The 70,878-nt window shown below is 32.2% G+C and overlaps 10 protein-coding genes across 12 annotated transcripts; 4 read left to right on the top strand and 6 right to left on the bottom strand.

The window, feature by feature from the left end:
• Positions 1–4,199: 4,199 nt before the first annotated feature.
• LOC108327917 (AAA-ATPase ASD, mitochondrial) lies at positions 4,200–6,205 on the top strand. Of its 2 annotated transcripts, XM_052873757.1 has the most exons (2): positions 4,200–5,707; positions 5,811–6,205. In XM_052873757.1, the coding sequence occupies exons 1-2, from the start codon at positions 4,564–4,566 to the stop codon at positions 5,894–5,896; spliced, it is 1,230 nt and encodes a 409-aa protein (XP_052729717.1). In that variant the 5' UTR covers positions 4,200–4,563; the 3' UTR covers positions 5,897–6,205. The 2 variants fall into 2 exon arrangements, with proteins under 2 accessions (XP_052729717.1, XP_017417137.1); XM_017561648.2 differs by having other exon boundaries at positions 4,222–6,205.
• A 1,842-nt stretch (positions 6,206–8,047) lies between these two features.
• Positions 8,048–8,773, top strand: LOC108327180 (uncharacterized). The gene is made up of 2 exons (XM_052872265.1): positions 8,048–8,287; positions 8,561–8,773. Exons 1-2 carry the CDS (start codon positions 8,048–8,050, stop codon positions 8,771–8,773), a joined length of 453 nt encoding a protein of 150 aa, XP_052728225.1.
• Positions 8,774–11,290: 2,517 nt separating this feature from the next.
• LOC108327179 (probable leucine-rich repeat receptor-like protein kinase At1g35710) lies at positions 11,291–14,183 on the bottom strand. Its single transcript, XM_017560911.2, has 2 exons — positions 11,934–14,183; positions 11,291–11,774 (listed from the first exon to the last, which is right to left on the bottom strand). Exons 1-2 carry the CDS (start codon positions 14,173–14,175, stop codon positions 11,398–11,400), a joined length of 2,619 nt encoding a protein of 872 aa, XP_017416400.1. The 5' UTR covers positions 14,176–14,183; the 3' UTR covers positions 11,291–11,397.
• Positions 14,184–18,191: 4,008 nt separating this feature from the next.
• Positions 18,192–19,598, bottom strand: LOC108327178 (uncharacterized). Its single transcript, XM_017560910.2, has 4 exons — positions 19,335–19,598; positions 18,884–19,260; positions 18,533–18,779; positions 18,192–18,452 (listed from the first exon to the last, which is right to left on the bottom strand). The coding sequence occupies exons 1-4, from the start codon at positions 19,596–19,598 to the stop codon at positions 18,192–18,194; spliced, it is 1,149 nt and encodes a 382-aa protein (XP_017416399.2).
• A 4,317-nt stretch (positions 19,599–23,915) lies between these two features.
• Positions 23,916–24,413, bottom strand: LOC108327177 (uncharacterized). Its single transcript, XM_017560909.1, has one exon. It carries the CDS (start codon positions 24,411–24,413, stop codon positions 23,916–23,918), a length of 498 nt encoding a protein of 165 aa, XP_017416398.1.
• Positions 24,414–27,556: 3,143 nt separating this feature from the next.
• LOC108327176 (probable leucine-rich repeat receptor-like protein kinase At1g35710) lies at positions 27,557–31,702 on the bottom strand. The gene is made up of 3 exons (XM_017560908.2): positions 31,691–31,702; positions 28,163–30,563; positions 27,557–28,001 (listed from the first exon to the last, which is right to left on the bottom strand). The coding sequence occupies exons 1-3, from the start codon at positions 31,700–31,702 to the stop codon at positions 27,625–27,627; spliced, it is 2,790 nt and encodes a 929-aa protein (XP_017416397.1). The 3' UTR covers positions 27,557–27,624.
• A 3,130-nt stretch (positions 31,703–34,832) lies between these two features.
• On the bottom strand, positions 34,833–37,222 carry LOC108327175 (probable leucine-rich repeat receptor-like protein kinase At1g35710). Its single transcript, XM_017560907.2, has 2 exons — positions 35,511–37,222; positions 34,833–35,351 (listed from the first exon to the last, which is right to left on the bottom strand). The coding sequence occupies exons 1-2, from the start codon at positions 37,174–37,176 to the stop codon at positions 34,984–34,986; spliced, it is 2,034 nt and encodes a 677-aa protein (XP_017416396.2). The 5' UTR covers positions 37,177–37,222; the 3' UTR covers positions 34,833–34,983.
• A 6,210-nt stretch (positions 37,223–43,432) lies between these two features.
• On the top strand, positions 43,433–47,716 carry LOC108328536 (GDSL esterase/lipase At5g33370). 2 transcript variants are annotated; one of them, XM_017562416.2, is made up of 5 exons: positions 43,433–43,949; positions 44,189–44,316; positions 46,146–46,388; positions 46,898–47,150; positions 47,254–47,716. In XM_017562416.2, the coding sequence occupies exons 1-5, from the start codon at positions 43,700–43,702 to the stop codon at positions 47,490–47,492; spliced, it is 1,113 nt and encodes a 370-aa protein (XP_017417905.1). In that variant the 5' UTR covers positions 43,433–43,699; the 3' UTR covers positions 47,493–47,716. The 2 variants fall into 2 exon arrangements, with proteins under 2 accessions (XP_017417905.1, XP_052729155.1); XM_052873195.1 differs by having other exon boundaries at positions 46,898–47,153; positions 47,274–47,716.
• A 12,337-nt stretch (positions 47,717–60,053) lies between these two features.
• LOC108327728 (beta-glucuronosyltransferase GlcAT14A) lies at positions 60,054–63,091 on the bottom strand. The gene is made up of 4 exons (XM_052873819.1): positions 62,356–63,091; positions 62,194–62,269; positions 61,272–61,387; positions 60,054–60,754 (listed from the first exon to the last, which is right to left on the bottom strand). Exons 1-4 carry the CDS (start codon positions 62,942–62,944, stop codon positions 60,240–60,242), a joined length of 1,296 nt encoding a protein of 431 aa, XP_052729779.1. The 5' UTR covers positions 62,945–63,091; the 3' UTR covers positions 60,054–60,239.
• A 5,451-nt stretch (positions 63,092–68,542) lies between these two features.
• LOC108328811 (uncharacterized) lies at positions 68,543–69,926 on the top strand. The gene is made up of 3 exons (XM_052873500.1): positions 68,543–69,159; positions 69,248–69,530; positions 69,679–69,926. Exons 1-3 carry the CDS (start codon positions 68,599–68,601, stop codon positions 69,681–69,683), a joined length of 849 nt encoding a protein of 282 aa, XP_052729460.1. The 5' UTR covers positions 68,543–68,598; the 3' UTR covers positions 69,684–69,926.
• The last annotated feature ends 952 nt before the right edge of the window (positions 69,927–70,878 follow it).

Below are 70,878 nucleotides of genomic sequence, written 5' to 3'. Positions count from 1 at the left end.
ATAATATGTTCATACCATTTGAAGACTTTGGTCACTATAAATGCATGTCTTGGACGGCCATAAAATAAATTCTAACAAACGGTTATACGTAATTAAAAAAATAACTTGATAAATCAAGTTATTCCTTAATAATGATAGTTGACAGGAGAAAGAGAAACATTAATGAGATAATAATTTAAATAATAATACTGACGAAAAATTGACAAGTGACTAAAGTAATAAAAAATTTAAAAACAGACACCAAAAATATATGAAAGTCAAAATTTCATAATATATTAATTTGTTTGTTTGTAACAACTAGCTGAGTATTTGAGTTGGGTTTGAAGTTAAAAAATTATTAGACTATTTTAAATGTAAGGTTTTTATGCTTGATTTGTTTAGATCACGTATTAAACAAGTTTGCTTATGATTTTTGGGGAATTGTTCGTAAATTTTGGAATATGCTATTTGCACTAATGATTAGTACAGTTTCTTTGTATTATTTTCTCAAGAATATTTTAGGTGGTGCATTTCTAACCTACCTTAAATGAAACTTGTTTATTAATTGAATAGTTTACGGGTTCATATGAACGGACCTAAATAACAACAACCTCAAAGAATAAAAAGTTAAATTCAAAACGTTAAGAAAACTTAGAACAAAATAAAACGTGTTAAAATAACAGAGATTCTATTAAAAATGTTAACTAAGTTTCTGAGTAAAATGTATTTCAAACGAAGTTCATAAATAGGAAAACGGATTTAATGACTTTATCCCATAACTTATTTTAATTTTCATGGAATGACCAACTTTAATTTTTTAAATAAAAATATAAAAGAAAACAAATAAAAATTGAACAAATTACATAAAAAAAAGTTACTTCTGCATAAATAGTTACCACTAATAAATAGAAACTAAAAAAAAGGGGGAAAATATTAAAAAACAAAAACAAAAGGCAAGTTAATACGAAAAAGTAACTAGGCAAGTAAAGTAATTAGTTTAAATCAACCTGGGAAAAAGTAAATCTTTTTTTTTTCAACTAGCTTGTAAGTTTACTCTCCCACACCTTCTTTAATATATAAAATTGAATCGGTATACATTCATAAAATAACTTTATTTCAATACATATTATTTATTATTAGATTATTGAATTTATTTGCTAAAATAGATTTCTCCATGTCAAAATATTACCACTATTTATTTGACTTTACTAATATATATGAACCGATTTTCTGAACGGTAACTACTAAAAGATTTAAAAACATTCTGGTAAAACAAAATCTGAAAACAGAGGAGAGACTTTTAAAAAGTTAGCTATATAAAATTTTGTATCTGCCACATAAATATTATATAATTACGGTTTATTCTTTTTAAAAGAATTTGTTAACCAGTATATAATAATTTAATTTTATGAAATTTACCAATTTGATAGTATGGAACCGCTTATCACTTGTTGACCAATCGAGAACGGTCAACAGGTAACATCGTTAATTAAAAATAAACTTCATTAGCAACTGAAAACATAGATTAAGCAGCAAAAGAAGATTAAGACATGTTTAAACCGTGAATAAATCATCCAAAAATTTACATAGATATTTAAGGTAATGAATTCAGTGAGTAACTCTAGCATTTGTGAGAACAACTTAGATGACAAGTAAGATGTGGAACTCAAAAAGTAGTTGAAAAAAGAACCATTGAAGACTCTTGAAGTAAGGCAGTCCTGCTTTGTAGAAACACTTATAATTAATATAAACAAATATAAAGTATATCCGTTAACACAGCGTTTTGTAGTGATATGTCGAATCAAACAAGGTTCTTGAAAAAAGCACGTCCAGTTGTAGAAAGTAAAATCGCTTTATCTAAAAGTAACGAAACAAAAAACAGAATTCCGGAAGCTTTATTTGATGAAAGTGTAGTAAATTCCTAACATACAACGTGTTACGTTGCCGACAACCTGATTTAAACATTGTAAACGACCACAACCACATATATTTTGTTGCTCAATTACTAAATTAATCGCAAAAGTTCATATGTTAAGCTATTATTGCTTCTGCGTCTTTTCCCAGAGATTTGTTAATTTAATTCACTGCTCCTGTTGTGGAACGGTGCCGTATGATGGGGCTTTTCAAGAGTAGTCACACTTTTAATTCCTTCTGAGACTTACCTACGTTCCTGTTCCTGTTCCTGTTTTACTGTGTGGTCACCAATGTTTATGAACTCTGTCGCATTGTTTAATCTATCAACATATCACTGTTTTCTTTACAAAATCTATTATTATACTGTGAATGGAACATAAAATCCTCTCAGATTTAAATTTCAAGAAAGAAATAGTAAATTCACATTTTGTTAGATTGTAACTTTAAAGAGTTATTCATTTATGCATGTTGTGTGACAAGCAGGTGTGGGACCATGTTGCAATGGAAAGCCACTTAGTTGTAGTTGAATCCTTAGGTTTTGCATAGACTATACTTTGGGCGATACTGAATGCAACTCTATGGTATGACTATTTGATAAGTCTAAAACTGAACGATCCATATGATTAGGAATATTCATTTTAAGCTACTTATAGAGACTGAGTTTATGATCAAGGAATCATCTTTAAACAACACTTAAATTTGATGATGATTAACTAAAAGTCAAATTATGATCATTACGAATTGAATTGTGATTAGGTTGATGGTGATATAAAACTTATTCTAAAATCTATAAATAAATGTTTGAAGTGATTGAATTTATTATGTATTTATTGTTAAACTTGTTAAATCTTTGTTCACTCTAACATCTTCCTACCTTTAACCTTTTAGTTTGGCCGATTGAAAGACAAACTATAATGAAAAAATAATTATTTATTTAATTAAATTCATTTAAATGTTTGTGTGCATATTTTTCTATATTATTTTACTCATGTCTTTCAAATATTAGGTAATTAACACATTCAACTATACGAAACATATTCAAAATACATTTCAAAATTAAATATTACAAAACATTATATAGCATTTTAATTAATATTTCCAATAAACTTACGTTAACATGAATTTAAAAAAAATTAAATTTCTTTTAAATTAAACTCAATCAAAATATATAAGGGGACAAGTTCACATGTAATGGTTCAAATTAACACTAACTTTTAAAATATCATTACTTAATTGCCTAAAGTATTTTTCTTTGAGTGTTGTCAGTTGAAGTAAAACAAATTAAATATATTTTAGTTTAAGTATCATCGATTAAATTATCTTAAAGTGACTCACATTATTGTTTAAAGTGATGACATTCCAACCCTAAGCAAAATGGACAAAATTTGTATGAACTCTATGTTTTGAATTTCTTGAAGTGGAAGTTCTCAAGCTTTAGTGACAGTAACAATAAAGTAACAAATTTAGAGTCGAGGTAAGATGAGATGAGAGAGTTCAGCTTGGAATGTTGTTGTATTGTGAGGGTTATTTTTTGTTGAGTGTGTGTTGTGAAATTGATGGACTAACCTAAGAGGTAAATGAGATGATATACTAGTTAAATGGATTGGTGAGCAATCTAATCAACCACGAATTTATATTAGATTCTCTAAGTTTTACTATTTCAATGCGAGATGATTCAATCCATGTCGACAACTTTAAAATAATTACCTATAGAAACGAAGATTTATTATATTCAAAATATTTAAATTGTGCCAAGCATTTTAAAAATTAGGTGGCAGTGTCTCTCTTTTGATATACAAAAAAAAATTATAATTTTATTTTTCTTTTGACTGTTTTAGTTTTTACATTTCTAAAAAAATGTACTTTTTTATAAAGTCTTTAATTTCTCATATGTTTATTTCTTTTATTTTTTACTTTAACCAATACAAAGATTTTTATAGTGAGATTTGTTATTATAAGGTTTGACACCATGTTAAAAAATTAATTTAATCCTAATCAATATCTAAACTTACATCTATTTATATATTATAAAAGAAAAAAATATTAATTTTTTAACAATATTTTAATACAATACACTAGTGATTTTATTTATTATTATAAAATGATCTTATCCACTGGAATGAAGGAATGCAAAATAAAGATAAAAGGAAACGGGGAGTTTAAGTTGAATTGAGTTTGTGAATAGAGTTTTGCAAAGGAGAGAAGAAAAGGTGGATTGAGATGATGATGAAAAGATGTATGGTTGGGTTAAGAGGAAGATGAGTGGTGGCAAGTTGCGAATGTCGGCTTAGCTTTATTACTTGGAGAGGAGAAGTGTATTATTATTATTATTCTAATTTTTCCATTAAGTTTCATCTCATCCAAACATGCCTTAGCTTCCATCGTACCTGACAAACCATGGAGGGACCATCTTCTCCACTCCATCACACACAAAGTGGTTTCGACTTGCCAAACATCACTCACTGTCAAATGGATTCGCTTCCAACAAAAACTTTACTATGCCACTGCCACTGCCACCGACCTCTTCCACTTCAACTTAGATTCTCTTGGACCACCCCAAAAACAAAACACCCTTTTCTACTTCTTATATAATCTCCATCCATCCCTACCCAACTAAAATAACTCAACACATACACATTCCTGTTAGTCTCTTTCTCTACTGTGTTTTTCATGGCGGAACTATGGACGCAAATGGGCTCATTGATGGCCACAATCATGTTTGTGTATGCCATGGTAGAGCGTTTTTTCCCGGCTGCACTTCGTGACGCTCTACAAATCCACACTCAGAAACTTGTCAATTTCTTGTACCCTTATGTGCAAATCACCTTCCCTGAGTTCTCTGGTGAGAGGCTCAAACGCAGTGAGGCTTACACTGCCATCCAAACTTACCTCAGTGAGAACTCTTCCCAACTCGCCAAAAGGCTGAAAGCTGAAGTTGTGAAAGATAGCCAGAACCCTTTGGTGCTTAGCATGGATGATGATGAAGAGGTTACCGACGAGTTCCAAGGAGTTAAGCTTTGGTGGGCTGCTAGCAAGACTGCTTCTAACCCTCATGCGTATTCTTTCTCTTATTACTCTCCCCTGGATGGTAAGAGGTATTTCAAGCTAACTTTCCATAAAAAGCATAGGGATCTCATCACTGTGGCTTACATCAAACACGTGTTGGAAGAGGGGAAGGAAATTGCCTTGAGAAACAGGCAAAGGAAGTTGTACACCAACAATCCTAGCAGTGGTTGGTATGGTTACAAACAGTCAAAGTGGAGCCACATAGTGTTCGAGCACCCTGCAACGTTCGAGACTCTTGCAATGGAGCGTAGGAAGAAGGAAGAGATCATCAACGACCTTGTTAAGTTCAGGAATGGGAAGGATTACTATGCCAAGATTGGGAAGGCTTGGAAGCGGGGCTATTTGCTGTATGGTCCTCCTGGGACTGGTAAGTCTACTATGATAGCTGCAATGGCTAATTTCATGAACTATGATGTGTACGATCTTGAGCTGACAGCAGTGAAGGACAACACTGAGTTGAGGAAGTTGTTGATTGAAACTTCTAGTAAGGCTATTATAGTTGTGGAAGACATTGATTGCTCGCTTGATCTGACTGGGCAGAGGAACATGAGGAAGGAAAGGAGTGAGGAAGAGGAAGCAAAAGATCCTAATAAAAAGGAAGAAGAGGAGAGTAACAGGAGTAGTAAGGTAACTCTGTCTGGTTTGTTGAATTTTATTGATGGTATTTGGTCAGCATGTGGGGGAGAGAGGATCATCATTTTCACAACCAACTTTGTGGACAAGCTTGATCCTGCTCTTATTAGGACAGGTAGGATGGACAAGCACATTGAATTGTCCTATTGCCGCTTTGAAGCATTCAAGGTGCTTGCCAAGAACTACTTGGATGTTGACTCACACCATTTGTTTTCAAGGATTGCCAATTTGTTGGAAGTCACCACTGTCACTCCTGCTGATGTTGCTGAAAATCTCATGCCCAAGTGTGTCAACGAAGATGTAGAGACTTGCTTGCTGAGTTTGATTCAAGCTCTTGAGAGAAAGTTGGCAGAAGAAGCAGAAGAAAAAGAATCAGATGATGGAGGGTTGAATGAAGAAAAGGACAAGGAGGAAGCTACTCAGCAGGAGATTAAAAGTAATGGGCACTGTGTGGAAGATGTGAAGGGAAATGGATTCATCCTTTGAGTGGGAAATGAAATACTCTGACAGAGATTGTCACACTTTCTTGTTAAAACATCTATTCTGCTACATTATTATTTTGTCCACTGTATCTTTTCGTCTGAATTGATAGCAATCATCTCCTGTTGTTCAATTTGTGGTTGAAACATCTTTTCAGCTATATTATTGTGTTGATCTATCATTCTCTTTCACACGTTCCTACAATTCCACTTCAATTCCAGGTATTTTCAAACAGCGTAGTGCCTAGTGCATGGTAGAACACCTAGAAGAAACAGTCATATCCGTTATGGTTCATTATTGAGCCAGAATATTCTTCACTCTTTACCACACTCAATCATCATAACATTCTTACATTTAGTTTTAATCGCTCATAATTTTCAGACCAATTCTTATACGAACACTGTTCTTACATAATACACCCAATCAAAACTTCTATATTTAATAAAATAAAAAATAACTACTAAATCGTCAATTGTTCTGGTTTTTATTCTAAGATCCACAGAGTAAGACAATTTGTTCTCGCCAATTTATTCCTGCACCTCATTTCTTTTTTCTACAACCCATATTTTTTAAAATTCTAATTATATCCCACTTCAAATTATAGTTTTGGATTGTGCAATCCATAAATATTTCAAATTATATAATCTCATTCTGGACAATTCTTAATATAAATTACATTTCAGATTGTAAAATTCGTTATGTAAATCACTTCTTAGATTGTATATTCTTTAACGGAAATTACGTTTGAGATTATACAATCAAATAATATTATGGATTGTATAACTTGTAATGCAAATTTAGAAGCTAATTAGAAATGTAAATTACATTTTAAATTGTACAATTTGTAATGCAAAATCATATTTTAGATTGTACAGTCATTAATATGAAATTATATTTGAATTATTCAATCTATAACAAATTTACATCTTGAATTCTACAATTCATATTACAAATTTGGAAGGCAATCTTGAATGCAAATTACATTCTAGATTGTATAATTCGTAATGAAAAATTACATTCAAGATTGTACAACTTATAATGCAAAATTATATTATAGATTATATATATAATTTGTAATACAAAATTACTATTCATAATGCAAAATTACATTCGAATTGTATAATTCATAGTATAAATTTACATTTTGAATTATACAATCATATTGCAAATTGGAAAACCAATCTAGAATGCAAGTTACATTATAGATTGTACAAACGTAATGCAAAATTACATTCAAGATAAGGTGGAGGTGAAAGAAAGTATGAAGATTCAGTGGAAGATGAAAATGAAGAAGATGATGCAATAAGAAAATATGGGAGTGCAGGAAAAAATTGTCCCGATATTAAATATATACTAATTTAGTTCCAAATTGTCCAGAGAGTTAATATGGTTTTTTTTTCATATATTTTACTTATCATAAATCTGATCACTAATGTTGTCCCACGTTATTATAATTTGGGCTTGGGCCTCTCATATAAGAACTCAAAACATGCTTTTTCTTCTTCCTGAACCTTCCTAATTTCTAGCTGCACCCGTACCGTTTCTGAAATGACTATTTTATCCTTATAAACTATCTCATCAACTGCTATTCCATTTTTAGCTTAACAAAACATTGTTATACAAACCATTAGATATATTAACCTTTATTGTTGAGATGAATATTATTAAGTATTAAAATGAAATTAAATTAAGTCAAAGTGATATCATTTTGCTACATTTTTAACAAAATAATGTCATTTTATGTTTTAGTAACATTTTAAAGAAGGTTTAATACCTGTTTTGGTCCCTCGAAAGAGGGGTTGTGTTCAAAATGATCCTACCTTTTTTAAAAAGTAACAAATGATCCCAACTTTTGAAAAAACGGGTCAATTTAATTCTTTTTGCTAACGACATCAAAAATTAAACGGTGCAGTTGCGTGGCACTAGAGTTTGGGTTCGTCGTAGTTGGTGCCTGAGGTAAGGAAAGAGTGCTGGGATGCGGGGATGCATGGATGATGCTGGGATGCATCTGATCCACTTTGAATTCGATGAATCTGATCTCTACAACTCTGCAAACACTAACTCTTTGGAATTATGCAAATCTGTACGCTCCTCGAGATTCCATAGTAACTTCTCTGCTACCGTCGGCCATGTCGGTGCTTCGGGATCACTGCTGGTGAACGTGTCGGACTGGTCGAAGATCCTTGGCAACGAGTACGAACAAAACCGGAGGAGGGTTCAAAATGCGATTTGGGAGAATGAGATCCATATTATATTTTCTTAGATCGAGGACGAGAATAGAGAATAATTGGTTTTTTCTTAGATCCAGATTCTATTTTCAGCACGCCAAAGAAGTTTAGGGAGAGAAATACGTGAGTATTGTCTACATATTGTTCTTTATTACCCTTCCATATAGTTTCGTTATGTTCACTTTTGATTACCAAGTAACATAAAATTTCACTCCCAATTTTAGCCAAAGAAAAGTCCATAAAATATTTGTGATGCATAGAATATAGAAGTGGTGAAGAGAAATTCAGTTTATCACTGGGATTTAAACTGTCATCTGCTTCTGCTTGAACTTGAGTGGAAGTACTCCAGAACAACCACAATTGCACGAAAGCAAACAATAATTTGTGTAGATAAACCTCATAGATGCTTTAAAGGACGCAATCTTAGCAGGGTTCGAAATGCGATTTGGGCAAAAACGGGATTCCAAGATTAGAATCAAACAAAACCTTAACAAAAACCTAATTTTTTTTATAAGAGTTTGAAACTTGAAATTGGAATCCTAATGAAATGTTTTGGGGTCATTAGGATTTGGGATTGGAATCAGAAGGCGTTGCTTGTGGTAGACGCCGTGAAAGAGCCCCTTGCAGCGTCTGAGGCGTCATGATTGTGGACGAGAGAATGGCAGTGGAGACCTAGAAGAAACAACTGGGGCGGTTTGCATTGAAAAATACCAAACCCAGAAGACCTAGTACTTCGACGAACCCAAATCTCGACCCCTCTTTTTTTAACCTCTGTCAAAACATTGCCAGGTAATCTATTTTTTTTGTTACAATTTTAACCTTACTGTCACGCAACTTCCACACAATAAGATAAACTGCACATGTCATTAAGTTTTGTCTAGGAAGCAGCTGCATAGTTTAATTTTTGACGCCGTTAGTAAAAAGGATTAACTTAACCCGTTTTTTCAAAAGTTGAAATCATTCGTTACTTTTTAAAAGAGGTAGGACCATTTTGAATACAACCCCTTTTTTGAGGAACCAAAAGAGGTATTAAGCCTTTTAAGAAATATTATAATCCATATTTAACCTATAACAAGTTTAACCTAAAAGAACATAATTTCAAAATTTTTTCTAACTATTCATGTCATAAACATCCACAAAATCTCATATAAAGTTGTTAGAGTCTATATTTTTACTAAACGATTTCAAAAAGTTCATAAATTTAAACTTTGTCTGAGTTCTTGACTCATAAGTTTGTTGCAGAAAAATATTAAATATTAAAATCATTAAATATTATCATTAGACCTTTCATAGATAAAAATATTAAATAAAATCATTTATAGAAATTTAAAATGTTTGAATCTATTAATTAATACTAACATATGAGACAGCGGTACTTTAATATAACTTTAAATTTATTTTTGTAGAAAATTGCAGTTGTTGCAAATTGTAGAGGATAAAATCACAAGTACACAAAAACTAAATTCTAGTAAGATAGGCAAATTGAGATTATAAAAACATCTTAAAAGTGAAATATGGTTTCTTCTACAAAAATTAGATGCAACACATGATCCTTTTCCATGTCATAAAATTCAACCATGTTTGAAACAATGATATAAATGATTTTTTTTCTAATTTATTTTGCCAATTATGAAAAAATAATTATTTCTTAATAAATGAACTATTATAATATTGTCAAATGTTAATTATTATTTTTTTGTTATAAGAAGAATAACTGAGATAAAAAAAATGAGATAAAAAAAATGAGATCTTTATGGGGTGAGGGAATGTCATGACTGTAGATAACTGGTTGGAGAAGGAGTAACATAGAAATGATGAATTGGTCAGAAAGGAACTTGAGAAAACCGGAATCTAGAATAGACATGCGGTAAAAGGCTAGGAAAGCAGAAATATTTTGTAATTTGTTTCTTAAATAAAATAATAAGATACAATTAGATGAAATGTACAATTAGATGAAAATAACTGCATGTATATTAAAAATTTGTTTAAAAATTGATTTCTTATACAGTAGATAAGTATAACTTGGATAACAAAAGATTTTCTGTTTTTTATTATACTAAGGATCTTTTTCTTAGTAAGTGATTGTGGAGTGTAACCAAAAAGGTAGAATGTTCATTTAATGAGAAAGTGAGCTGAGAATACTTGAGAAAAAAGTAGTTCTTATTCTCCTTTCTCTTTGAAAGTAAGGACAATAATGTTATTTTGTCTAAAACGATTTGTTAAAAGCCATGAAAGTTATTCATTTTTAGTAATTATTCTAATTTGTCTTATAATTATAATATAATTATTAACAATATATTATGATTATTAGTTTTTTTATTATCATTATTATTAACATTAATATTAATAATATTGTTGTATTACATATCAATAATCAATAATTAACTTGTAAGTATGTATCAATAATAAGTTATCATATAGTCAATATCTACACTTACAACCATAACCATATGTGCATGTATAAGAATTTGTGTAATATTTATTATGTAAGGAGTCATATTGTCGAATATGACACATGCATACAAATTTTATTTTAATATAATATATAGTTTAAAAGTTTCACATTGTAATCATATACCCATATTGTTTTGCATCTTACTAATTAATTATTATAATTAATTATTATGTCAATTTATAATTTAAAACAAACAAATTTATATTTCCATTACATTAATATTTAATTATCATATAGTCAATGTCTACACATTTATAACAATATGTATCTTTATTTAAAATTTTAACCTCAAAATTTAGGTTACTTTTAATTTTTTAATAAGAATTATATTTCACATGTCTACACAAATTTTTATAACATTTTACGATTTTTAAACTCCTGACCTAAATAATTATAGAATAGTTAACACGAAAGTAAACTAAGTCTAAGTGTTATAATTTATTTACCGTTTTTAAAAAAATAATGTAATTTTATTTCTTGATGACATGTTTAAAAAAAATGTTATAATCCACATCAAACATAAAACTAGTTTAAATAAACATAACTTGAAATTTTTTTCTAGCTATTAATGTGATAAACAACCACAGAATTTTCATTGAAAGTTGTTACAATCTAAAATTTTGCTCAACAATTTCAGATAGTTCACAATTTCAAGGAGTGTCTGAGTTCTTGACTCATGAGTTGTTGCAACGAAATATGATGTAAAGGAATGCTTAGTGGTGTGAACTGACTAAGGAAACATTGAGAGATGTGTTTCATTGTTGGACGAGAACAAGGGTTGGGATTTAAGCATGCAAGAGTCACAATGGCAACAACAACTATGTCTTGTAAAATTGAAAATGTTGGGTGTGGGAGGCGTTGATCCAATATTTCACATAATTTGATGTCATCGTGAGTAGAAGTTGATTGAAGTGATAAGAGTATTTCCTTTGGATGTTTTCCCATCAAAGTCTCCAATGCCACCACTCCGAAGCTATACACATCACACTTTTCATTCACAACCATTGTATACGCAAGCTCTGCATTTTTGCAACATAGCATTGAAAGATCAGAAGAAAAATAATTGAAAATACAAGTGCAGAAAACTACTCCATTTGTTTGTTATATGGATCTTGATTAGGCTTGATATGCATCAAACAATAAATAAATAGAAGTAGAGGAACATATAAACAATTTACCAGGTGCTATGTATCCAATGGTTCCAGCAACTATAGTTCGATTGGATGAATCAAAGTTTAGAAATCTGGCAGTGCCAAAGTCGGAAACAATGGGCTCCCACTTGGAGTTAAGCAAGACGTTGCTTGCTGATATGTCTCTATGCACTATTGGAGGGACACAATCATGATGGAGATATGAGAGAGCATGTGCAGTTCCTTTCACTGTGTTAACCCTCTTTTTCCAGTCAAATTCTATTGCTTCCATGTCATAACGCAACACAGAAAGCAAGCTTCCTTTCTCCATGTACTCATAAATCAAAAACATTATTCTTTTGTGCAAGCAGAATCCATGGAGCTTGACTATATGTCGGTGCTTTATTTCCGATAATACTTTGGCTTCGTTTCTGAAACTCTCATCAAAAGTGGGGACCTCTGCTTCAAAGCCATGGAGTTTCTTCACCGCAACAATCTTTCCACTTGGTAATTGAGCCTTGTAGACACTTCCATACGCACCTGTTCCGATACAATATTTAAGATCAAAGTCTTCAGTTACTGTAATGATGTCTTCATAGGCTATGCTTCCGTCGTAGTTCCATATGCAGAACATGTCCCCATTCTTAGATGTTTCAGTTATCTTTGCATGTTTGTTCTTGATTGCAATGCGGCTGTGCCCCAGATATAAAAGTAGTAAGAAGGCCATGATTAGAAATATGGTGATGGAAAGAATTATGACCAGCTGCCTTCGTTTCTTCTGGTTGACTGAACAAGGCTGAAATTGGTATTTGATTTGTATATTTGTATTGTTGCTGCATACATCCTTGTTCCCAATTAGCGCATATGGATTTACACCACTTGGAATAGGACCACTCAAATTATTGAAGGAAAGGTTCATGTCATAGATACTATCAAGAGGCATAGGAATCGCTCCGGAAAGACAATTGTAGCTTAGATCCAGACCATACAAGAATGGAAAATGTCCAACTAAGAAAGGTTCGAGGGAACCAGTTAGTAGATTGTGTGAAATGTCAATATTTTGAAGGTGCATGATGTTTGAAAGTGAAATGGGAAAGGTTCCATTGATTTTGTTGTTAGAGATTATTAGGGTCAATAGATTGGTTAGATATCCTAGTGACGAAGGTATTTGACCTTGAAGAGAATTGTGGGATAAATCAAGATAAGTGAGTTTTGAAAGATTTTCTAGTGATGGAGGTATTTTACCTTGAAGAGAATTGTGGGATAAATCAAGATGATGGAGATTGGAAAGATGTCCTAATGGAGGTATTTCTCTTTGAAGATAATTGTAAGATAAATCAATGTAAGTGAGTTGGGAAATATTTCCTATTGTTGGAGGTATTTTATCTTGAAGATAATTGTGGGATAAATAAAGATAAGTGAGTTTTGAAAGATTTCCTAGTGATAAAGGTATTTGACCTTGAAGAGAATTGTGGGATAAATCAAGATAAGTGAGTTTTGAAAGATTTCTTATTGTAAGAGGTGTTTGACCTTGAAGAGAATTCCGGGCTAAATTAAGATAATTGAGTTTTGAAAGATGTCCTATTGATGGAAGTATTTCACCTTCAAGAGAATTCCCCATTAAATTAAGATAACTGAGGTTTGAAAGATTTTTTATTGATAGAGGTATTTCCCCTTGAAGTGAATTGAAGGCTAAATCAAAATAAGTAAGTTTTAGAAGATTTTTTACCGATGGAGGTATTTGACTTTGAAGATAATTGAAGGATAAATTAAGAAAAGTGAGTTTTGAAAGATTTCCTATTGTAAGAGGTATTTCACCTTGAAGAAAATTGTAAGAGAAATCTAGATGACGGAGATTTGACATATTTCCAATTTCAGATGGAATAGTACCTTTTAGAATATAGGAGAGCTCAAGATGTTCCAAATTCTTGAAAGCAGGGAGGTTTAGTGTTGCTAATTCAATCGGTTGTTTGGAATACTTATATGTTATACGAGTTACACTTCCAGCATCATTGCAATGTATACCATCAATCTTTGAACATATATGAAGTGACTGTGAATGCGACAGATTCCACCATCCGCTATTGATTACAGCGCTTGCTTCCAACTGAAGCTGCGAAGGTGTAGACGCGCATCCCAACTCAAAAACAGAGCCCATAAAAACAAAAACATAGATAAGAAGATGGAAATTGGAAACCAAAAGCTGCATGGTTTGGAAATAGAGGTAATAAATAGAAGGTATATTTATGAGAAACTCAAGTTTCACTAAATTATGTTCACTCAATACCATGCTACCTATCTGCTCATTCTTATAATACTGTGATAAGCCTTTTGCCCCGCCATTGACGCCATGCATGCAGGCATGTGTGACGGCATTGCTTGACTTGTAGAGTCTAATACGGAACCATTAATGCAAACAATTCCACAGCGTTTTACCCCATTGACGGTACCAACGCTTTAGTTACGTTATTTTGCAGACCTAAGAGTCAACTTCGAATATTTGAATGCATCCATTTCTGCGTTGTTGCCTTTGCTCACCCAAACACGTTCCACGGATAGGAATGTTTATAAATGGTTGTCGCACATAAACTATTATTAGAGATATCCACTGCTTTATTCATTTAGTTCTGAGTATTACAGATACTTTTATACACTCTTTTTAATATTTGTTTCATTTTTTTGGTAATTTTTTTATTTATACAGGAGACTCTCTGTTAGCCATTATTACACTAAAAAATGTTTCGAAATGTTTTAATATCATTTTTATTTTAGAGTTTTGTCTCTTTGTAATAAAGTAAAAGAAAAATAAAATTTTATATCACAAATAAACTTAATTTGACCCATCATTAACTAAGCATATTCTAAACTTGATTCGAGTCCAAATTCTAATTGTAGAAAATAGTTCAACAATTTAATTTTAATTCACCAAAAACATATTATATATGTAATCTCTAATCTTATAAATATCTATTTTTCGGGTATTGGATGTTACGGATAGATTTATATATTTATTTTTCGGGTCTTCACTTATTCTTCTAATATTATTCATCCATTCCAATAAAACAAATTATTCAATTTCATTCTTATTTTATCATTTTCATTTTATTCTCTTTATTTTCTTTACTCTTTATTAATTTTGGTTTCTGGTGGTATCAATTAGTGGATATTCTCACAAAGCTATTACATCCTAAACCTTCTGTAAACACCAATTCTATTTCTGTCAACATATTAATACATTAATACTTGTATAAATAGTTTGTATTTGACTCCGTTTGTAAATAACAATTCTACTTCTGTCCATATATTATACTTTCTACATCGCAAATTATATAATTCTAAATCAATATATATCTCAAGATGTCACCGTTATAAAAAGTAAAACATAAAACAAAATCGATTTTGTTATGTAATTAATGTAAACAAAATTTAATTATTATAAATAAGCCAATATGATACATGCTCAAATAGAGTATGGGATGATAATGGAGGGCGTGCAGGTTTCAATATCTATATTTTCAAAATAAAAATTCAATCTCTATTACCTTTATATTTAGGCATAAAGTTTTTGTTTCATTTTTATAATAACGGGTATAGTTAAACTTCCATTCTTATCTGTCTCTTTATTGTTCAAAATATTAACTAAATAATTTTTTCAAAAAATAAAAAATATATCAAATAAATTATCAAGTATTCAATACAAAAATATACAAGCTTTCTCTGTAATATAAAATATTAAGAAAGAAATTAAAATTGTATAAATATGAAATAAAAGTAACAAATAACTAATTAAATAAAGATTAAATAATAACATAAAAGAGTAAAAAATTATGAAATCTATTTTTTCTATAAATAAATTACGAAATTAATAACCAAGATTAAGTTAATACAAGTTTTTTAATTATCTAAAACATTAAAAGTGTTTTTAGTAATTTAAAAGAAGATGGACATAAGAACAATGATAGATAATGGAACGAGTATAGGAACAGAGACAAGACAAATATAAATATATTTGTTTGTGTTCCGTATCTAATTTAAAAAATTAAATATTAGTTATATCTATATCTATATACGGTCAATTTAAAAGTTATTCGTTTATTAACTTCATTTCTTGTCCCTAATGTAGTCTCAAAATACCCATATCCAAATTCTATCCATTAACCACAACAAAAATCTTACAAACCCACATTAAAAGCACACATATCAATAATAAATCCTAACAAAAATAAATATCAAACACTTATTGTGAATAATTAGTCTTCTTAACTAATGTTAGAAACTAATTTGAATTCTGATTTACAAACTAATTATGATTATTTTATTAATAATAGAAATTATTTTAAAAATTAATAATTTTTAATTTATAAAATAGTCTCTAATTTATCGATAATTACTTACTTTTGTCTCTTGCTATTTGATTATTTGCTATTATTTTATTAACCTTTTGTTGTTCCTAATGTAGTTTAAAAATATCCGTATCCAAATTCTATTCATTAAGGGTTAAATATGTTTTTAGTCCCTAAACTATTGGTCGTTTCTGGTTTTAGTCCCTCTTTCAAAAAAGGTACAATTTGGTCCTCATTCTTTTCGAAACTTTGGTTTTAGTCCACGAAAACTAACACTGTTAAAAATGTGCTGATGTGTCTAACGTCTCTGTTCACGTGTTCTTACAGTTAAAATGCAAAGTTAATCCAACATTGGTAAAGTTTGGTTTATTAGTTTCATTGCAAAGTGTTGTCTGAAGGATTTGAGCAAAGACGAGGTCGAAAGAAGGTTCAAGCTTGGATATCACTTTGTTGGGCATTGGTGGAGTTGGCCACGTAAGTTCATTTTCGTCTTTGTTTTGGTTTAATAAAATGATGGATGGATTTGGGGATATAGGGTTTTGTTGAAGGGTTTTGGTTTCGAACTTGAGTTTCTTTCTTAATCACTTTTGAAGGGAAATGAAAGGTGATAGAGGAGGTTGCACACCAAGGAGCATAGGTTCTGGAATGTCCCAAACATGTGGCTCCTCTCACTTAGCTTCAAAAAACTGTGGTTGTGGGGAAAGATTGTTGTTGTTGAAGGCAACTACATTGAAGAACAAAGGGAGACTATTTAATAGATGTAGAAATTGGGCAATAAGTGAGAATAAAAGCTTTATTTATTGTGTTGAAGATTGTATTGGTGATTTGTAATTTTCATTTGCAGAGTAATTCAAGCTTTAACTTCTTTGAATGGGTTGATGAAGGAGATTTCGAAATGGAACGAAGCTTACAAAGGAAGAGTGAAGAAGTTGAAGTGTGTATTGAAAATGTTGTGTTGGATCTAAGGAAGAAGAAGGACAAGTTGAAGAAGAAATTAGAGCAAGAGAGAAAAAATTTCAAAATGATGTCGGTGTTTTTTGTATTGTCATGGGCATTAACAGCTATGTTTTGCATTCTATTTGTGTTGAAGGTAAATTGTAATTAGATAGGTAATGTTGTGTTGTGGATGTACTTTGAAGTTTTAAATTGAATAAAATGTGGAAGTTCAGTTCAATTGTGCCCTGATGGTTGTGTTATGTGCATTTGTGTTATATATTGATCATATTAGCAGCTTATGGCAATGCAGATTGTGCTCTTGTTTGTAAACCAAGCTTTGACTACCAATTTAAGATGTAATGTGATGCAATAAACACAACAAGCACAAAATCACCAAATTTTGCAACTTATTAGAAAAAGTGTTCAAAATTTGGGGGTTTAAATGTCAATTTTGCAGAAACGAGTTTGGAATCTTAATGTGATGATTTCAACAACTTTGTTTTACCAAATGTGACATGTACTAACTGCCAGCAGAGGCTAAAAGCTTCCAGATGAAAATATCACTGTATGAGTTGCTCTTTAACACCAAAAGTGGTGGTTTGGAATGACAAATTTGCATAAATCAATTTAGGCAGCTAGCAGAGCCTAACATTTATAAACCAGTTTAGCAATATGAATAAAAGCAAAGCAAAGCAGTTACAGCATAAATAAAAGCAAAGCACTTTAGCCTACACCAGCTAAACCAGTTACATCATAAATAAAAGCAAAGCAAAATCTGTGACAACAGCATAAATAAAGGCCATTGGAATTAAATATAATACTGGATAATGGTTCAAATAACATCCATTGCAAAAGTGGTCCATATTGATTAATAAAGAAGTCGTACAAATAATGGTCCATATTGATTAAAGGGTTACATTCACTAGAAGACAAAAAAGTGGTCCAGCCAGTCTACTTTAAATAAGAGTTACAGCCACTACTTTAAATAAATACTTTCTCCACTACAACTTGTCTGAAATTACATCCTTCAATTACAACTTGCTTGAGACCCTAGAATTTGTCCAGCCACTCTTGAGGATGCTCTTGTTCCCCCTTCACGCATAGTTGCAGATCCTTCAACTTCTGATGTTGATGCAGCCCCAGCCCCTGCATCTCTGGCTGATCTCCTTCCAGCTTGTGATGCAGATGCAGATGCCCCCCTTCCTGCAATTGATGCAGCCCCCCTTCCTGTAGATGCAGCCCTTCTTGATGCAGATCCAGGTGTTGATGTAGAAGCACCCCTTTTGTCCTATGAAAGGAGTAAGATAGTTAGATAACACATAGTTGTAAATAAATGAAATTCTAAATAACATTACCAAGAAGATTTACCTTGCTTTTCTGGCTCTTTTTACATGTCCTTACATTGTGTTCATATGCATTGCAACTGCTACATCTTATAGCAATATTGGTCTTTGACAATTTTCCATGGCTGACATATTCATCAGCTTCTCGTCTTCTTAATTTTTTTGGCCTCCCAGGAGGTGTTTTGTAAATGGGAGGTAGTAGTTGTGGAGAGTCAGATGTAGGCCAAAGTTGTTGTCCATTGATAGGACTTATAATTGGTGCATAACAAGTTCTATAGGCATGTTTCTTATAATAAGGATGAACATAATTTTCTGGGTTTTCTGATTTGTAATGAATGGCAGCAACATGTCTACTTTTTCTCTAAGGCTTGCAAACCTACTCATTATGTATGATCTAATCCATTCCATCATTGAAATTATAGGTTTGTCCCTTGCCAATAAAATAGTACTATTAAATGATTCTGACAAGTTATTGATCAACACATCACACCTAAGATAAGCACTAAAAGCATGCTTACACCAACTTTTAGTTGGTATACCCATTAACCAATTAAAGGCATCAACATTCAGATTTTTTAACTCACCCATTTTTTTCTCCCATTCCTTATAGTATGTTGCCTTCGCAGCCCCCATCATGAGGTCTCTAATTAGCAGGCCTCCCCCAAATTTTTTCTTGTAATTGTTGTATAAATGGCGTAAACACAACTTGTGTTCCACTCCATTCAAGATATCATCAACAACTAACATTAATCCCTTCAAGCATAATACACCAATAAGTATTACATAATCAAAATAAATTTCTAACTAAACTAAAAATTTTAATGTACCTTTTGCTGATCCACAATAAAGATCCACCTTTGACAATCTATGCCTCCAATATCATCAAGCAGCTGTGTCAAAAACCACATCCATGTGTCTTTGCATTCTATTTCTACCACAGCAAAAGCTAGTGGGAAATACTGGTCATTCGGGTCTCTTCCTACTGCAACTAACAACTGACCTCCATAACTTGTCTTCAAGTGACAACCATCTACCCCAATAAATGGTCTGCAACTACCTAAAAACCCCTCCTTATAGCCCTCCAAACACATGTAAAATGACCCAAACCTTGGCGGCAAGGTGGGTTCGGGTTGATTGACCTTAATCTTGAAGGTCCCAGCCTTGACTCTTAATAACTCAGCCACATAGTCATAGAGATGACCATATTATCGTTCTCCATCACCCACTAAACAATCCATTGCAATTCTCTTAGCTCTTCCAGCCTTCCAATGAGTTATTCCAACACTATATGACTTTTGTATTTCATCTATGATTTGTTTCACTGTCATGCCTGCAACATTGACAAATCTGGCAACCAAAACCTGTGCAATCCATTCTACACTTACACTTTTGCTACCAAAACCCCTTCTACACTTGTGCCAAACTAGAGTTTTGACTCTAAAGGTTTGGCTACTTCCTACCTTGCTAGCCATAATAAGAAAACCACACCCCTTCTTACAAACTACCCTTACCCTCTTCAAATCATTCTTGACAAACTTCACTTCTTTTCCATTCAAAACGCTATGCTCTTGTAAGGCACTCTTAAAATCCTTCAAACACTTAAACTCCATTCCCAATCTAAAATTGAATCCCCTAGTCATATCTTCTGCTTTATACTTTGGAAAGTGCCTTTTATTCTCCCTCACATCCTCATCACTATCTACATTTGAGGACAACTCTTCTGTATCATAAACTTCATTTATCTCATGCTGTCCAACCTCTTCGTTAATGACAAATGCCCCCTCACTATCTTCAAATATGCTCCTAACACTTTTATTTTTCTTTTTCATTCTCTTCCACCTATCCAAAACTGGATTAATATTTCTTCTCTCTTCCTCCACCGTCACATTGTCCATCCCAAACCCATCATCAGCATTTGCCATTCTCTCCTCTTCACTGTCATCAACATTTTCTACCCCTTCGTCCTCAAGAACATTGCCCTCTTCATCTTCTTCTTCATCTTGCTCTTCATCTTGCTCTTCTTCTTGCTCTTCCTCTTGCTCTTCCTCTTGCTCTTCCACCATTTGTCCCTCAACATTCCCCTCTTCCTCTTCGTCATCTAGTAGCAAGTCTTGTACTTCAACATTTCCCTCCACCCCACCAATATCTTCTTCATCCATAACAACCTCTTCCTCCATCTCCTATACTCTTATTTCCTCTGCCTCCTCACCTAATGTAAGAAAAGTAATTTCCTCTGCCTGATTGGGTTGGCCATGTTGAACATAGATTTCAACTTCCTCCTTATTTGCCTCTGCATAGTTAGCCAACAAAATGGCTTCTCTGTCATCTGTCAGTGGTTTGAGGTTGTTCATTGCCTTTTGTTTCGAACCCTTCCACCAAAGTTTGAACTCTCCACAGTACTTGAATTCTCTAACAAATCCCACCGCTTCAAAGTATGACCACATGTCGGGATCAATTCCCCTAATAACATGTATCTCTCCTCCCACATATTCTAGACCCTTGTTCTTCATGAACTTCCCCATATGATACAAACACACGTCAAAAACCATTTTTCCTACATGGTCAAATGAAAACTTCCCACATTAGACTGACAATGCACAACGGAATGCCCATTACACACACAATTGCTTTTCTTCTTCACCGAATCACAGAGAAAACAAATTAAACTTAAACTAAAAAATTACCTTGCTCAACGAACCACAGAGAATCGCCTTTCTTCTTCAACGAACCACAAAGAAATCCCTTTCTTTCACGAACCAAACGCAAAGAACGAACACATGAACCACGAAAATGCACGCGTAGATGAACCACAAACCAAACCCAAAGAAAGAACAGCAACACCAACACGAACCTTAACTGATTTTGAGTACCAATTTCATTCCAGATTAAAGAGGAATCACTTCCATCCCCAGATCACTTAACACACGTAAGCAAAAAAGCAATTACACGTGGAGAGAGACGTTAGACACACCAGCACATTTTTAACGGCGTTAGTTTTCGAGGACTAAAACCAAATTATAATTATTTTTGTTATTGTGGTAAGTCAAGCTAGTCGATGAGTTAGAGTATATGGAAGAACGACAGAATCAGACATGTGTGACAGTTGGTGAACAGAGTTAAGGTGTAATTAATGTGGTAACTGCCATTGATGGATGGTTAACGTTTGCATTAATAATAATTTAGAGGTCAATTAATAGGTTTAATTCTTGTAAACCCTATAAATAGATGTTTGATTCCAGGGTAAACTCCATGTAGGTAAGGTCTTGCGTCTTACTGGAAGCGAACTGTCGTTCAAATAGGCGCCTCAAAGTCGCAAAATTATCAACAGTCCTAGGACGAAGAGAGTGAAACCATTCCAAAGCCTCTCCTTTAACCGACAGGGAAAAAACCCTGCACCAAATCCTCTCACTAGGTGAATAGATTGCCATGGCGTCAGCAAATGACCTCAGGTGCTCCTCCGGGTCCCCCGATCCATCATACCTTTCCAGAATTGGGAGCGCCCTTTCTGACATTTGCTCTTCCATGACTGCAGTCGTAAAGGGATGAAATGCCCTTGCTCGAGCAACACGAACCAGACGGGCAAGACCCCTCCAGGTGGGTGCAACTGGCCTTTGACTAGACAATGCCCTCTGCCCCGCGTCATGGTCCCTACATGTCATACCCCATTAAAACACACCCAAAAACCCTAAGTAGTGGGATCCATGTGCCAAGAAGTGAGTGAGCGTCTCAGTTAATGGTGAGCAGGTGGCTGCAAGGGAGTGTCCGTTCGTTTTGGACGACGGCAGTATTTAAGGCAAAATTTCAAATGTCGTGCCACTTCTCTGCATGCCTTTCTTCTTCCCCACTCTGCTGAAACCATTTTCTCTTTCCTCTCTCTAAAATATCCTCTTGCTCTCTAAGAAATCTTAACCATTTCTTCTTCCGATCACCTCTCAGGCACCGTCTGAGCACTCCTGACGTCGAGGGCGTTCGTTTGAACCGATCAGTTTTGGATTCTGGACTGGTAAGTTCATCTCTCTCAGCCGAGTGGTTTTTCTGTACATGCAAACTCAGTTTTCGGTTACCTGAGTTCCTTAACAATTTCTGAACGCCTTTCTGGTCTTTCATTTGGTTAGTTTCGTAAATCGTGATTGTAGTCTTCTAAGAGACTGGTGGTGAGCTATTCTGTTCAAATTGTGAAATGTTCGGTCACACTTAAAGATAAGGGAAGCTTATATAATTTAATTTAGCTTGTTGTCTGGAATGTTTGTATGCTTGCATGATACGTGTGATTATTTGATGAGTATGAAATATGATTGTACTGCTGGTTTGGATGTGTGGATGAACGTATGATATACGCTGTGAACTGAGTTGGGATAGAGTTTAATCTTTGAACCGTAGTATTCTGAGCAAAGGTGATTAGCATGGTCGAGCGTCATTAGCGAGCATTCGGTTCTTCTTGGGAGTGCATGGTTTTACCTGAGTCTCATGTTTTGGGGATAGAATCTAAGAGTTTTCTTGTAATACTACATAGAATTTGTTAAACTTTGACCGAGAGTTCGTATTAACCATTTTGTTTCCCTTTGAGCGTCCGTCTATATTAAGTTCTCTTATATAAGGAATTACGGTAATAACGATCATGATAGAATAGTAAATATGTATGAGTGAGTGTTCGGCTTAAGTGTAGTTCTTCTTTAGATTTCCTAAACAGTTTAGTAAATGTGTTATATATATTACTTACGCTCATAGACATTATCGTTCTTTTTCATTCAGAATAAGTGGTGGCTCATAGATCGTTAATTATTTTTCTCTTTCTTCTACTTCCTCAATTAACGCCGTTTGTTTGGATTTAACGGAAGGGATTTCATTGATGCAAATTTTATTAAGTGAGGACGTAATTGACGCATTTTTTAAAGGATGGACTAATTTGACATTTTCAAGCGAAACTGGTGACAAAATAGGGTATTAAGCCTAAATAATATCTTTTTTATTCTTCATTTATATTGTTCTCACATGTCGAGTCCCAGGGTCAAATTTTTCCAAACTCGCTCGGCATGTTACATGGTCGCCCTCGAGCAGCCAGATAAAAGCAAGTACTCAGTCGGATGTAAGTTCACCGGAGAGCGTCCGCACCTTGACGAATCGGAATACCCAGTTACATTCGGGATACACTCCCTCTGGTAGATGTTCTCCCTCGAACACTCAGTCCCCTGGTAGATGTTCATCCTAGAACACCCAGCACGTTCGATCTAGACGATCGTTCATAAACCCTATCAACGTCTACCTCACACCACAACGAGGAAATTTTATCGTTTACACAACAATACTAACAACGTCATGACAAATATTTCATGAATGACCAGTACTTACGTTACAAAAGTTCTAGCCAAACAAAACACAAGTTCATCGTCACATCAAAATTCAAAAATCTAATCTATTACAATGTTTGGAGATCCGACACAGGATTCTCCAGCAGCTCCAACAATTGGTTCCTCCGCAGCGGCCACTTCATTGGGTTCTTCAACAGCAGCCGTTTCATCATTAACACCGTCTTCAGCCTCCAAGAAAGCGTCTTCCGGAATCTCACTTAAGGGTAGCATTTGACCCTCATATACATCCTTCCGCACGTCAAATGCCACTCCCTCGGTAGATACTTGGAGAAGATACGCGACCTGCCTCAGTGCTTTCTTGAAACCTCTAGTGTGCTCCACGACTATGGCTTCAGTCATTTCTTCTCTTATCTCTCGATCCTCGACCGCCGCAACACGCAGGTCATCCCTCTCTTTCATCAGCGCCGCCACAATCTTCTTTGACTGTTCCAATTCGGCCGCCACCTGGTTGCGCTTTACCTGAAGCTCATCCCGTTCTTTCTTCAGAGCCAGGCCGGCTGTGCGAGCGCCATTCAACAGCACTTGGGCCTCATACATTAACCGCTCCGACTGCTTCTGCCTCTCGTCGTAGCCAGCGTCCGCGCCTTCTCCAACTCAACCCTCAATACGCCCCTATCGGAAGCGTACGCCATGTGCCAAGCAGCCATAGCTGTTCAACTCGCCATTTCTAGCAGGGCGTCGGCCATTTGTTGCTCCGTCATGCTCTCCACCACTTTCTTTTCAGAGTTATCCAAGTTGAAATCGATTTTATGGCTCAGATTGAAGGAGGGATCCCATACGCCGTTCGGAAGAGGACGATCTGTCTCCTCTACAGTCTCCTTCATCTTCTTTGACGCTGCGCCAGTGGTGTCGACCGTTTTTCCTCTCCGTTTCCTTACCAATGGCTGCTCCTCAACGACCACTACTTCGTCAGGAGAAGTCGCCCGCACGCTCGGAGATGGCGGAAGGGCTTGAGTGGGTTTAGAAGATGGGCCTGGACGTCCAGCACCGGCCTTGCCAGTATCGATGGCTTGGAACCAATTGCGAACTGATCCTTTTCTCCCCATTACCTCTGCCAAATACAAGGCCCTCCAACACGGTCAGCAACAATTCAGTAATATACAAAAATAACAATAAGAGGAACATACCGAATACCCTCGAGTCGAAATCATCATGCTCGAGACAATTTATGAGCTGACGGGAAGAAAAGGGGCGTGGCAATGCCGTCAACACATTCAGAACCTCTAATTCTTCGATCGTCATCTTATCCTCAGCCCACGAGGTGAATCTCAATGGATCCTGCGTCCAGTACAGAGGAAACTTCAGACTCCCATCTTCATCAAAAAAGTACGTCCGCCCTGAGTCGTGAATCGACATTTAAAGAATTTGTCTTTAAAGCCCCTGTACGACTGCGAATAAAGCTCTAGGAGGGCATCACCCGGCTTAGAAATTAAAGACACCCAACTCTTCTCAGCAACCGGGCGACATCTAAAGAAACGCAAAAACAACGCCACAGTAGGCCTAATAGCCAAGGCTTGACAAATGACAACGAATGCCTGCATATAGCCCCAACTATTGGGATGCAGTTGGGTAGGTGCAACGTTTAGGGTTCTTAACACTTCCATTTGAAAATTTGTCAATGGAAATCTCACAAACAGGTCATAAAACGGTGGGGCATAGCAGTTGAAAAAATCGTTGGTGGCGTTCTCTCTTCCATGAAAAACTCTCTCATTCTCACGACAGGCCACCAACTTGACGCAAGAGCTATAACCTAGGGTTCTCAAGATACAACTATTTTCTACCCAATCTGCTAACACTACTCTATTTTCTACCCAATCTGCTTCCCGCGAAGCCCAATCGTAGTCACCACCACTAGTCGTGGGCTCAACGCAATCTTCTGGACCTTCACTCAACATGTTTCCGTACAAGAAAGCACTTTCACCGCTAAGAATGGTGGTGATTTCATGACGCTCCGCCATCGACGACGATCCCAGTGTATCAACCCGGGCATTCTGCCCCTTTTCTTCCATTATCGGCAATAAACACACTAGAACGAAGAAAGGATTAAAGATTTACCTGGTGGGTTCGTATGGAAGCAGAATCAATTTGCAACAAAGCAGGAGAATCGTCACCGGAGGGAAGAAGATGCTTTTTGATTTCGGTAAAAGTAACACACCTTTTCACATTCCCTTTCGTGTTAAAGAAGCCAAGGGCGGCAGAGCGCCACGCGCCGTAGGATCAACTTAATCCAACGGTTCTATTTTCATGTCTTTACGTATACCCCAAAAGCGGGAAACCCTAAAGCCTTTCGCCAAAATGGTGCGTCGCACTTACCCAATAATTGTACATTCAACGTCCTACAGTAAACTCGCATGCTTAAACCGCGCTCGTTTACTCGGACTTGGGGGGCATTATGTATGGTATGGTATCTGAGTCAATCGATTGGCAACCCAGACGACCACTAAAGATAAATAAGCACACAATAGCGAGCTGTCTTATGACCATTCCCGAACGATCGTCCACCCATTAGGTAGAATGATCGTTCAGGAATATCATATGCTTGACATCAATCATTTAGCGATCGTCTTCTAGCGATCGTCTGTTGATTGAACTAAAACGGTTGGCGTTAGCCCACGAAGTCATGACAATCCAGTCAAAAGTCAGAGGGATGACGTTCGGTCAATTTTAGTCAAAATTGACATATTAATCCCAATAAATAAGCGGTTAGAAATATCTGGCCATAATGTCGCAAATCACGGAATCAACTGACCCAGTATCAAGCACGACATAACGGTTGTGTTTTCCAGATGGTTAGGTTCTCCAACCAACCGGATTTTTAGGTAAACGGATTATTTTATTGTTAGGTTAAATATGAAAAACCATAAGGAAAAAAGATACGTTTTTCTGAATTAGAAAGAGAAAATTATTATTTTCTTCTATTATTGAACTGAAAGAGTTCTACGATTCTCTTTTTTCTGACTTGGGCGTCGGAGTGCCTTCACAGGTACCCACCCCATTCTCTCTGGAGTATTCTGAACAGGAAGAAGACGTGAAGATAACAACATTCTAGGAGGAAAGGACGTGACTCATCCGGTTCATATCTTGGCCTCAACTATTATACCGAAACACAACCAAAAAAAAAACAAAAATAAATAACATTTTTATAGTAAAGCAAGTACTTTACACAGTGTTGTACATATAATGGTTATAAAATATACTAATTATTAAAGAGTACAAAGTATTGTACATATAACCTTACAATATATTATTGTCACGTAACTTTATATACATTTCAATGATGTTAAATATTTAATGAAGTACCAATGTGTAAACGAAAGTAAAATAAGTTAAACTAATATCGTTTTGTTATAGTTTTTACAAAATAGTTTTTATTTTTTGGTGTCATATTTAATAATTCATACCAAACATAAAACAAGATTAACTTAAAAGAACATAATATGTTTCAAGTGCTTTTGTTCCGGATTGTGTGGTTCCTTAAAAGTGAGATTGTTTTTGTAGATTTTAATCATGAATTTGGTTTTATTTCCCATATGTTTGTTTAAAGTTTAATATAATTGATTATAAGATGACTAATGATAAACTTTCGGATTTCAGTACGAGATGTTAAAATTGATGATTCATAAGATGAGTTTTAAATCAAAAGAACATAATTTTAAAAAGTTTTCTAACTTTTCATGTCATAAACAACCACATAATATTTATAGAAAGTTGTTACAATTTAATTTTCCATTAAAAGATTTCAGAAAGATCATAATTTTAAACAATGCCTAAGTTCTTGACTCATGAGTTGTTGCAATGAAATATCACGTAAAGGAATGTTGAATGGTGTGAGCTGACCGAGAAAACATTGAGAGATACATTTCATTGTTGGGCGAGAGCAAGGGTTGAGATTTAAGCACACAAAAGCCACAATGGCAACAGCAACTATATCTTGCAAAATTGAAAATGATGGGGGTGAGAGGCGTTGGTCCAATATTTCTCCTAATTTGATGGCATCATCAATACAATTTGATTGAAGTGATGAGAGTATTTCCTTAGGATGTTTTCCCATCAAAGTTTCCAGCGCCACCACTCCAAAGCTATACACATCACACTTTTCATTAACATCCATTGTATAGGCAAGCTCTGCATTTTTACAACATCACATCAAAAGATCAAAACAAAAATAATTGAAAATACAAGTGTAAAAAACTACTCTATTTACTTGTTATATATGTATTTTGATTAGGCCTAATCTGCACCAAATCATAAATAAATAGAAGTAGAGAAAAATATGAACAATTTACCAGGTGCTATGTATCCAATGGTTCCAGCAACTATAGTTCGATTGGATGAATTAAGGTTGAGAAAACGGGCTGTTCCAAAATCAGAAACAGTGGGCTCCCATTTAGAGTTAAGCAAGACGTTGCTTGCTGATATGTCTCTATGCACTATAGGAGGGGCACAATCATGATGGAGATATGAAAGAGCATGTGCAGTGCCTTTCACTATGTTAACCCTCTTCCTCCAATCCAAGTTAATTGCTTCCATGTCATCAAACAAGGTAGAAGACAAGCTTCCTTTCTCCATGTACTCATAAATCAAAAACATGACTCTTTTGTGAAAGCAAAATCCATGAAGCTTGATGATATGTCGATGCTTTATTTCCGACAATACTTTGGCTTCGTTTCTGAAACTTTCATCAAATTTGGGGACCTTTGCTTCAAAACCATGAAGTTTTTTCACCGCGACAATCTTGCCACTTGGAAGTTGAGCCCTATAAACACTCCCGTAGGCACCTGTTCCAATACAATAGTTGAGGTCAAAGTCTTCAGTTACTGCAACGATGTCTTCATAGGCTATTCGTTCGTCATAGTTCCATATGCAAAAATAGTCTCCATTCTTAGGTGTTTCAGTTATTCTTGCATGTTTGTTCTTGATTTCCATTTGATTTTTCCTCAAATGTAGAAGCAGCAAGAAGGTCATTATTAGAAAAATGGTGATAAAAATAGCTATGACCAACTGATTATGCTTTAGTTTCTTGGCTTGGATTGAACAAGGTTTGAATTTGTAAATGGTTTGGATATCCGAAATGTTGCTGCATACTCCCTCGTTCCCCACTAGCACAGATGGATGTAAACCATCTGGAATAGGACCCTGAAAATTATTGAAGCTTAGATCCAAACTTTTTAAGAGTGACAAATATTGAACTGTGAAGGGTTTTAGAGAACCAGCAAGTTGATTGTGTGAAATATCAAGATGTTGAAGGTTCCTAAGGTTTGAAAGGGAAATGGGCAAGGTTCCATTGATTTTGTTGTAAGATACATCTACAAAATTGAGATTTACCAGGAATGACAATTCAAAAGGGATAGGCCCCTGAATGTAGTTGTTAGAGATGATTAGGCTACTTAATTGGGTTAAATTTCCTATTGTAGGAGGTATTTCCCCATGAATAGAATTATGGGATAAATAAAGAAAAGTAAGTCCTACAAGATTTCCTATGGTAGGAGGCATCTTCCCATTAAGAGAATTGTGGGACAAATCAAGATAAGTGAGTGTAGAAAGATTTCCTACACTTGAAGGTATTTCACCTTCAAGAGAATTGTAGGATAAATTAAGATAAGTGAGTTTAGACAGATTTCCTACCATAAGAGGTGTTTTACCTTGAAGAGAATTGTATGACAAATCAAGATAAGTAAGTTTGGAAAGATTTCCAACTGTGAGTGGTGTTTCACCTTGGAGAGAATTGTCAAACAAATCAAGATAAGTGAGTTTGGAAAGATTTCCCATTGTAGGAGGTATTTCTCCATGAATATAATTGTGGGACAAATCAAGATGAGTGAGTTTGGAAAGATTTCCTATTGTAGGAGGTATCTCACCAAAAATAGAATTGTGGGACAATTCAAGATGAGTGAGTTTGGAAAGATATCCTATTGTAGGAGGTATCTCACCAAAAATAGAATTGTGAGACAATTTAAGATGAGTGAGTTTGGAAAAACTTCCTATGGTGATAGGTATTTTACCTTGAAGAGAATTGAAAGATAAATCAAGATATATGAGTTTGGAAAAATTTCCTGTTGCAATAGGGATTTCTCCATGAAAGTAATTATGGGACAAATCAACATACGTGAGATTAGGAAGATTTTCTACTGTGAAAGGTATTTTACCTTGAAGAGAATTATTGGACAAATAAAGATGAGTGAGTTTGAAAATATTTTTTATGTGAGATATTTCACCCCAAAGAAAATTAAAGGATAAATCAAGATGAATGAGTTTGGAAAAACTTCCTATGGTGGTAGGTATTTTACCATGAAGATAATTATAAGATAAATCAAGATAAGTGAGGTTGAAAAGATTTTCTAATGTGAAAGGTATTTTACCTTGAAGAGAATTGTGAGACAAACGAAGACGACTTAGTTTAGAAATACTGCCAATTTCAGGTGGGATAGTCCCTTCTAGACTAGAGTAACAGACCTCAAGAGTTTCTAAATTCTTGAAAGCGGAAAGGTTTAGAGTTGCTAATTGAATCCGTCGCTTGGTATACAGATATGTGATACCGGTTACACTTCTAGCATCATTGCAACTTATACCATCAATCAATGAACAGATATGATTTGAATCCGAGTGCGACAGATTCCACCATCCACTATTGATTATAGCGTTTGCTTCCAACTGAAGCTGCGATGGTGTAGACGACGCGCATCCCAACTGCAAAACAGAGCCCATAAAAAGCAAAGCATAAATAAAAAGATGGAAGTTGTAAGCCAAAAAATGCATGGTTTGGAAATAGAGGTATATTTATGAGAAACTCAAGGTTCAGGAAATTATGTTCAGTCAATACCATGCTAGCTATCTGCTGATTTTTATACTGCGATAAGCCGTGTTGAGTAGAAGAGCCCAAATCTAGAATTCCAGAAGGCCATTGCTTGACTTAGAGACTAGTTTAAATAAATTTAAAATATTTCTTTCTTATACTTTTTAGTTATTGTGAAATTTTGAAATAAATTATAATAATAAATACAATAAAAATAATATTAAGTAAACGATATTATAGTAATTCACTGTATATATATACTAATTAAGATAAAATGTAATTATAGTCTGTATTAGTATGACTTCAATTTCTTTTTATATTTCACAAAACTTAATTTTGTTAGTTACGGTTTTAGTAAATTTAAAAAAAAAAATCTATAAATAGGTTTAATAGATAGGTTGGGAAAATCTGGGTGTAGAGTAAAAGTTTGAGAGTATGAAGAGTTTGCATAATACTAACTGTCATGAATGGAATATTGATGAAAAGTTTATTCGGATGCATCTACTACTATTATGTTTTGATGGTTCAAAGAATTCCACAACGTTTTGTCAAAAGGACGGTGCGAACGCTTTGATCACTTTATTTTGGCTGACTTAAGAGTCGACTTTGAATATTTGAAGGCCACCATTTCTGCGTTGTTGCCTCTCACACAAACACGCGTAGGAATGTTTAGAAATGGTTGTTGCATATAAAGTATTATTAGAGATATCCACTACCTTATTTAGTTAGTTGTTATAGACATATTTATGCATATTTTTTAAGATTTTTTTTATTCTTTTGGTGAAGCACAAGATATCTTTTGTATTTGGCATGAATCAAATAATTATTTTTGTGTTCTTTAATATGGTATCACTAGTTATTTTATGATTTTTTATCATGACTATTATGGATAATATGAATCCTTTCATTATTCTTTGAGGATTGTTTCACATCTTTTCTCATCCATCATCTTGCAAATCTACAATAAGATTCGCTGGGTTATGGAATCTCTCGCTGAAATTCGCCCTTTGCATTCATGTACCTGTGGCGACATTCGTATTTGGTTTGATTTCAATAGAATGGAGTGCATCGTTCAAATTTTAATGACATTGTAGAACTATATACATTACCAGCGAAAGATTATATTTAACAAGCTTATACTAATTTTTCCAACAATTTTTCTTCAAGGGCTAATTAACTTAACTTCAAATTGTGTTCTTACCATTGCAGCAACAAAAACAAATTGGTACTCAATTTTGGACATAAGAAATTAGGAATTGAAAATATAATAACAAAAACCTGGATAAAAAAATATAGTAAAAGCCAAGTTTGACAAGTCTAATACACAAATTCTTGATTAGATATGAAAATGTAGGGAAAAATTCCTAGCATAGAAATATTTTAACTTTTCTTAAAACTATTTGTCCCTTTTTCTAAATTCTAAAATATTTTAATACCATTTTTAACTTAGAGTTTTGTCTCCTTTTGTAATAAAGTAAAAGAAAAATAAAATTTTTATATCACAAATAAAGTTAATTTGACCCATCATTTAGTAATCATATTCTAAACTTGATTTGGGTCCAAATTGTAATTGTAAAAAATAATTCAACAATTTAATTTTACTTCACCAAATATATTATATATGTAATCTCTAATTTTATAAATATCTAATAATACAATATTTGAGGTAAAAAATGATGCATGCAAAACCCCGCTGTTAGATATTTCAGTTATGCTTACATGTTTATTCTTCATTGCAATGCAGTTGTGCCTCATATATAGTAGTAAGAAGGTCATTATTAGAAAAATGGTGATAAAAAGCATTATGACCAACTAATTTTGCCTTGCTTTCTTGTCATGAATTGAAGAAGGCTGGAATCTGTATTTGGTTTGAATATATGAAATGTTGTTGTATTCAAATTGTTGAAGGAAATGTCCACATAATAGATACTAAGAAGAGGTAGAGGAATTGCTCCAATAAGATTATTGTAGCGTAGATCCAAACTTTTCAAGAATGGCAGATATATCCAACTGAGAAATCATATATATATAGAATTTTAAAATGTTTGAATCTATTAATTAATACTAACATACGACATAGCGGTACTTTAATATAACTTTAAATTTATTTTTATATAAGATTGCATTGTTGGTGCAAATTGTGGAGGATAAAATCACAAGTACACAAAAACTAAAATGTAGTAAGATAGGCAAGGTTGAGAAAATGGCTAAATAGAGTAAAAGTTTGAGATTATAAAGAGTTTGTATAATACTAAAAATCAAGAGTGGAATATTTAAGAGATAATGATTTGTACGCATGTAATTATTGATGGTGCAAAGAATTCGAGTGTCTTGCCCCCATTGACGGTGCAAACGCATTTGTCCTATTATTATTGCTTGACTTCGAAGTCAACTTTGAAGATTTGAATGCAACTATTTCTACGTTGCTGGGTCTGCTCTATCAAACGTTCCATGAATAGGAATGTTTAGAAATCGTTGTCACCAATAATGTCTTTATTGGAGATGCTTTAGTTATTTAGTTAATTGTTATTGGGAGATTTATAATTTTGTTATAATTTTGTTATGATTTTGTTATCGATGAATTTGTATTCTTTTTTTCAAGTTTTTTAGTATGAGAAAAGAAGTCGGATATAAAATTTGTTTTGGTTTATTTTTCATGATATAGTTGGAGTGCAAGGTTTTTTTTTAATAAGATATATAATCTCTTCTTTTATTTTTCTATTATTTCATTGTTTTAGTACTTCAAAAAAAAAAAATAGAGAAACTATTGTCCATTATATGTTTTTTTTTCTTTCTAATTTTAGTTAAGTTATTATGTTATTACTCTAATATCAATCAATGTATTATGTTATTACTCTAATATCAAACAATGATATCAAAGCTAGGTTCTTGATTGTAGAAGAATTTTGAGTATATCATGTGATCACAATTAGTCTTATATCACATATGAAGAAAGTTATTCTTGTTACAGGATAGAATATGATAGTTTGAAATTTCATGTCTAGAAAAGTTAAGGTAAGAAAATACTTAGTATTTTCATTAATGGCCCACCTGTTATTCTTGAGAACTTATCTTTTGGTTCGCGGTTTACTTTGTTTGTTTCAACAATAATAAGTCAGTTTTCATGACAATAAAATATAAAATAGAAAGGTTTAATGAAATAATTTTTTATTGTAAAAATTGAAGATAAGGTAATTTTAAGAAAGGATAATTGTGCATATGCAATTGAAGAAAATTCCGTGAACATCATACACCAAAGGTGAAAAGAAATTAGATACAATACTATTGCAAATTTTGCATTTAGTAATGATAAATGTGATTTTATAGTATTGAGACTCTGAAGGATATTTCTACTACAATAAAAAAAAAGTCATTTAGCTATCAAAATAACACAGTTACAAATTGTGACTGAAATAGTCACCGATTTCAATTAGTTTCAAATTAGCCACAGTGACCAAATGATTTGTCAGTGAAATTAGTTCATATGATGACTGAAATAATCATAAAATAATATTTGTGACAAAAATTCAATTACTAATTTAGTAGTTGTGAAAAGTAGAATAAATTGTTCGATTTAAACTTCAACTTCAAATTAACCACGAAATAAAGTGGTGTCCTCTCATTTATTTATTCATGCAAAAATTATTTTAAAAATCAACTAATTTTTAAAATAATTTTAGAGATGTATATTATATATTAAATTGATTAACAAAAAGAATTTTAACTTTAGATGTAAGTGACCTTCTAGAGATTAATATGAAAATTATAAATTTAAGAAATTATTAATGTTATATAACAACTAAAACATTAGTTTATTAGATATTAAATGATAGACTTGAAATTTATTTTTACTTTTACAATAAATCAATTTAAAAACAAATTGAATCGATAAAAAAGTAAAATAAATTTTTAAAAACATGTGATAGAAAAATAAATATGAATAAAAGTTAAATTAGATTGAAATACTAAAAAAGTAAATTAAGTTAAAAATATATTTCTATTTTTAGGGCAAAACAGTTTAAAAATAAAACAAAAAAATAAAATAATAAAACAACTCTTTACACATACATGACATCAAAATAAAAATAAATAAATAAAAAACAAATTAACAATGTCAAATATTATTTATTTTGGTGTCACATTTAAGAATTACTATAAGTCATAAGAACCGTAAAATGAAAACTAGTTTAATTCAAGAATATATATAATTTGAGAATGTTTTCTAACTATTAATGTAATAAACAACCACAAAATTTTCATTGAAAGTAGTTACAATCGAAATTTCTTTCAAAATATTTAAGAAAGTTCACAAATTTAAGGATGTCTGAGTTCTTGACTTATGAGCTGTTGCAATGAAATAAGACGTAAAGGAATGTTGAACGGTGTAAGCCGACTAAGAAAACATTGAGAGATGCGTTTCATTGTTGGACGAAAGCAGGGATTGGGATTTAAACATGCAAAAGCCATAATAGCAGCAACAACTATGTCTTGTAAATCTGAAAATGTTGGGTGCGGGAGGCGTTGATCCAATATTTCACATAATTTGATGTCACTATTTGTAGAAGTTGAATCAAGTGATGAGAGTATTTCCTTAGGATGTTTTCCCATCAAAGTTTCCAGTGTCACCACTCCGAAGCTATACACATCACACTTTTCATTCACAACCATTGTATATGCAAGCTCTGCGTTTTGACAACATCAAATTAAAATATCAAAAGAAAAATAATTTAAAATACAAATGTAAAAAGCTACTCCATCTACTTGTTACATGTATTTTGATTAGGCCTCATATGCACCAAATCATAAATAAATAGGACTAGAGAAAAACATGAACAATTTACCAGGTGCTATGTATCCAATGGTTCCAACAACAATAGTTCGATTGGATGAATCAAGGTTGAGAAATCGAGCTGTGCCAAAGTCGGAAACAGTGGGCTCCCACTCAGAGTTAAGCAAGACGTTGCTTGTTGATATGTCTCTATGAACTATAGGAGGAACACAATCATGATGGAGATATGAGATAGCATGCGCAGTGCCTTTTATTGTGTTAATCCTCTTTTTCCAATCCAATTCCATTGCTTTCATGTCATCAAACAACACAGAAAACAAGCTTCCTTTCTCCATGTACTCATATATCAAAAACATTATTCTTTTGTGCAAGCAAAATCCATGGAGCTTGACTATATGTCGATGCTTTATTTTTGATAATACTTTGGCTTCGTTTCTGAAACTCTCATCAAAAGTCGGGACCTCTGCTTCAAAGCCATGGAGTTTTTTCACCGCAACAATCTTGCCACTTGGTAGTTGAGCCTTGAAAACACTTCCGTACGCACCTATTCCAATACAATATTTGAGGTCAAAGTCTTCAGTAACTATGATGATATCTTCATAGGCTATGCTTCCGTCATAGTTCCATATGCAGAACAAGTCCCCATTCTTAGATGTTTCACTTATCCTTGAATGTTTGTTCTTGATTGTAATGCGATTGTGCCTCAGATATAGAAGTAGTAAGAAGATCATGATTAGAAATATGGTGATAGTAGGAATTATGACCAGTTTCCTTCGTTTCTTCTGACTGACTGAACAAGGCTGGAATTGGTATTGGATTCGTATATTTGTAATGTTGCTGCATACACCCTTGTTCCCCATTAGCGCAAACGGATGTACACCGTTTGGAATGGGACCCTTCAAATTGTTGAAGGAAAGGTCCACATAGCGGACATTATGTAGGGACAGAGGAATCCCTCCGGTAAGACTATTGTAGCTTAGATCCAGAGTTTCCAATAATGGAAAATATCCAACTAAGAAAGGTTCAAGGGAACCGGAGAGTAGATTGTGTGAAATGTCAAGATTTTGAAGGTTCGTGAGGTTTGAAAGTGAAATAGGCAAAGCTCCATTGATTTTGTTGTAAGATAGATCAATGATAGTAAGATTCTTCAAGAATGACAATTCAAAAGGAACAGGGCCTTCAATGTAGTTGTTAGAAATGATTAGTGTGGATAGTTGAATTAGATTTCCCATTGAAAGAGGCACCTGACCAGAAATAGAATCGTAGGACAAATCGAGATAAGTGAGATTGGAAAGATTTCCTATTGTAAGAGGTATCTCTCCATGAATGGAAGTATGAGATAAATCAAGATAAGTAAGTTTGGAAAGACTATCAATTTCAGATGGAATAATACCTTCTAGACTACAGAAGGAGACCTCAAGATGTTCCAAATTCTTAAAAGCAGAAAGGTTTAGATTTGCTAATTGAATGGGTCGCTCGGAATACAGATATGTGATACGAGTTACACTTCCAAAATCATTGCAATGTATACCCTCAATCAATGAACATATATGAAGTGACTGTGAGTGCGGCAAATTCCACCATCCGCTATTGATTATAGCGTTTGCTTCCAATTGAAGCTGCGATGGTGTAGACGACGCGCATCCCAACTTCAGAACAGAGCCTATAAACACCAAAACATAAATAACAGGATGGAAATTGGAAACCAAAAACTGCATGTTTTGCAAATAGAGGTAATAGAAGGTATATTTATGAGAAACTGAGTTTCACTAAATTATGTTCACTCAATACCATGTAAGTTATCTGCTGATTCTTATACTGTGATAAGTCATAAACATGAAATTCCAAAAGACTTTTGCCCTCATTCATTGCATGCATGCATCTGCACGCCATTGCTTGACTTAGTCTACTCTGAACCCATTTCCACGTTCCATGACGGAAATGTGTTGAAATTTTTGTAACTAGATAGATCACACGTCTGTACAAACAAATTAACCATTCGATCGACAATTGTTGGAAGTCCCACATCGGCTAGAGATAAAATCAATTATTAGTTTATAAGTGGATATAAACCTTACTTTACAAGCCAGTTTTGCGAGATTGAGTTAGGTTTAAAACCCACTACTAATACAATCATTTTTTAAAAATTAAAACTAACCATATTTTTTCAAAAGCATTAAATACAAAATAAATTCATATTTATCCAAATTTAAAATGTTCGAATCTATTAGTTAATACTAACATATGAAAAAGCGGGTATTTTATTATAACTTTAATTTTATCTTTATAGATGATTGTTCTGTTGGTGCAAATGTAAAAGATAAAATTACAAGTACACAAAAAGCTAAAACTTAGTAAGATAAAGCCAAGGTTGGAAAAATGGCTAATATAAAAGTTTGAGATTATATAGAGTTTGAATAAAATATCAAGAGTGTGGAATATTTATGAGATAATGGTTTGTATGCATGTTTTTGTCACGTTATTATTACTTGACTTCAAAGTCAACTTTGAGGATTTGAATGCAACAATTTCTTTGTTACTCGTCTGCTCTGAAACGTTCCATGGATAGGAATGTTTAGAAATCGTTCTGACCAATAAAGTGTTATCGGAGATATTTTAGTTATTTAGTTCGTTTTTGTAGAGAGATTTATAAATATTTTTTATATTTTATGAACATTAAGTTAGTTGTTGATGAATCTATATTTTTTTAAGTATTTTTATTGTCAGAAAAAAAATCTCAGCATTGGAAAAAACAATTATTTTAGTAATTAGAAGAGGAACACAAGGTTGTTTTAATAAGATATTTGAAAATATTTTCTTTTACTTTTTTTATTCTTCCATTTCTTAAATTTTTGAGAAAAAAATTAATATAGAAAATATTATTGTATATTGTATTTCTTGTTTTACTTTCAATTTTAGTTGAGTTCTTATGTTGTTACTATGGTATCAAAGGGGATGATAATAATATATGCAAGTCTGTGGATAAAATGAATAGTTGATATACGTGGGTATCCATTATTATTATCCGTTTATAAATAGGTTTGAAATGGATATCATATTATCTTAAAGTATCTATCACTCTAAAAAAGTAAAAATAAAAATTTAATTTATATTTTATTAAATTTAATTTAATTAAAATTAAATTAATTTATATTTTATTATATTAAATTTTATAAAATTAAATTTTAATTTATAGTTAATTTAATTTAATTTATATTTTATATATTTTTTAACTTTATTTAAATTTTATTTAAAAAATTATAAAATACTTTTTCTTAAATATTTGTAAGTATTTATAGATACCGCAAATACTTTGTAAACGAGTATCCAACAAATAACAAAACAAGTAACAGATACATTTTTTTTGTGGATCAAATAACGAATACTCATTATTCGTGTCGTATCCCACTTGTTGTCATGGTATCCAAGAATGATAACAAGTTCTTTATTGTAGAAAAATATGAATATGTCACGTGCTTACAACTAATATGATATTTCACACTAGAAAAAAGTTAATCATATTATTGGATACACACATGAAAGTTTATACCTAGACAACAGAAAGAAAACACTTAGTATTTAATGTGTTTCCAAGTGACCAACCTTAGTGGATGTAAAAAGGTTCACATTTTACAGACATTGTTTCAATAAATATATTATTTATTCACAATGAAAAGTGTACAAGTTAGTTTTAAAACTATGAAAAAAAATATAAGATAAAGAAATTTAATAAGAATAACTTTTTTTTTATAAAAATTGAAGATGAAAACAATTTTGAGAAAAACCAATTATGCACATTGAATTGAAAAAAATCTATAGATATCACAAATCAAAGGTGGAAAGAAAATAATTATAATATTATTGCAAATTTGCACTTAGTATTAAGAATGATACAATGATACATGTGGTTTTATCAAGTATAAAGGAGAAGACTACTCAGGAAAAATATTTTTGGAACACTCTCATCAAATTATAAAATTAAATCACTTTATACAAAAATATTATTAAACAAAAAAAAAAACTCGATGCTCTTCGAAAGAAAGAGTCTACGTGAATGGTAGACCACATCAACCACCCGACACTAGTACAGAATTGGGCTTTAACGTCACCCCGTACACGTCGGATCACAAAATAACCAACGTAAATTATTGACCGGTGACATTTTCCTAAATAAGTGGGCATATAGACGTCGGTTAGTATGGGCCCCGACGTCTATAATATTATAGACGTCGGGGCCCCTCCTAACCGATGTCTTAGTGCCTGACAGGTAGGTGAAAAGTCATTTTCTTCCGCCTTAGAGACGTCCGATCCCGCCATCCCGACGTCTATATTTGATTATAGACGTCGGTGCCCCTCCTAACGGTCGTGTATATGTCTGACAGGTAGATGAAAAGTTATTTTTTTCCGCCGTACAGACGTCGGATCACGTCATCCGACGTCTAAATGGCCTGATGAAAAGTTGTTTTGGACGTCATATTAGTGAGGGCCCCGATGTCGGGGCCCCTCCTAACCGATGTCTTAGTGCCTGACAGGTAGGTGAAAAGTCATTTTCTTCCGCCTTAGAGACGTCCGATCCCGCCATCCCGACGTCTATATTTGATTATAGACGTCGGTGCCCCTCCTAACGGTCGTGTATATGTCTGACAGGTAGATGAAAAGTTATTTTTTTCCGCCGTACAGACGTCGGATCACGTCATTCGACGTCTAAATGGCCTGATGAAAAGTTGTTTTGGACGTCATATTAGTGAGGGCCCCGACGTCTAGGCCAGAATAGACGTCGATTCACCTGGGGAGCCGACGTCTAGTTTGCTGTTAATCAGACATCCAACCCGCTGTTACAAGCACTTCATCGTCTTTCTTCTCGTCTTTTCTCTTTGCCGCATTGCTTTTTCAGGTGCGTTTTTGTCTTTTTTGAACTGTTTAAACGTACTTTTATTCCGATTATATTAGTCTTTGGTTGATTATCTTTCATTTGAACCGATTAAAATGAGTTTTTATTGTGTTTTGGTGCAACTTTTCTCGTGTCTTTGGGTAGCGTTGTACCGCATTCTCCCTTTGCTAGTTTCCTCGTAAGAAAAGTTTGCATCTTTTGGATGTCTTATAGCGTTGTCACCGTTCGTTTTCATTGGCGATTTTAATAGAACTAGGCAATGACCCAGATTCGGTTGAAATGCCATAAGAGATCCAAAAGACGCAACATTTTCTTTGACGAAACTAGCAAAGGAAGAAGGTGCTACTACGCTACTCAAAGACACGAGCTGCAATAGACGTCGGTTAATGCAATGTCCGACGTTTATGGAGCCCTTTAGACGTCGGACATTGCATTGTTCGACATCTATGGAGCCCTTTAGACGTCGGGATCATGCAGTAACCGACGTCTATAAAGACGTCGGGCCTGTTTGAGTCCGACGTTTGATTAACGTCACCCACAAAGACGTCGGTTCTGAAACTAACGTTAAAAGACCAAAATAACAGACGTTAAATGCTCTTTCTACACTAGTGTGAATATTTGTCCAATTTTCGTGACAAATTTTAACATAATTTAAAATAAGCACCTACTATAGAGTTTACCTAATTCACATCAATTCATCATCAATGTAACACATAACAAATTTGGGTTGTCACGGTTCTTAAATTTGGAAAAAATTTGGATTTACATAGTTTGAAATGTAATTAATTACATAGGACAATTTAATGTTAAATGAGCATTTTACATCAATAACCAGGATTTTAAAAGTAAAATACTCATTTAACTAATTCTCCAACATAGTTAACCAGATTTCAAACTATATGTTAATCCAAATATTTTCCAATCTAGTGCAATGATGTAATCCATATTCTTCCACGCAAAACCTAACAAACAATACATATAAAAACATCTCGAAGGGGTTCATATCATTTTTATATCAGTCACCATGATTCTCTAAATTTGCATTTTAGAGAAGTATTCAGCCCCTCATTCACTAGACTTCATCTCCATAACTTCAAGTTAATTATCCGCCGAGAACTTGAAAATGGGATATTTTTGTCCTTGTTTTTCCTTCAAACTTTTTTCTATAACATCCCATATTTCTATAGTAATGTTCTTCCTGAGAATAGTGTCAAGGACAGTTCTATAAATTGATTGAAAGATAATTCTTTGCTTTTATATGTTTCAACTTCATCTCATCATTTTTCTTTTGTTGCAGTTCTGTTAGTATTGTCCCGCTTGTTGGTGGAACATATCCAAATCAATCAGCTCCCTATATTTCTAAGATCCAAAGAAATTTTCCATTAACATGATCCAATGATCATAATGACCATCAAAACTTGAAATAGTTGGTGAAACTCCCTTCTATAGTCATTTTCTTTGCTGTTGTAAAATGTCAAAGATGGCAGCTTTGTATAAGGCCTAGCAGAGGGATCTGATACCAGATTTTTCAGAATAAAACTGATAAGAGTATCACAACAAACTATACTGAAAATTGCTCTAATTTTATTAACTGCAATATTGACTTTTAAGAAACTTCTACTATGTGTAGCTAGTACTGGATGTTATTATAATATATGTTAATGAATTCGTTAAAATTAATGAGTTTTGTAGTGTCTGATTTTGGATTTGGGAGTTGCCTTGCAACTCATGTTTACATTTACTTTGATGTCATAGATCAGAAAGATGCGAAAACTACACACATAGGAGCTTCAGCTTTTAAGACAGAAACTCAAGTTTCAAAGGTTACCAAACACACTGATCCTGGGTTTTGTTTGGAGGAAAAGGTTTCCATTAAAACTAGCTAGTCTATTACTAGTCTTAAATAGTTTTATTTAATGACATGAGCCTTGCGTGGTTATTCTGAGAAAGATCTTGACCATCAATTCGTTTTACTATTTTTATAAATATGATTTTCATTTTAAAAATAAAAATTTAAAACCAAAAAAGTAGATATATAGAGTAGTTAAATTCCAAGCATTGACCACTTTTTTGTCTTTATTTCATCATGTTTACTCAGTAAAGTGGAGAAAGAGATTACATCATTAATATAGTTTATTAGCATTTTTTTTTCCAACGTTGGTAGAATTTTAATAGCCTCATAAGTTGGAAAAGAAGAAGTGACTAACAATTTATTAAGTGGGGTAACAAACTGACGTAGCACCGTAGACTTAGCTCAATATTAATTCCTGTTACAATTACTATGAAGGAAATCTTTATTGTGCAAGACCATCACCAAACATTATCATAAAAAAATAGTGTATATAAATTAGTTAAAATACATTTTAATTCTTGTAAAATAATCAAGTTTTAAGAACGTTAGTTTCTTTAAATGTAAGAGTGAGCAAAATGTATCCATATAATATTAAGGAAATAATAATTTTATTTCAAAAGAATTAAAAACAGAAAAAAATTACACAACTCAAAAGGAAAATATACTTATATGACCAATCTAAAATCATCTTAATTACCACTGCTCCGAAGGATAGTTGAATGTGAAAGAAAATTTTACGTGACTCTCAAATTTCATGCAGTCCAATGAAGATATAATGTTCTGTTTGACATAATAGTAAGATTGAATCACTTTTTTAATCTGAATTTTTATCTATAATATTTGGAATATATTATATACTCAGCGTGGGGTTGAGAGGAAAATGTAATTAATGTAGCATATTTATCACAATCTGTTATAAATCATGTATAAGCATCAGAGTACCCTCCAAATACTTCATTTATCAATATATAATTTTGTTTACTGATAAAAAAAATATTTTATCCTTTTAAGTTTTTATGCCTCAATCAAATTGGTCAATGAAAATTAATAAGTGCCAAGTCTATTGAAAATAAATGCCTCAAACAAAACCTTTAGCTTTTGTAAATAAGAAAAACATAAATAAATTATTGTATTGGTAATATAATTAATTAATTATCTAAAAAAATGGGTATATTTATCCATATCTCACCCAAGGTTGGAACCAAAGTCAAAAGCAAGCATAGACTTGGAAAGTGGAAACACATTGTTGTTGCGTAATGCCACCAACCCTTCTGAATGAAGCTCGTAAAGTTGCCACAATTTTAGTTCTACTACTTAAAATCTTCAATAAAAGAGCATCCAAAATCAGAAGCCCTATTCTCATGCAATGATCCTATTTATGATATTTACGTGCACAACCACATCACTCATATCCCACTCATATCCCAGGTAACAGCCTCTCCATCCCATTTCTAAAACAGACTCTTCAGAAACTAAGCCAATTCAAAGGTTGATTACAATGACAACCTCGTCAAGTTTTGTTCTTATTGTAGTTCTAGGTTTAGTTTTAGTCTTAGGAGTAACTGTCCCTAAAAGTGAAGCCAGGCCAAGAGCATTCTTTGTATTCGGAGATTCTCTAGTTGACAATGGAAACAACAACTATTTGCAAACCGTTGCTCGTGCCAATGCCCCTCCTTATGGAATTGACTACCCAACTCACAAACCAACCGGACGCTTCTCTAATGGATTCAACATTCCTGATTTTATCAGTTAAGTTTCCCAAAACCAGTTTTTTAGTATTACTCGTCCAAATACTTGTTTATGTAACTGCTACCTTTGTCAGAGGAAACATGTCTGAACCACTTTTTGTACTGATTACTTTTTTTTCACACAACTCTTCTTATATTTGTACTCTGTTCCTGTCAATAGTAAAGATATTATCACTCACTGGTTTTAGCATCTTGAACGTTAGAATTGATGTATACAATGAGAGGTGTTGATGTTTCAGGTCAAGAACTTGGTGCTGAGTCTACAATGCCATACTCGAGCCCTGACTTAACAATAGAGAATCTATTAGTTGGTGCGAATTTTGCTTCGGCTGGAGTTGGAATCCTTAACGATACAGGAGATCACTTTGTAAGTACTTGATAACTCATACCAGAAAACTTCACTTGGTTTTGATTGTTGCATGATAAGTACAATGAGTATTAACATGCAACACATTTTTTAATATATTATATATCTTATTTTTATTGAATTTAACTATATTGGTAGAGTTAATTTTACCGGATAGAAAATAGAAAAATATTCTTTAACACATGGATATTTTACGTTCATTTCACATTATCCTTTTATGCTTTTTACTTTATTTTTTTAAAAAAAATATATATAAAAATTTACACTTTTATAATTATTTTACTCTTATATTCTATTTTAAATTAATGTAAAAATTTGTCGTGACAAAATCGTGAGCGTGCTCCATCGTAAATAGACGTAGGTCTGCTTTTTGACCTTTTTTACGTTGGAAAATAGCTATTAATTTCTAAGAATATCAATATCATATCTATCAAGTGTTGGTTCTCATAAACATATAATACAGCAAATAGAAAACACATGTTTTGATTTCTGGAAGAGAAGTGTGTTTGTACAATATTTTTATTCAACAAAGAGAAGGTATCCGTTGAAAGAGAAAACCTTATTACCTCCGTTCAATTCAGGCAAAAACTTCTTTTTCTTTTCTTCTTTATTATTTTAGTAATTAAGAAATCGAATCAGAAAATTTCAGTTTATTATCTCAGTTAGAATCAATAACAAAAAGTTTATCATTTTTTATCTCGTCAGCATATATTTCAGTTTCGGTTCAAAAATTGTTACATATTGTAAAAAATAATTGTTGTTATTTTTCTTTATTGTACTAGTTGATTCAGCCTTTAAAATGAAGTATGCAAATGTTTTGTTGCTTGTGCCAAGGGATAAATTTTGAAAAGCAAAATCCTACAATTGTAATTAGTAGAGTAAAAAGAAGATTATGAGTGTATCAAGTGAACATGACACAGGCATAGCCAATAGAGTAGTGAGTACCTTTAAAATAAATTGTAAGTAAATATCTTCAAATATACTGTCATTTGATAATTTACTTTTTAAATTTCTCACCTTCTTGATAATTGGCCTCCGAATTTGTCCATGTTAATTGTAACAGTTTCAAATTTGGCTAATTTTTGTCAAGGAAGGAGTGGGAGCTACAATTTGTCATGAGCAAGTGGGTATTAATTAAATTGTATATAGATAGAGAACAAAGCATGTGCCCCTTTTGAAAACGGACTGATATATGTCTAGTCTGTTGTATGCACCAAATCTATGACCTGACTCATAATTAAGACACATTTATTAAAATAAAGTCATAATTTATTTTTTTCATATGTTGAGTTCGACACTTAACAAACTCGTTTATCTACTAACTACATCAAATTTTAAAAATAAAATTGTAATTATATTGACAACTAATTACACCTGATGTTGGATAGCATTATGTTAAAACGTTATCAATTATTGCTGGAAAACTCTATAGTTTCACATTCCTATTTCTGTTCTTAATTTTTGTTTTTTATTACTAATTTTTGACTAGCATACCCATTTCCTTTTCAATCATAAATTTATACCATTTGAGAAGTGAAATGGATGATAATAAATTGTAGTAAGTACTAGCCCCAGAAAACATGGAACCATGAACCATGGAATCTATCTGGATCTAAGACAGGGTAGTGGATTCCAGATCATACTTAATGGCCCTCGGCATTCATTAATGGTCCAACACCAACATATTATAGAGGGTGGAGTGAAACATACTTGTTCATATTTTTCTCTCTTTTTCCTTATGAAAAGGTGTAAAGAAGTACAATACAAAATTGAATTTCTGACATGCAAACAGTTGTAGTTGGCGATGCTTATTAATGCAAGCTTTGCAGATGAACATAATTAAAATGCATAAACAATTAGAGAATTTTAAAGAGTACCAACAACGAATGAGTGCTCTGATTGGTGTGTCGAGAACCAAAAGACTGGTGAATCAAGCGTTAATTCTCATCACTGTTGGTGGGAATGACTTTGTGAACAATTACTTCCTGGTGGATTCTACTGCAAGGTCTCGTCAATATCCACTCCCAGACTACGTCAACCTTCTCATCTCTCGCTACAAAAAGCACTTGCAGGTATATACAATGATAAACTTTTAATGCAAGTTCTTACATTTCACTTGTTGAAACACTAGTAAAATATTTACTTTCTAAGTCGTTGTGGATCGTAAAAAATAACTGTGTTAAAACGTAGATTTTACGTCTAACTCAATCCCATAAAATCGATTTGTAAAATGAGGTTTGTACTCACTTATATATTATAAATTAGTTTTATCTCTAGTAGGATTTCTAACACACTTCTTCACGTCGAGGTATATATAGACATCATCTCGAGTGTGAGACTAAACATTTATGAGTGGTTCGATAGCAGGTGGAATAATATGTCTAGTAAAAATAAATATCGCTAGGATAAGTTCTACTCTGACTCAACCCTACAAAACCGGCTTGTAAAATAAGATAAGACCAATCTATAATATATAAGTGGCTGTTTATTTTGTTCGCCTGGTGAAAAACAGATGTATATATATTAATGTAAGAAGTTGTATTAAACATTAATTAAATAATAATGATGGTGATTAATGCAGAGGCTGTATGATCTTGGAGGCAGAAGAGTTATTGTGACAGGGACAGGACCGATAGGTTGTGCTCCTGCAGAATTGGCTATGCGAGGCAAAAATGGAGAATGTTCTGCTGATCTACAACGTGCTGCAGCATTGTATAACCCTCAGTTGGAACAAATGATAATTGAACTCAACAACGAAATTGGCTCTGTCATTTTCATTGCTGCAAACACAGCACTGATGCACAATGACTTCATCACCAATCCCAAAGCTTATGGTAATTACTTTCTAATAGTAGCATGTATGCAATGAAGATTATTTTCCTGTTTGATATTGTTAAAAGAAAATCTAATAACATTTAACGTTGTGAAATTGGGTAGGATTTAATACATCAAAAGTTGCTTGTTGTGGACAAGGACCCTACAATGGTATGGGGCTATGCTTGCCAATTTCCAACCTATGTCCAAACAGAGAACTGCATGTTTTTTGGGATGCGTTTCATCCAACTGAAAAGGCAAACAAACTTGTTGTACAGCAAATTATGTCAGGTTCTACTAAGTATATGAAGCCAATCAACCTCAGCACCATTCTCGCCATCGACCACTTTCATCAAGATTAACAAAACCCTAATCGACATTGTTTTATCACTAATTAACTTCATCCTCAATGCTATGCATTATTGGCTTTGTTCTTTTTATACAATCATTTCTGTAATTTTTATAATTTCAAGTTATTAATTATTTTATTATTTTTACTTAGTTAACAATTGCAATGCAGGTTGTGGAATAGGAAATTATAAGTTATACTAGGACAAGCAATATTGTAATTAATAGAAAAAATTCGTTACCCCTTGCTTCTCTCAAATGTATAACAAGTTAAGTTATGTTATATTATATTATATTATATTTATTTTGGTTCTATCAAAGTTGTTAATTAAGTAGCTCGAAATTTCAGGATGGCTAAGGTTTAAAGTGAAAAAGTAATCCCTAGTTAACATTAGCTTCGTTAACTTTACAGCTTCAAATAAAGACTTGAGTGTCTGATGGAAAAAAAAATAATAATAAAAAATATCAAAATATGTTACGGAAATATGTTTTACAAATTTGCAAGAATTTAAGCATCGATAATAGAAAATAACAAGGTAATAATCACAAAAAATAATATTAATATTTTTAACGTAAAAATACTTCTCATTATAAAAAGTAAAACTTTATGAACAACATTTAATCAATTAAGTTTTACTAAAATAAAAATAGTCAAATCAAATTATAACCAACCAATTAATAAAGCAATAATGTTGTCATATATATATGAAGAAAAGAAAGAGAAATATAAAATAAAACAAGTGTGCGAAACTAATTTATTTAATCATAACCTTTTAATTGACGATCAAAATGAACAATTATATATTTTGAACCTCTGTTAAGATTTTAATTCGATCCAACGTTGAATCGAAGCAAAAATCTCAATTTTATTGAAATAGTTAAGTGAATGTTTTAATATTTGCTCTCTTTTATTTATTTCAAAAACTTTGAGAATAAAATTTTATCTTGACATAAAAAATCGCTCAACATAGGATAAATGAGATAAAATAATAATTTGATTAGAACATATAGTTAAAAGTCCAACGTAATACTTAAATGCTTGGATATGAAAATTCAATTATTCTCTAAACTTGTTTTTGTATTTAGAATGGTTAAAAAACTAAGTATTACTTCAAGGTCTCGTATTGAATATATAAAAAAAATGAATAATAAATAAGAAAAACGTTTAATCTTAAATAAAACAGGTTGTTAACTCAAAAGATTCGATTGAATGTTTACACTCATGATATATTCCAAACAATTTGGATAGAGTGTCGAAAATCAATTATTAACTACTTTACATTTATAATTATTTTATATAATAGGGAAAAAATTATTTAAAAGCTAATTAAAATAATATAAAATTAATTACTTACGTAATATAAAGTAACATCACCAAAGTTAATAAATGACTCATATTACAACACTAAAACCATCAACAACACTATAAAAATATTTTTGATGAAAATCATCAGAATTGTATCTTGCTTATATCCGGTCTAAAAGAACTTGTCAAATATAATAAATAATCAACAATCTGAAAATATTTACAAGAATAAACACATTCACTTAAAAGAAAAATTGTTTAATTTACCTCATGAGTGTAAATAAACTTCAGGGGGTGTTGCTCCCTCCACCACCACACCTTTCTCCCTTCACCTCCCCTTTACTATTTTGTCCCTCAGTAAAATTTTATTTTTAGGGTTATTTTTTTTAATTTTATCCATTCACAATCTATTTCACTAATAACATATTCTAGTCCCGTACATGAGTAAAATATTTTTCTTTCATTTTAACATTATATTTTTTCCTCTCTTTCTTTCGTCGTTGTGAGATACTACAAGTTGCAAAGGTTAGTGGTGGTGGAAAGAATTATCAAGTAGTCTCCCTCTCATGGTGCAGTGTCGCTCTCATGGTGTAGTGCGTGGAGTAGTGCAGTGGGTGTCGTGCTTCCTCGTATTCGAATTAACCTTGAAATAAAACCCTAAAATAAAAAAACTTAACCTTTAAACGGAGGTGACATCTTCAACGGATGTCAACATCCGTTTAAGGAAAAACGGATGTCGACATCCGTTTTACCTTAAACGGATGTTGACATTCGTTGAAGATGTCACCTCCGTTTAAAGGTTACGTTTTTTATTTTAGAATTTGTTTTATTAGGGGACATCCGTTGATGTATACTTCCTCACGTTGGTTGATGCTCTGGACGTTCCTCGATGTTCCTCCACACCACGACGGCGACGCTTCTTCACACCACGACGGCAATGGAAGCTTTCAAACAAAAAAAAACTGGGAAGAAAAAGGAATGGAAGTGCGGGAGGTGGGAAGGTGAAACAGAAATGGGGAAAGGGGAAGAGAGTTCCATGGGTGGGTGCTGGGAAAGTAAAATTAAGGTTTCAAATTATTTAAAATAGGGTAAAAGTAAAAATATTTTTAACTTAAGGATATAATTGTATTTAAAATAATGTGGGGAGGTGGAGGAAGTATAGGGTGGAGGTGGAGGAAGTATAGGGTGGTGGTGGAGGGAGCAACACCCCGAAACTTCAAGCCAAACTAAAACAAATAAGAAAATGGTTATTGATTCTTTTACCCTCACAATTACTAACTGCACCTCCACACTAATGAAAAAACTTAACTCCCTTTCATCATTGCATCACACCACTTCTCTGTCGTCACCTTCCATTATAATTACTAATGCAGAGAAAGAAGAAAAAAGATAGAACAATGCAAAGGAAAAAGAAGAAAAAGAACACAAAACAGCTCATTCCAAAACGTATTTCAAGTGTACCACAAAGATTTTTCCAAATCACATTTCATATATTCTGGAATATTTGTTTCGAAAATGTATTTCCCGCGTTCAGGAAATTCTATTCCAAAGGTTTTATTCCAAACTTTTTCTAAATAATCTTCAAAACATATAATCCAAAAGTTACTTTTACCTAAGATAAAATGGTTATTTTAAAAATTTAGCAAGAGGATAAAATGGTTATGTTAAAAATTTAGAGGGTGCCCAAAGTACTTCTGGAGTGCAGGAAGTAAAAGCGTAAGAAAAATTCAATTAAGTTTTATCAACCCACCACACCCTTATGGACTTGCTAGCAATAATTTTCTCAAATTTTTTTTTTCTTTTATAGATGTTGCAATAATTCTTTTGCTAAATAAGACTTTCATCTTTTCTCTCTTATTTTCCTTTCTAATTTTTTAGAATTTCTGTTTCAAAAGGCCTTCTTATTGATATATGCCATCACTGTCAGCATTCTTATGTACTTGTTTCAGCGAAAAGAATAGGGTGCTACACTTCTTTTTTTACAGTTATAAGAATTACCTTCTTATCATTCTTCTTTTTTTTATTCATGGATTTTCGTTAAAATTATTTGTTTAATATCTGTTACGTATTTTAACTGTAGATATTGTAAGTACAGTATTTTTTTTTTTCATCTCTATTTCGGACTATCCTTTTCTCCACGCACGCAAGTTACTCTCTTTTTTTTAATTGGGTTAGGGTTTTGTTAATAATGATGGAAATGAGAGATTAGCGATTGTGGCATGTTTGGTTCTAAATCTATAGAGCTGAACTGAATTGAAATGTTTTTCTAACTAATAGTTGTGGGAGCTGCTCTTCAGATCCATGATCCTGCTGATGTTAATAACCCAAAAGCTTGTTTTTGTGTAATTAATGATTATGACGCGCAAAAGAATATATTCTTTGAGAATTTTTCCAAAACCTTCGTCAAGAAAACTACATGGATGGAATTGTGAGACAACTAATCAATTTCTTGATCCTATTAAAAAATAGATTTTTAGTCTAATTTATCCTCACAAAATTAATTGGTATAAGATGAGATTTACATCCACTTATAAATTATAAACTTTAGTTGATGTAGTATTTTCAACACACTTGTTCATCTAGAAATATATATATATATATATATATATATATATATATATATATATATATATATATATATTGAATGTAAGATTAAACATTAATAGATAATTCAATAACTATATAATGGCATAATAATTCTTTTTAACTCATGATTTTAATATTGTTTGCTGCTCACCCTCCTAAAATATCATGTACTTTTTTTCAAACTTTCTTTTTAGTCATTTTTGCAGTTAGAATAATTACTTTGTTTCAGTGATAGTTTCGTTTACCACGGTCGTTAGAGGAAGATCACAAGTTCTTGACTTAATTGAAGAACATAGTTATGGAATTTGTCAAGTTCTTAGAAATTTTGCATTAAGTAGATATAAAACAAATTTACATTGTATAAGTTGGAAATCCTGTTGATAAATTTAAAATATATAAATAGATATAAATATGTTTTTATAAGTTGATTTTATAAATTTAGATTAAGTTTAAAGTTTATTTTTTAAATTATATTTTGTAACAAAATGATGTTAATCATGTATTTTTTATTAACAAAAAATATATTAATATTTATTAAAATATTTGCAATACTCCAACTTACATATTACAATTAAAATAAAATTAAATTAGAGTATACAATAAGCATTTATCTTACTAAATTAAATATATAAGTAAATATAAAATCTTACTTTTTACAGCTTAGACTTTAGGATATTAAAATTAGATGAAAAGGCGTAATTTATTGGTTTTGAAATATTGTGTAGTTATAAAATCGTCCAAAACTCGAAATTGAATAGGACAATGTTGAACCATTCAATCGCAAGGGTCAATTTTTCAATTAACCGATTAGCGTGGAAAAATATACGCTAATTTCTTTTAGGTGGTGGAACCAACTATTAGTGATTCCAAAGTGTAGGAACAGTTAGGTTTGTGATAGTTGGAACTCTATGTAATGAATTTTAAAGCTTTTAATGTGTTTATGATTTTAAATTTTATCTTCCACTTTTATTCTTTATATGTTGCGAGGTTTTGGGATAGTTTTTTTTTTATTATTATTATTGAAAAATGTTATTTTAATCTAGAACTAGAATGAAATAATTAAGAATCCTTGTGTTTTGATAATATTTTTTTAGCCATTTATTGTTAAGGATTATTTATCCAAAGAAATAATAATTAACGTTTGTTGGTGACTTTGAAAACACAAAGTACAAGTCTCTTCGTACAGTTTATTTTATGTTGAAAGTCACATAATCCCAAGTAATTGATTGGATAACTAAACGTCTTTGAATTGTTGGATTGTTGAACTAACTAAGGAATTAAAACTTAATAATTGAATTTAGAATTTGAGATTAAAGGATTTGAAAAGACTTGTGGAGTCATGCTATTTTACGTACACAAACTACTTTAGTTTATTTCTCACAGACTTTTTCGTGTAGTCTTTGAAAGCGTTGAAAAAGACTAACTTACTTATATTTTATTTTTAGGTTATAATGAAATTTATAAATATATTTTAGATTGGATAATCTTGATTCTTAAATTTAAAAATACATTATAGAGTATAAAATTTGAAAATTTATTATAGATTATGAAAATCTGTTTTGAGTTTTTAGATTATATAATTTGAAATTTACTTTTAGATTACACAGTTCAAAAATATATTTTAGAAATATATTTGAATTACTCCATTTAACAACATATTATAAATTTTATAATTTTTACATAATTCAATAAATATGCATATATATATATATATATATATATATATATATATATATATATATATATTAAATTATATAATTTAGAATTCTACAATTCAAATACGTATAATCTATAAACAATTTAGACTTTTCTTGCACTTTTAGAATCAACAACAAAAGTACGGTAATGCTGAGAATAATTATCACTTCTTGTTATGTGGTTGATACATGATGAACAGGTTTCATGGAATATAATGCAAAAGAAAAAATAATTATCCTATCCCAATTTTTAATCAGTTTTTTTTTTAAAATGTAAATTTTAAGTATAATTCAACTATATAAAATTAGATAGGGTGTGTATTTATGTATATATTATAAATTTATCTTATTTTTTTATTAATTTGTGATTTTAATACATCTCATCACCTAAAAACACATACATTTCAAGTATAGATTAAATACTAATTATGATTGGATGATCAACAAATCTATTAATATAGATTTTAAATATTTCTTATACCATTTTAAGAAGTGAATTTGAATTCTAATATATTCATATAAAATTTATAACACATTTTTTATTATTGGTATAAGATCTCCAAAACATTTTAAAAAAGGTTGTAGTTAATGAGTTTTGTTAAGAAGATGACTTTCAGCGTAACTCAATGACATAAAATCATTTTATAAGATAAGGTTTGTATCTATTTATATATTATAAATTTGTTTTATTTTTTGTTAACGTGATATTTTAACACATCTCGTCACATAAAGACACATACATCTAAGTATAGATTAAACATTAATGATGGTTTAGTGATTAACAAATCTTGTTAATATAGACTTCAAATATTTCTTATACTATTTTAAAAAATGAATTTGAATTTGAATTTATTTTTATAAAATATTTTAACACACATTTTCTATTATTCGTATACGATCTCCAAGATATTTAAAATTGTCGTAGTTAATGAGATTTTGTTAAGAAGTGATCTTTAAGTCTAATTTTAAATTGGTTTTACTTCTAGTCGATGTGAGATTTCAAACTCACTTCCCTCATGTCGAGATATGTACACATTAATAGGTGGTCTGATAACATCCGATAACAAGTCGAATTATATACTCAACAAACAATGGAAAATTTGATAGCAGATAAAACAATATGTTCAACAAATAACAAATATCTCGATGGCGGATGACACACAATAGATTGAACAAATAAAAAATATCACTAAGATAAAAAATATTAAGAAGTTGTGTTTAAGTATAACTCAATTTCATAAAATCATCTTTTTTGCAATTACATGTACATTCTAAATTGACTTTATTTTTAATTTATGTGAGATTTTTATCTAATTTTGTCATTACGTAACACTCTTAAAAAATGATAAAAAGAAACTCAATATTGGTTATTTGTGCAATTGGGTATATTTGCAACCACTTGTTGACCTTGGACTCGGCAAGTGTGTGTACACAGAAAGTGAGAGAGAGGACAACCTTTTACACAGTAAAGTTAGAAAGAACCAATTTTCTATTTTTTTATTTTTATTTTTTGGTACATATATGCCTTTATTAGCCAGAAACACAAATCCAGAAGAGTTGACCGGCATCGCCAAAACCATTATAGAAACGTCATACATACGCCACTTCGCTGACCTAATATTATTATTACTAACAATTTTATTATCATTATCATGTTTTATTATTATATTATTGTTATTAATATTGGAATACTTTTCTACGTACTAGCTAGTAACATAAACACGCCGAAAACTTGTTCAATGATTATGTGAAGACAAAAGGTCAACAACATTGTGGTTTTGAATTTTTCAATTGACCCAGTAACAAGATCTGTGGAACGAAGAGAATAATTATATTTGCATTAGTTGCGATGTGTGAGAAATCGACCAACCAGAACGAACTGCCAATTAGACCATTCAAAACTTTGGCTTCAAGATTAACCCCTTCTTTCATTATCATAATAATAAGTTTTGTCTTTTACTTTGAAAATTCTAAATGTTAAAAAGATAGAGTAAAAAGGGTTATGGTTTGAACCAGCTAACTTAAATATGAAAATTTGTTATCTCTTAAATATTGTATGTTTTGGTGTTTAAAATTTAAAATATATATATATATTAAAGTAGAAATATATGTGGAATAAGTAAATAATAACTGAAGTAGTGTGGTGTATGCCTTGTTTAATAAATTCATAGCAAGAGGACACTGGAGATGTGGGTTTCAATTGAAACATTCAAGTTGACTTGTCAAAAGAATTTGTTGGTTTACCCCACCAAAGTTAATGGCAACTTCTTGAGCAATTAGTATGGGTTGAGAACCATGTGTCGGCAATATCTATATATTGCTGATGTTTTGGCAATGGAGTTTGTAAATTAAGAATCGAAAGGAAAAGAGAAAATAAGTGGTGGAGAAAATCTTGTCGCAGGAGAGATGACATTGTAGATGCATTGCAAAGTTGCATGAACTGCAAAAACATGTAATTAACCAATGTCATTCTCATGCGACACGATTCCCTTCGACCACTTTCTCGTAATAATGCACTTTCTGTTTCTGTTTCATGAAAGAATAAGAAAAATGCAGCAGATTTTGAACTTGTGAGCTACCGAATCCAAGGTAAGTTAGCAACTGTGTTTTTTTCTTTTCTTTTTTTTACTGTTTATGTATCTTTCTGTGTTTTGATTTTTCGTACTTTGTAAAAAGTAGGATGTTATTAATGTAATTCAGAAAAAGAATTGAATCATGGCCTACTTTATAAAATATTGCTTTTATTCTTTTTAAATATTATGTTTGTCGAAGAAATATATATATACGGCTTTTTATACAGCTGAGTTAAAATCGCTTCTCAAAACGACTTCAGTGGTGATCCAAAAGGTACGAATAGATTTAATAATGGATTATCTGAGTTAAAATCTTTATAATAAAGTCACTTTTTGTTAATTGATAAAAATGATGATTTCTTAATTAAATGAAAGTTTAAAATTTTAAGTGAGGGCTATTACATTAACAAGAATTATATAAAAAATTGAGTTATTAAAGATTAGGTATTTTAATTGAATTATATAAAAAATTGAGTTATTAAAGATTAGGTATTTTTAATATTTATAAGTTTTATATTTTTCATTTATGAATGTATATATATATATATCATTTGATTTTGTCGTCAACTTGGGTGATATGGTTAGTTGGATAATTATTGTTTATTATTTATGTATCTCTACATAAAATAAAAGAAAAGGACATTATTAAATTTTAAGTCTCTTATAAATCTAAACTCATATTGAAAAACTTTATTGTATTAAATATTCAATATATATATATATAGGTATTTTTAATTGAATCATTATATTTTGATTTTGTAGCCAAGTAGAGTGATATTTTGATTTTGTAGTCTCAAATACAACATTATGAACTTGGTCAACAATAAAAATGAATTTCTACAACACTAATTATTTTGATATTGTTCCATTTTTTAAATAATACTAAAGAAAAAATTAAGCCAATAATGTGAAGATGCGAAACAAATTAAGATTCAAATGCTTCATTTGTTATTGTTTGAATTTATGATGTCCTTAAAATTGTAAAATCAATTTGTCTTGTCACAAAGCGAGGTGATATTTTGATTTTATAGTGTCAAGTAGAATATTACAAATTTGGTCAACAATAAAAATAAATCTCTATAACCTTAATTATTTTGACATTGTTCCATTTTTTAAATAATATAAAAGCAAAAATTAAGCAATTATAGGGAGATACGAAATAATGTTCTTTGGTAAAGATAATTAAGATTTCAATGTTTCACTTTTTTATTATTCAAAATTGTAATGTTCTCCACCAAGCAAACGTAATTAAAAAATATAAATATTTTAGATATTCAAGAGAACAAATCTTTTTAATATAGACATAATTGAAAACATCCAAAGGAAAGTTAAAACTTAATTTTTTCTACGTAGTAACACATAAAGAACGACTTTGCAAAGCAATGGTTATAAAGTCCAATTAACAACAAAATAAAAATAAAATGTAATTAAAAATATAAAAGTTTTAAGCATTCAATAAAACAATTTTTTTTAACAAAGAACTTAAAACTCAAAAAAAAATATAACAAAATTATATATATATATATATATATATATATATATATAATTATACATCTTTATATTAATTTATAATAAGTTTTTTTTAACTTATATTTCTCTTTTGATATTATTTTCATTGACTTATATAGGATTAAATATGTATTTAGTTTTTAAATTTAAATAAATTAAAATTTATTTTTGTCTTAAATTGTGATATATTTTAATTTTTAAATTTAAAAAATAAATGGGTATAGCCTTTTCAAACTAAGAATGTTAACTTTTTTGGATTTGTTAAATGATGGTTTAGTCTGACATTTGAGTTAGAATTTGTCAAATTGATATAAATAACTCAAACATAATTTTGAAACGTTTTTGTCATGTAAAAACAATTTAAATAATCAGATTAGAAGCACATTATTTACTCATTTTTAAAATATGATGACATGTAAAATCATATTTAACCAAATTATATATTACATATAAATTATAAAAATAATACTACATATAATTGTTAAGACATTGAGAAGTATATCAAATCAAAAGTGAAAAGTTGAGATATGGTTTTTCCAAAAAAGACTTTTGTATCACTTAATAACTATCGCAATTTATATTCAATTAATAAAGTTCATAAAAATAAAGAAATTTAACATACATTATTTACAATTCTTAAAACTAGATTTTTATTCACTTTATTATCATGCATTTACAAACATCTCAATTTCATGTTAAAATCAATTCCCAATAATACTCAAATCACATTTCTAGTGACTTTGATATATTGTTAACTCATCTCGTTCCAATTATTTGAATACTCAATATACAACCATCAATTAAGTTCAAGAGTCTTAAAATTGCTAATAAATATCCTTAGATAAAAACTCGATTAGGTACTTAATTTCAGTTATAAGTTCAAAAGACATTTTCCAACACTTATGAACCAAGTATCAAGGTATGGGTAGTCAAACCAAATTTTACAACCCATCTTCCTCCTTAATCCAAAAGGGGGGAAACCTTCATGGATGAAGATAAAACCCCAAATAGGAGAAGTCCAAAGAGTTTCCCTTAGGAATGACAAAAAATCCACGCCCGCAGATATCCGCGGATAAAATCCGCGACGGATAGTTGATCGCAGATATTTAGTACCCGCAATCCGCAGGTAGCGGATATTTTAATACCCGCTTATAAACGGGTCGGGTGCGGGTATTATACTATCTGTACCCGCGGATACCCTCTACCCGCAAAAAATAAAAATAAAAATTTAATTTATATTTTATTAAGTTAAATTTAATTAAAATTAACATTAATTTATATTTTACAAGATTAAATTTAATTAAAATTGAATTTAAATTTAAATTTAATTTAATTTATATTATATTTTATATATTTTTTGTAATTCTATTTAAATTATTTTAATAATTTATTAAAATATATTTTTTTTAATATTTGCGGGTATCCGCGGATATCCACGGGTATTCGCGGGTTTTAAAATACTCGCAGATATTTTTTAAGCGAGTATCTGTGCGGGTAGCGGGTGGATTTTTTTTTGTCGGGTCGGGTTACGGGTAGGCACTATCCGTGTCCGACCCGACCCGTTGCCATCCCTAGTCTCCCTCCATCAGCTTAGGCGATTTCTAGTTGTGAAAACCTGAAAGATAAAAATGTACTTAAATAAATTGTAATTAAATGATAATCTTGATTTATTATTCAATATTATGAGAGTTTCACTTATAACAAAATATTACACAAATAAAATTTAAATACTTATTTTTTTCAAAATTATGTAATAAAACCTTAATTATCTAAAAAACTAATAATAAAAATACCAATAAAAGAAAAAATATTTGTATTTTTGAAAATTATTTAATAAACCTTTAATTATTTAAAAAGATAAAAATAAAATTACTAATAAAAGATAAAAAAAACATAATAAAAAAACATTATAGTGTCAATTAGTAAAATAAATATATAAAATTAGCATAATTATTAAAATTTAACTAGATAACATAATAGAAAATATAAAACAGCAATGTATGTCTATTCTTTAGTATTGATAAAAAAAATTCAGAATAAAAAACAGTTATAGGTGGAACAAAAATGGCGCAATTGTTTCTTATGCAAAATTGAGCTCATTTGCATGTGTTACTTAAACAAGGAACACATCCTAAAATATTTGACTGCCACACAGTCCAGCGATTCAATTACTAGATTACTTAGGACCTCTTTTCATTCAATTCCAAAGTGGAGTTATCAAACTAACAAAAAAAAGTAAAAATAACCCTTTATAATTAAACGTTTTCTATTAAATTATTAGTTTGATACAAAATATAATAAACAATATATTAAACATAATTATATAAAATAAAAGATAAAGCCTTTATGTCCTCTAGTTATGATAATAGTTACAAAAATGATGTTGAAGTGGGACTTTAATCTTAACTGGAGAGCACCTAACCCTACAATAAATGCATACACTTTCTGCATTATTTTTTCTTTTATCTATATTGCATTATTAATCATTTTATTTAACATTTTTCTTTCTTCATTTTGCTGTGCCCCTCCTTTTTTCATAACTTTATTACATTTTTCCATAATAACACAATCAACATCCACCTTGTTTAAACCTGTTAAACTCAACCATCAGGAATCAACTTACTCCTTCTCAGTTGTATGCAACACCTACAACTTTCAGCACGTGTTGTTCATTGCTCCAGTCAAGTAAAAGGAACAAATAAATAAGCATATATGTAATATCTCCCATTCACAATAGTCTGAAGTCAGATTTCAGCTCTCACCTTCTACACACCTACACTACCTCACACCAATGTCAGGTAACATGCACCAAACATTATTAGTGGTTCTGTGGTCAGTTGTTTCATTCATGTCACAAAATTGCAGAATGTGATCTAGCTCTGCTGTCAATATCATGCCACCACATAGCTTCAATTCTTGTCAATATATAAAAAAATCGTGTTTGTGCTTTACAATCGCAATATTTACATTTCCTACTGAACAGGTGTACATGAATTCACCCTTCAGGTTAACTAAATAGAGAAAACAAACTGAAGCAAGTGGCAAGCGACATAATGTCAAGAAACCACTGCTGTTAGCAGTAGGCTTTTGTCATACACACTGTTTTGGTCGAAAATTTTCATCAGACAACATTGAACTGATCAAAGTTTGAAGCCTTTTAGAACCTGGACCAGGCCTAAGGAAAGTAGTATTACCAACTACAGAACAAGGATCGCTCCCATTCTCCCTGCTTCCTATGCACCAGCCACCAGGAACAACCATCCCAGGACCTCTGGACAAAAGCTCTGCATCGATTTTGTCCAATACTGGATCGTCTCCGTGGAACTTCCTCGCGAAGGGGGCGTTGCTGTCAACCATCTTTTTCATGTAATCGAGAGAAAGGTAGTGGGGATGTTGTCTGGGAGGATTGTCCCAAGAAATGAAGTGAAGATCACTATTAACAGTTGTGTTCTTGAACTCTTGAGCATTACAAATGACAGTGTGGAAGTACCCTTCAGGGGAAGATACGAAATTTGTGTAGTACATGAGAGCAGTACGAGGTAGGTTGTCCCATCCCCATATACAGTAATCGATGAAAGATCTTGATAGTACCATCCAAGCCGAACCTAACATGAGGAAAAACATCTAGGCAATCATATATTTGTAGGTTCTTGGGCACATAACCTGGATAAGAGCACTTACGTTATCCTATGTCCTCTTATCCACAAATGAAGTCCATCCAATGGCACAGTAATCACCTAAAAACTATAACAACTAAAGCTTTCTTCCCTACACAAACAAGACTCTTAAGCTCCAACAACTTAATTAATCACAGTAAGTCCAAACCAAAACCTTGCTTCTGATGAAGAAAACCCCGACTCCGGAGCAAGTTACAACCCATAAAATTGAAACAGCAACCAACAAGCTAGAACATATAATTGAAATCACAGTCACAATTTCGCTGCAATTCTTGTCATTATAGAAAATTGCAAACAAATGAAGCAACAATTATTATGATCACATTGTGATTGCAAAGAGTACAAAAAACTTGACGTCATGGCCAGATGCAGGTCATTTTATGAAATGTTGGCAACCCACATAAAATCCAGAGAACAAAAATAGACATAAGAAATGGATGAACACCTGTGAAAAGTTTGAAGGCCGTTGGTTTACTTCTCCTCTGTGTTATCCAAAACACATCTTGCTTCTTAGTCATATACAACCCCGGATCAATAATTATAGGCCTTGCCCGTTGATGACTACACATAAGGATAACAATGCTTTAAAATAAAACGCATTCATAGGGTTTCACATGAAAAACAATCTATTATTAAAAATATACTTGATTGAAATTTCAGTTCCTGAAATATGTGATTGTGCTATGTGTGCCTCCTAGATTCCAATTAGCGCGTGGTATCTTTCATGTTTTCTCTCATTCACAGTCAGGTTCTTCTATCCTCATTCCATCCAATTAAGATAAAATTATAACTTCAGCAAATGGAATCTAATATCTATGCAGCCCGTAAAAAATAATAGTTTGTAATCGGATGAAAATGTTTGAATCATCTCACCACAGAATATTTACTCCTGTAAATAAAAGAAACTCAAAGGAAAAGGACCGCATTGATGCAATAAGAACTTGAAAGTTCAAAATGTACATTCACACTACTTCATACTAAATATGCAGTTAAGTATTAGAAAATATGTTTAATTACTAATTTAGTTTCTATAATAAGAAAAAAAATCTCTTTATCCCTACACTTAAAAACATCCCTTTTAACCCCCAATAATGAATCAGGAGTTCCAATTTACAAGGATTATTATAATTCTAATTTCTTCTATTTTAACTTCAGCTTATACAGGTGAATGCGTATAATAGAATGTGGAAGGATTGAAAATTGGATATAATAGTGTGTGTACGGAATAAAAAGATTAAAAATTGTATGTGTATGAACTAAAAAGGAATGTTTCTTCAGTATACAAACTAAAATAACAAGACATTTTCTAACTGTACAGAGCAAACTAATAAAAAAAGGGGAGAATGCATTTAGTTAAGTAAACTCACTCTTTCCACCCAATGTCACTTGTATGATCAATGAAATTAAGATCTCGTGGCAATTGCGACAACGCGTGCAGCAGATCTACCCAATCAAAATATAAAAAAACCATTCGGTTAAAGAAAGAAGAAGAAGCATACCAAAAATAGAAAGAGTTTGAAGTGACGAACCGTCTTGGGTAACGAGGGGGTAATCGGAGGCGCTGAGGTTGATGAACCAATCCCAGTAATGGGTGTCGGAGAGGGCGATGGCGGCAGCGTGGAGGGTGTTCGCGACCATGGTGGGGCCGCGGTAGGTGATGAGGTTGGCTTTGGAGATAAGGCGGACGTTGCGGAAGTGTCGGAAGGTGGGGTGGCGTTCGATGTGGGCGGCAAGGAGGTGGCGTTCCTCGGGGGAGGAATGGCGGTCGAGGTGGAGGATGTAGCGGTTGCGGGGATGGTAGAGGGCGGATAGGGATCGGAGGAGGGCAGGGGCGTCGCCGGCGGAGGCGGAGATTAGGTAGGCGAGGACGGGGGGAAGAGGGGATGGGGGAGGGAGTGGAAGAGCGTGAAGCTTGGACTCGACGAAGGGGGATGGGGCAGAGATGACGGCGGAGAGGGGGAAGGGGAAGATGAGGAAGGCGTCGGGGGAGGTTAGTCTGAGGGCGAAGAGGAGGAGGGAGATGAGGGAGATGAAGGAGACGATGGTGATTACTGGGACAATGTACTTTCGTTGTTGTTGATGATGTTGTTGATGGTAATAATGTTTTAGTTTCTTCATTGTTTGGGTCTGGGAATTTTGATGCCTATGTCAGAGATTATTGAACAGAGTCTGAGAAGAAGAGGAAGGAAGAGAAGAAAAGATGTTGGTGAGTGATGAGAGAGGGTGAGAGTCACGACCACCTTCAGTCGATCACGATGATGGTAGATGGACAAGTTGGATGGGATGATAGTAACTTGTTTATTAATGCTTTAATTTTAAAAATAAAATAATTTAATATTAAATACATTGAAATAAAATTAAAAAGGTTTAAATGCTTACTTCGTCCCCACGTTAAGAGGTGAATTTCTGTTTAGTACCCGGTTTTAAAAGTGTAGACATTAGGTCCCAAAATTGTCAAAATTGTATCAATTGAGTCCCTTCCGTTAAGTGCACAGTAACGGAGTTAAATTTCATCTCACGTGGCAAAAGAAATCTACATTTTTTCTTCTCTCCTCTGCCTTTTCCTGAAATGCCCCCAACTTTTTCTGTCTTTTCTATATTTTTATTAAATTTTTTTCTCTCTTTCTTTGCTCTGCAACATCTACCTCCTCCGCATACGCAATTCCCACCTCTTTTCCCTCTCCGACGTCGACTCAGACGACATCATCCACCTCTTGTGTGACTGGTACACCTTTGACCCCAATGCTTTAATCACTGCACATCACCAAACTGTTGAATCTGTAGACAGACGCAATCGTATCACGTGGATGATCTCACACTCTCACTCCCTCACTCAAGGGCACTTGATCTGCCTCAGAGGAAGGTTCCTCCAACCACCGATATCAACTTCCTTCTTTGATCGCAACACTATCCCAAACCCAAACGAAAACCTCTCACAATTTTCTAATTCACGCGTTTCTTTCCTTTTCTAACACCCTTGACTCAGGTTTTTCACTTTGCAAATCCGAATCTCAGTTCCTTCAATGTGATGACTCCTAACGTCGTCGGTGAATGGCTCGATTTCGTTTCCAACGCCTCCGATTCCTCGCCATCTTCGTCGTCGTCGTCTTCGCGAGTGACGAATCAGAGTCAGATCGTGAACTTTAGGTGACTGATTTCGATTGGGAATATGTCGGTTGTGAACACGATGGGTATGGCGGGACAGCCTCCGCCGTAGACAAGCAACACTCAAGGGGTTGAGGGCGGTGGTGGGGGTCACGGCGGGAGGGGTGCTAGCTGTCTTGTCGACATGATGAAGCTTCCGGAGGATGTCTGGGAGGGGATGCGTATTCGTGGGCCTCGCTGCAGAACCCTTACAGTTTGGGAAGCCATGGGAGGGGAGGGAGGGGGGGGGGGGGGGGGGGGGGGGGGGCTAATGACCAATGAGAGGGACTATAGTGGGTTGGGAGGGGGGCTTCTAAGGTTGGCTTAGGTTTTTCGTTCCGCAGCTCGGTCTTCGAATCCTCTCACCCAGAGGTTTGATTCGTACCATGTAATTGTGGGATTTTGCTTCGCCACTTCTTTATTCCCAAATTTTTGCTCTCTAATTCCCTGGTTAGGCTTTTTGATTCTAGGATTCGATCGCCGGTTTTGAGTACACGAGACTTGGGTCGTGTCATATTATTGGGGTTTTGGTTTTGATCTTGATCTTGAAAGTGGTAGTTTTTGGTGTGGGTGATCGACGTTGTTTGGTTTTTGCTCACGATCGAGAATGGGTGAGGCTTCAGGAGATGGTTTCGTTGATTGTTTCAGCCGGATGATGTCGTATGAGCCGCCGTCGGAGAGGGAAAAGAGGTGGGAATTGCGTATGCGGAGGAGGTAGATGTTGCAGAGCAAAGAGAGAGAAAAAAATTTAATAAAAATATAGAAAAGACAGAAAAAGTTGGGGGCATTTCAGGAAAAGGCAGAGGAGAAAGAAGAAAAAATGTAGATTCCTTTGCCACGTGAGATGAAATTTAACTCCGTTACTGTGCACTTAACGGAAGGGACTCAATTGATACAATTTTGACAATTTTGGGACCTAATGTCTACACTTTTAAAACCGGGTACTAAACAGAAATTCACCTCTTAACATGGGGACGAAATAAGCATTTAAGCCAATTAAAAATCACCATCTATAATTTTTGGACAGAAAAATTACACATATTTTCTTTGATTTAGATTATTACATTATTAATGAGAAGTGTCTACTTTTTCTCTACAATATATAAAAAAGACATGTGGTTTGAAAAGTCGTTAAGTTATAGCTATTATTTTATATTCATAATTAATAAAGAAAGAAATAAAGAATCAAAATAATTTTTTTAAAAAAATAATAATGGGAATAATAACAATAATATGAAGAGAAGCGGGATTTGAGCTAATAACAACATACTAATTGGTACGTTAATTATTCATACACTATTTTGTTTTAAGAATAAAGTTAAGGATAAACTTAAACTATATATTTAAAATCATTTTAACACAATCTAATGTTTTTCATATTAATTTCTTTAATGCTGTGTTCGTTTTTACGTGAAATACCGAAGACGGATTTGATACAATATTGATGTTCGGTTGCGACGATTTGGACGGACGAAAAAGCGAAGATTTGTGAGATTTACACATTATCACCATCCCGCTAATTTGAGAAGATTTGCGTTGATTTGGGCAGAAAAGACTGCTTTGTCCTGTACTATTATCAAATTTCCAAGCACACCGTTCAGCCATGCTTAACATAAAAATATGTACATTAATAATCGGTTACAGCAGAGTGTAACCGGTTACAGAGAAGAATAAATTTTGCGAGCACACGCGTAACCGGTTACGCAATATATATTTTTCAGTTTTTTTTATAATTATTTTAATATTATAATTTAAAAAGATATACATTTTAATAAAATTAGGTATATTATATTTTTTAATTTATTAAAAATAAGTTGATTATTTAATCTTTATAATTTTTAAACATTAATTTTAGAAATTATTCATAATTTTTTTTTATAAATATTTTTACAATTAAATATAACATTTTATATTACTTTTATAACTAGGGGCATTTTGGTAATCTTTAATTTCTACCTATTAAACTAATTTTTAAAATTTATCACATCAATCAAATCCTACACTAATTCTCACAAACTTTACTTCCAAATCCATTCTCAATTACCCACAAATCCACTCAAAAAAAACAACTAAAAAATTACCCTCAAATCCATTCTAATCATCTCCTCCAAATCTACCCAAACGAACACAGCCTAAAAGTGAAATTTTAAAATAGTTATATATTAATAAGATGAGATAGGTGTAAGAAGTGAAAAAGTAAAATAAGGTAGAAAGAAAATAATAATAGGCTATGAAATAAAATGGAAAGAAAAACGTGAAAAATTGTTCATTATATAATTTATCGTCTACGGTTTCACGAAATGAGCTGCTCACGTGTCAGGCCACCCTGGATAGAGAGAGAACAATATCACAACATACAACTATAGTTATAGTACACACTCCAAGTATATTTGCTATCTAGGTGTCACATTTTGTAGGTGATCCATCAATTGGGGTTGATGATTAAACTTCTAAGATGGGTAGGGCTAGGTGAATATGTAAAGTGGATAGTTACATTTTTGTTACCATTATTTTTTACACGTAACTATATTTTGTTATTACTGTAAATTGCTATTTAATTAATTATAAATACTTTTAGTAAGTTATTAATGTAAATATGAAATATCATTTAATCCTTTAAAAAAATTAACACTGTTTATAAAAACTAGATATAAAAGTTAAACTGTATCAAAATTTAAAATATAAATAAATTTTAATTTTATATTAAAATTTAATAATTAAAAGTATATTTAATCTTTTTTTGTCTTCATAACTTAATATATTAAATGCAAAAAGATGGTTAATCATTTTATACCATAAAATTATCGTCATCTATCTTGCTATTTGCACTAATTTTCAACGTCAATTATGAATTGATGATGATGAAAATCACATCCTACAACTGTTTTAAAGTGTGATGTATAGTTTCAAATGGAAGTATATGACGATGCTAGCTACATACAACAATGTAATAATCAATGGAAAAAATATCTCTTTTTAATATGGTTGATGTTTTGGTAATACCATCTACTTCAAAACATTTCAATGTCATTGAAATGTTATTAAACATGTACAATAACATACTCAATGTACATGTAATGAAAAAATAATAATTACATGTGTTATAAATATCTATTTATTTCTAACTTCTGACTAAAAATTTATCTGTCCATTTTTTTTCTTATCTCCTTAATTGTTTATACTAGCAATAATTCTTTACACAAATTTATATATATACACTCTTCTATTTTTTTATTATATATGTAAGGTTTAAATTTTGATTACACAAATAATAAAACTATTAATTTTTGTGATTTTAAATTGTTTCGGGTGTAGGATCGTGTAAGTATTTAATAAAAGAGAAACGAAAGAGCTCCACAGAAAAGTATAATTGTGAAAGAATTCAAGTAAAAATATATTGAGTTACAGCGGAAGCAAACAATATCTTTATTAGATCAGAAGAAGAGATCTGTGAAGATCTCTACCAGATCGAGTAACTCCCCATAACACATCTTCACACTTTGTTCTTTGCTTGCTCGGATAACTCTGTTCACCTTTTGTCAAATTCATTTCTTGTCAATACTCCAAATCGTTCGGGGATACCTGTCAAAGGTAATCTGATACTTAAGTAAGTAATTAGTTCGAACCGCAATGAGAGTAAAGTCTTAAATTTACAATAGATGTGATTACCTATATCTTACATTTGACCTCTATTTATAATTTTTGAGATGAGTTACAAACCTTAATTACGACACAATCCTGATCCAAAACCTACTAAGCAATACTTACCTCTAATCTAGCTACTCGTTTTGCAGACTGTTTAGCTGATCACATCTTCATATCCTTCTCATCGTATCGGTTCTTATTGAGTGATTGTATGACCATACGGTGTATAAATAAATCTCTTAATTTTTTTCAATAATATCCTTATTATTTATTTTGGCACCTATTTTACACAGAAAAATCATATATTATTTTTGTTTGAATAAATGATTGTTTTCTCATCTCAATTAAAATAAGTAAAGGTATGATATAGAACGATAATTACTGTAATTTAAATATAAAAAAAACATAATTAAAAAGGATCAGAGGAGTGTGTATTAACAAATAACAGCATAAACTTATATTATAATTGAGTTGTACCTTAAAATAATTTTTTAAAACAAAATCATATGAATATACAAATCATCTTTAATAAAACAAATTGCGTTAGTTGTTTGTCGTTTTGCTTTATTCTAAAACAATATTTATATATAAGTTTAGGGTTGAGGTTAAGAAAACAAATTATGAAAATCTAACTGTTAACTTTTTCTTAGAAAAATATAGGGCAACAATCAAAGTTGGTGGCACTAAAAATTGAAACATCCTATCAATTACTTGATAGTTGATACTTTTTAAAGCAAAAGCCATCCAAAGTAGTCGAAAATTAATTTAAAAAATTTGCATGGTTGATGAGTTAAATCCAAGTAACGAAAACTAGTTTTTGACAGCCACTCGTTTAGTTTTGCAGTCTAATTTTACCCGTAAAATCCCATCATTCATAAGTAAGATGCAAAACAAACATCCTAAAAGTCGCTCCTTTTAATGTGCGCCTAATAAACGAATTAGAAAGTAGGAAAGTGGAGAAGAGGCAGAGAAATTAAAGTGGAATGGAGGTGTTCGAAAAGGCACAGGTGGTGCGTCTGAGGAGTCGCCATGACAAATATCTGTTGGCAGACACTGACAAAGAGGGCGTTTACCAAGATCGAAATGGGATATACAAAAATGCTAAATGGAGCGTGGAGATCGTCCAGGGTACCAACTGGATAAGACTCAAGAGTTGCTATGAAAAATACTTAACAGCCTCCAACATGCCGTTTTTGTTAGGCGCCACAGGTAAGAAAGTCATCCAGACCCTTCCCACAAGGTTAAACTCTTCTTTGGACTGGGAACCCGTAAGAGAAGGTTCATACGTCAGGCTTAAAACACGTTATGGACAGTTTCTTCGTGCCAACAAAGGCTTACCACCCTGGAAAAATTCTATCACCCACGATATCCCGCATCGCACATCAACCACAAATTGGATCCTCTGGGATGTCGACCTCGTACAGCTTCGACCACAACAACCTCCCAAACCGATTTCGCTCCATCCTCCCGTCTTAGAATCTCCTTCTCATTCTCCACCGGATGATGCCTCCTTCAGTATATATCTCAAGTCTCCTTCAAATCAGGTCTAAAAATATATTTAATCTTAATAGTAATCAAATTAATGATTTAGAACTAGGAGCCATGGTTTATAATGGGTTCGGTTTTATGCAGGGTGAAGATTTTTTGGAGGCTAAGTCACCGATAAAAGATGGAAGGATTGTATATTATAACGTGGAACATGGAGATGCTTCTGATGAGAGTGAAGAAAAATTCTTCTCGTTCCAAGGAAGTAGCGTGGAGGATTTGAAGGAGAAGTTAAAGGAAGAGACGGGGCATGATGATATTGTTGTGTGCTGCCGCAACCCATTCAACGCCGAACTTCATCCCCTTCGTTTGCAATTACCTCCTAACAACTCTGACATGCACGTTGTTGTAATTACTCCTTCTTGCAATGGTCAGCATTTTTTTACCTCAAGTGATTTTGCCAAACTTCTTAAAAATTTAATAACGCTTAGTTTAAATGATAATGCAGTACTCGTATTTATACTATTTAACCATGCATGTGCATTCTTAATTTCTTATACCAACTTTTGTTCTTTTAGCATAAACAAACAATGAAAAAGATGTTGAGCATTGGCAGTTCATCCATTGGTGGAAATTCTTCGTGAAAAGAAGGGTTCGACTTAAAATCCGTGTTCTCATTCCAAGAAGAAAAAGGGGCAGAAGAGGAAAACAGAGAAATCGAAAAATAAAAATGGCGTAGACGTTCGAAATACCATGAAGAAGTAATGTTAGTCTCCTCACATCTTCGGGATTCAATATTCTTTGTTCTGTAATCTGTAATTTTCTTCCTCACGCATATCCAATTCTTGTACATATATAAAGAAAATGTAAATGATTTTTCGTTTAATGTACAAAAAGATAATTTCAACTATTGTCTCATTTTCAAATTAACTTCTTTCGTATATTTAGCAATTCTCTTTTTTTTTTGTTGAAATCAAAGTAATTAAAAATGTTATATATATTCATTTAAGAATAAAATAAGAACAATATAGTTTGTTTGTTTTTTCTGTTTTATATGTTCATTAAGATAAGATATGAATAATTAAAAACGTATATGTGAGTTTAAATTAAATTGTAAATAAAGGTTTGATGCCAAAAGTCTAAATGAGTAAAATTGGAAAAAGGTAAACTAATTTTTTATATTTATCTTAATAAATTTCATTAATTAGAATTATCATTAGGAATAATTTAAACCTAATTCAAAAATAAAAAATAAAATATTTTTTTCAAGAAAAAATACATGTAAATAAAAATGTGGAAAATATTATATATATATATATATATATATATATATATATGTGTGTGTGTGTGTGTGTGTGTGTGTATTTATATATATTTCGTGTTGGAAATCTTATTTGGATGAATGATATTTGAAATCCAATCCTTTAATTAGAGTTGTTAATTTGGTTCAATTCAAAAAGTTTGGTTCTGATTGAGGTGAGTTGTTGAAAAAATATTCATATACTAAATCGTTTGTCATTAAAAAAAGTTCTAAGCCCACAAAAATTCCTATTGGTCAAGGTAAGTATATGGCCTTTTTTTTAGCCTGGATCAATCCAAATCGACTCAACAAAAAATTAGTTGGATTTATCATTTTGAATTGACTTTCAAATTTGCATTACAGATTGTATAATTTAAAATACAAATTTTCAAAATGATATAATTCGAAATTTAAATTTATAATACATATTGCCCAATTAAGAATGTAATTTATATTATAGACTGCACAATCCATAATA

Source organism: Vigna angularis, chromosome 2 (assembly GCF_016808095.1).
Source record: "Vigna angularis cultivar LongXiaoDou No.4 chromosome 2, ASM1680809v1, whole genome shotgun sequence".
Classification (NCBI taxonomy): Eukaryota; Viridiplantae; Streptophyta; class Magnoliopsida; order Fabales; family Fabaceae; genus Vigna; species Vigna angularis.
This window is presented reverse-complemented; position numbering and strand designations above follow the sequence as displayed.

Excerpts from the sequence above, each read along its gene's own strand:
- LOC108328536 (XM_017562416.2), top strand. The coding sequence starts at position 43,700 with ATGACAACCTCGTCAAGTTTTGTTCTTATTGTAGTTCTAGGTTTAGTT. Across the intron at positions 46,389-46,897 it reads GCTACAAAAAGCACTTGCAG|AGGCTGTATGATCTTGGAGG; the intron begins GTATATACAATG and ends TGATTAATGCAG. Across the intron at positions 47,151-47,253 it reads CACCAATCCCAAAGCTTATG|GATTTAATACATCAAAAGTT; the intron begins GTAATTACTTTC and ends GAAATTGGGTAG.
- LOC108327728 (XM_052873819.1), bottom strand. The coding sequence starts at position 62,944 with ATGAAGAAACTAAAACATTATTACCATCAACAACATCATCAACAACAA. Across the intron at positions 62,270-62,355 it reads CCCCCTCGTTACCCAAGACG|ATCTGCTGCACGCGTTGTCG; the intron begins GTTCGTCACTTC and ends TTGATTGGGTAG. Across the intron at positions 60,755-61,271 it reads GGCCTTCAAACTTTTCACAG|GTTCGGCTTGGATGGTACTA; the intron begins GTGTTCATCCAT and ends TCCTCATGTTAG.
- LOC108327177 (XM_017560909.1), bottom strand. The coding sequence starts at position 24,413 with ATGTATGAGGCCCAAGTGCTGTTGAATGGCGCTCGCACAGCCGGCCTG.
- LOC108327178 (XM_017560910.2), bottom strand. The coding sequence starts at position 19,598 with ATGTGTTTGGAGGGCTATAAGGAGGGGTTTTTAGGTAGTTGCAGACCA. Across the intron at positions 19,261-19,334 it reads TTATTGTGGATCAGCAAAAG|GGATTAATGTTAGTTGTTGA; the intron begins GTACATTAAAAT and ends TTATGCTTGAAG. Across the intron at positions 18,453-18,532 it reads AAAAGAGCCAGAAAAGCAAG|GACAAAAGGGGTGCTTCTAC; the intron begins GTAAATCTTCTT and ends CTCCTTTCATAG.
- LOC108327917 (XM_017561648.2), top strand. The coding sequence starts at position 4,564 with ATGGCGGAACTATGGACGCAAATGGGCTCATTGATGGCCACAATCATG.
- LOC108327179 (XM_017560911.2), bottom strand. The coding sequence starts at position 14,175 with ATGGTATTGAGTGAACATAATTTAGTGAAACTTGAGTTTCTCATAAAT. Across the intron at positions 11,775-11,933 it reads CATTGGATACATAGCACCTG|AGCTTGCGTATACAATGGTT; the intron begins GTAAATTGTTTA and ends GCAAAAATGCAG.
- LOC108327180 (XM_052872265.1), top strand. The coding sequence starts at position 8,048 with ATGCGGGGATGCATGGATGATGCTGGGATGCATCTGATCCACTTTGAA. Across the intron at positions 8,288-8,560 it reads ACGAACAAAACCGGAGGAGG|AATATAGAAGTGGTGAAGAG; the intron begins GTTCAAAATGCG and ends TGTGATGCATAG.
- LOC108327175 (XM_017560907.2), bottom strand. The coding sequence starts at position 37,176 with ATGCAGTTTTTGGTTTCCAATTTCCATCCTGTTATTTATGTTTTGGTG. Across the intron at positions 35,352-35,510 it reads CATTGGATACATAGCACCTG|AGCTTGCATATACAATGGTT; the intron begins GTAAATTGTTCA and ends GTCAAAACGCAG.
- LOC108327176 (XM_017560908.2), bottom strand. Across the intron at positions 28,002-28,162 it reads CATTGGATACATAGCACCTG|AGCTTGCCTATACAATGGAT; the intron begins GTAAATTGTTCA and ends GTAAAAATGCAG.
- LOC108328811 (XM_052873500.1), top strand. The coding sequence starts at position 68,599 with ATGGAGGTGTTCGAAAAGGCACAGGTGGTGCGTCTGAGGAGTCGCCAT. Across the intron at positions 69,160-69,247 it reads TCAAGTCTCCTTCAAATCAG|GGTGAAGATTTTTTGGAGGC; the intron begins GTCTAAAAATAT and ends GGTTTTATGCAG.